This window comes from Hipposideros armiger, unplaced genomic scaffold (genome assembly GCF_001890085.2).
Source record: "Hipposideros armiger isolate ML-2016 unplaced genomic scaffold, ASM189008v1 scaffold_55, whole genome shotgun sequence".
Classification (NCBI taxonomy): Eukaryota; Metazoa; Chordata; class Mammalia; order Chiroptera; family Hipposideridae; genus Hipposideros; species Hipposideros armiger.
Genome location: NW_017731405.1, coordinates 162,765 through 228,916, shown reverse-complemented (window position 1 = coordinate 228,916; position 66,152 = coordinate 162,765). Strand labels below are relative to the sequence as shown.

General features: G+C 41.5%; 1 protein-coding gene across 1 annotated transcript; it reads left to right on the top strand.

Annotated features, from left to right (window-relative positions):
• The first annotated feature begins 5,623 nt into the window (after positions 1–5,623).
• THBS4 (thrombospondin 4) lies at positions 5,624–51,646 on the top strand. The gene is made up of 22 exons (XM_019641010.1): positions 5,624–5,913; positions 11,217–11,420; positions 25,871–26,118; positions 28,330–28,438; positions 28,787–28,869; positions 29,213–29,264; positions 29,478–29,680; positions 31,213–31,350; positions 33,717–33,785; positions 35,578–35,730; positions 39,699–39,803; positions 40,374–40,481; positions 40,783–40,942; positions 42,299–42,417; positions 43,286–43,338; positions 46,047–46,240; positions 47,215–47,393; positions 47,982–48,030; positions 48,128–48,324; positions 48,973–49,145; positions 50,769–50,908; positions 51,441–51,646. The coding sequence occupies exons 1-22, from the start codon at positions 5,826–5,828 to the stop codon at positions 51,500–51,502; spliced, it is 2,886 nt and encodes a 961-aa protein (XP_019496555.1). The 5' UTR covers positions 5,624–5,825; the 3' UTR covers positions 51,503–51,646.
• The last annotated feature ends 14,506 nt before the right edge of the window (positions 51,647–66,152 follow it).

Genomic DNA, 66,152 nt, shown 5'->3' with positions numbered 1-66,152 from the left:
CTAAACTAAGTAGTAGCCCAAAATCTACATTTTCCAGAACTGGGGTGTAAATATCATCAGACAATAGAGTGTAAGCCATTTTTTTTCTGTTTCTTTTTTGTTTGTTTATTTTGTTCTTTAGATTTCACATATAAGCAAAATCGCACTGCATCTGTCTTTCTCTGTCTGACATACTTCACTCAGCACAATACCCTCCAGGTCCATCCATGTCACCGCACATGGCAAGAACCCATTTCTTCTATGGCTGAGCAATATTCCATTATATATATGTACCACCTCCTCTTTATCCATTCATCCATTAACAGACATCCAGGCTGCCTCCACATCTTGGCCATTGTAAATAATGCTGCAATGAACATGTGGATGCACAGGTCCCCTCAAAGTAGTGTTTTGGGTTTCTTTGGATAAATACCCAGAAGTGGGATTACTGGGTCCCTGTTATAGCCTTTGTTTTAAAGTCTATTTTGTCTGGTGTAAGTATTGCTATCCCAGCTTTTGTTAGTTTATTTATTTCTATTCATGAAATATCTTTTTCCCATCCTTTTACTTTCTGTCTGTGTGTGTATTTCAATCTCAAGTGAGTCTCTTGTAGGAAGCATATGTAAGGGTCTTGTTTTCTTATTCATTCAGACACCCTATCTTTTGATTGGAGCATTTAATCCATTTGCATTTAAAGTAATTGTTGACAGACATGTCATTATTACCATTTTATTATTTGTATTTTTTATCCTTTTTTTTTTCTATAGTCCCTGTAAGATTTTTTGTAATATTGGTTTGGTCGTGATGAACTCCTTTAGCTTTTTCTTATCTGGGAAGCTCTTTATCTGTCCTTCAATTCTAAATGATAGCTTATTTGCTGGGTAGAGTAATCTTGGTTGTAGGTCCTTGTTTTCATCATGTTGAGTATTTTATGCCAATCCCTTATGGCCTGCAAAGTTTCTGTTTGGAAATCAGCTGACTATCTTATGGGAGCTCCCTTGTAAGTAACTAACTGCTTTTCTCTTGCTACTTTTAAGATCATTAGTCTTTAACCTTTGGCATTTTAATTATGATGTGTCTTGGTGTGGGCTTCTTTGAGTGTGTCTTGTTTGGGACTCTGCACTCCCTGGGTTTGTATATCTATTTCCTCCACCAGGCTAGGGAAGTTTTCTGTCATTACAGTTATTTCTTCAAGTAGTTTTTCAATTTCTTGCTGTCTCTCTTCTCCTTCTGGTACCTCTATGATGCAAATGTTGGTAATGCTTGATGTTGTCCCAGAGGCCACTTAAACTAGCCTCATTTTTTTGGATTCTGTTTTCTTTTTGCTATTCTGATTGGGTGTTTTCTGCCACATTATCTTCTAAATTATTAATTTGATCCTCTTCTTCATCTAATCTGCTGTTGATTCCCTCTAATGTATTCTTCATTTCAATTATTGTAGTCTTTATTTCTGACTGGTTCTTTTTTATGATTTCCATTTTCATTTTTTTGTTTCCTATTTCTTTGTTGAACTTCTCCCTGAGATCACTGAGCATCCTTATAACCAGTGTTTTGAACTCTGCATCTGGCAGATTGCTTGTCTCTATTTTGTTCAGTTCTTTTTCTGGAGCTTTGTTCTCTTCTTTCATTTGAGACATTTTTTTTTGTCTCCCCATTTTGTCTGCCTCCCTCTGTTTGTTTCTATGTATTAGGTAGAGCTACTATGCCTCCCAGTCTTAGCAGAGTGGCCTTATGTAGTAGATGTCTTGCGGGGCCCACTGGTTCAGTCTCTCTGGTCACCAGAGCCGGGGGCTCCAAGTGTGTCCCTTGTGTGGGTTGTGTGTGCTTTCCTATTGTAGTTGAGTCTTGGCTGCTGTTTGCACATTAGTGGGAGGGACTGACCCTTGGGCTGATTGGTTGTGAGAACTGGTCATACAGTGGAGGAACTGTGGTGCAGAGGCTTATCCTACAAAGCCAGATTCACTTTAACAGGGCTCTGGTGGCTGCCCAGTCTTCCCTTTGGCTGTGTCATCCTTGGAGGTGGCCGGGTGATGCTCTGTCTCAGTCCAAAGCTGGACACTGGGCATGCCAGCCCTGGGGGCCTCTTGCGTGGGGCCCCAATACAGGCCAAGCTCAGAGTAAGTGAGTCTGTCAGCAAGTAAGTCTGTGTGTGGGCCCCTTAAGAGGAGTGCCTGGGACTGCAGCCACCCTCTGTCTCACTCAGCCACAATCTCTGCTGATTTTCACAGCCAGAATTTATGGGGACTTCTCTCCCTGGCACTGGAACCCTGGGCTGGGGAGCCTGGTATGGGGCTGGGACCCCTTGCTCCTCTGGGCAGGGTGGTGGGCAGAGGACCTCCGCAGCCAAGATATCCCTCTCAATTTTTAATGGTCACATGCGGGTATAGGATCAGCCCATTCTGCATCTCTGCCCCTCTTGCCAGTCTCAAGGTGGCTTCTTCTGTGTTCCTTAGTTGTAGGGCTTCAGTTCAACTAGACTTCAGGTGATTCTCAGTAGTGGTTGTCCTGTAGTTTAGTTGTAATTTTGATGTGCTCCCCTATAAACCATTTTTAAATGTTAGTCATTATCTTCCATTATCTTTCCATTTGAAGAATTCAAATGGAAAACTTGAAATTATAACTTTATACAAATATCAATAAATATGTATAAAACTTCTACTTAGTTGTGCCAAATAGCAATGTGTAATATGAATAACTTCTCCCATTTCTCAAAAACAGAAGGAGCTGGAGTAGGATGGGTATCACCGCACCCAAAATTGGATTTAGAATTCAAAATTGATGATGATGCCAGAAATGCAGCAAAAACATTTGGAAAAGGTTTTTGCTCACATTATGGGGCTTTCTGGAGAGAGCAGGGCAGTCTGAAAGTGGCTTGGGAGGTCAGGAAAAGGAGAATGGCTTTGGAGTTTTTATGGTGGTTAGGGGATGGGGCTGGGGTCAGGTTCCTCTGCCTGGTCTAAGGCCTGCACAGTTTGAACTTCCTGCTGGCACCAAAGGAAGGGGCACCCAGGCTTTCTTATCAGCTTGGTCAGATGTGGGGCATGGCAGAGCTTGAAAGCTGTCAGCAAAGATAAAAAATGGAATCATACTGTGTATTACAATAATTAGAAACAGAAGGAAACCTAGTATATCAGTTATCTATTGCTACAATAATATTAAATAACAAATAACCGCAAAATCTTAATGGCATACAAAAATAAGTGTTTATTCTCACATGTCTAGGGTCACCTTGACAGCTGTGCTGTTCTTGCCTAAACTCACTCACTCACCTGTCTGAATCAGCTGTCAGCTGATCTCAGGTGGCTTTGCCTACGGTGGCTGTGGTGACTCAGCTCTGCTACATGTTTTTCATTCTCCAACAGGGTAGCATAGCCATGGCAAAGGCAGAGGTGTAAGAGGAAGCAAGCCCAATCACATAAGTACTTTTTTAAGCTTCTGCTTGTGGTACTTTGCTAAAGTCCTATTGTCCAAGTAAATTACATGGCCAAGCCTAGAGTCATACATAGTCGGAAGGCAAAAGATGTGTATATAGAAGAGCGAAGAATTGGGACCATTTCTGCAACCTACCACACGAATGGATTAATAACATATCACAACCTCTTACCCTACTTTACTGAACAGAAAAAAAGTCAATTTAATGAGCTACTCACTATTAAGTGCTAAGCACTGTACTTGGGAATTGGGGCTACAAAAAAATAAATGAGATCGTGCTAAGGAGCTCGCAGTCTGGTATGGGAATAAAAGTAAACAAATAAATGAATACATTATTAAAATAAATTAAAATTCAGTGTGATAATTTAACAACAGATATTCCAATGAAGTGGCACAGAAAATAAACTGACTAACTCTTTCACCTCCCTTACCATAGATTTCGTAGCCAATTTAATGAATTTTATTGTAATCAAATTTCCTCTTGACTCTGAGGACACAAAGAAAAAGGTAACTGAGATTTCCCAGTGAACAGCTTCATAAAAATACAGGCTCTTTAGAAGCAAAACTAGATTGTAAGTTCTGTTAGGCCAGCAGAAAGTCATTTGATTCTTTTGTCACTTCATTACACTTAGTAGTCATCCAGTTTCAACCAAAATTTATTCTGTGCTTCCCCATGAAGCTATTTTTCTGGGAATTTGCTAGGAATTGGGGATGCCTAGCAAAGATGACTAAAAATAAAAGACTAAAAAGTGGTATCATCTGCCTTCAAATGACTTATAGTTTAGTCCTGCTTACTCTCAAGTCCACTGTGTATACAAACAAACCTGTTCTAGAAGCAGAAATTGGGAGGCTGGAGTCCCCTCTGACCCAGGCCCTTCCTGGGGACACAGTTTGGAGATCTGAAGTTTCCCCAGTCTAATCCATCTCAGTAGTTTATAATCACCCTGCTAGAAATATGTACACCCTTTGTCTCTTCAGTGCTCTTATATGTACATGCACAGTGACTCACTCAGTATAGCGACTTTTGTGTAATATGGCATTAAATGAAGCCTGGATTAGAACTACATTAAACCTCAAATGAAAGAGAGTTCTGCAGATAGCTCATAAATCTCCAGGTCATTGGCTGTAAATGGAATTATAATTGGTGAGGGGTTACTCTAGCAGTTTGGGAATAAGCTGATGAATTAATCTTCCAGCTTGTGGCAGATAGCTTCTTAAACTTGGAAAGAAATTCTTTGAGACGTGAAGATAGGGATAGAAATACTTGGGTTGATCTTCTCCATTAGTCAAGATTGTTTCAGAGGGAAATGTTTGCCATTGTTCTGAAATATTTTATGTAGTTAATCCACATTACTTTTAGGGGGCTTTGCCTAGAAGGAAGACTAATTCCTTTTGTTCCTTCTCTCTCTTTCATGTCCTACTCCCACACCTTTAAACTGTCACACGGGATATTTTGGGAGGGCTGAACAGAAATAGGCAGGCAGAAATTGAATTAAAATTAATTAAAAATAAATTCTCCATAAAGCACCACCCTCCTGCAAACGGTTCTGTCCGGAAGGATTCCTTGAGATGTGTTTTATTTCCATTAAAAATGCGAAAACTTTCAAACGTTCGCTGTTCACGTCTCAAAACTTGATGGGGAAAATAGTCAACATTTGAGGTATTCAAGACCAACGTGAAAGTAATGAAAGAAACCAACTGCTCCCTGGGCCACTTGAGGAAGCAGACGTTCCTGCAGAGCCTTCACGGTTCATTCAGAAAGGAACCCAAGAGGGGCGTTAAAAGCCTGTCCAAAGGGGAACTGGTGGTACCCAAAGCTCACGGGTCAGTGTCACTTTCTTCCTCCTTTCCCCCCTTTCCTTCATCTTCACCCTGTCCTCCTGTGCGCCTCTCGCATAGTCCTCACCTTCTCAACAGCCACCTCCCGCCCACCCTCTCTTCCCCGCTCCTAAGCCCCCCGCGCCGAACTGGGCCGCCCACACGCCCACCCGAGAACCGGGTCGGTTCTGGGCTCCTGCGCGTCCCCACACTTACGCCTCCTTCTCCGCCTCCCATGCTCCCCGCTCCGGCCGCCCCCACTCTTCCCGGCAAAAGAGGATCCCAGCCAAGGGGGCCGCCCCAGACTCGGCCCTCCCCCCCACACCCCCGCCCGGGGGCCGGCCGGGCCATAAAGCGCTGGGCAGCGGCCTCCCAGCCCAGCCGCTAGCGCACCAGCTCTGCGCAGCGCCAGGACGCGAGTGCCACCCGCGACGGCAGCCCGGGACGCCAGCCCCGCGCCTTCCCCGCGCCGCGCACCCTTCACCTGCGCCGCCCCCGGAGGGCCCCACCCAGACACAGCGCGCCGCCCGGGGACACTGAGGCAGGGACAAAGCTGCCGTCGCTCGCGGGCGCCCGAGGGGAGCAGGAAGATCAACATGCTGGCCCCGCGTGGAGCCGCCTTTCTTCTGTTACACCTGGCCCTGCAACCCTGTCTGGGGGACGGCGCCCAGGCCACCCCCCAGGGTAAGTGGGCTCGAGTCGCGGCGAGGACAGCGGGACCCGGGCTCCGCTGTCCGCGCCCCGCTGGGGCGAGTAGGGGGGACCAGCTCAGCGCGCCCTTGACTCCTGTGGCCTCGCCCGGCACCTCTCTGTCCCTGTGGGACCCGAGTCAAAGCAGACTGTGATGGGAAGCCGTGATTAGAGTAGCATTTCTGAGATTCGATTATCCTGCGATGAGACCAATTCCCTAAACAGTAGTTGGTGCGGTGCAAAACTTATTTTCAGTCTATGCAAAGACGTGGGATTTAACTTCCAAGCTGACTACACCGCCCTAGCCTTCTCACATGCCCGCCCTGGAGGAGAGTGAAACCCGGGTTCTGCCCCCTGAGGCTATCTGGCCGCAGCTCCCCTCTCCCCATCCTCCTAAGTCCTTCGAGGCGGCGGGAGCTCTCCTGTTTACCTCCAAAGTCTGAGACCGACGTCCCCGAGAAAGGCGCAGGGTTACCCAGTTTGCCCTGCCACTCATCTTTGTCTGCCCTAACTTTGCTTCAATCCCAAAACTTCCTTTGGGAGTTGGCTTGATCGCTTGATTCCTAAGATAAATAGAACAGGAAGGGCTGAAATATCGGTCTTTCTCTGTAAAGAGGTAAAAGTTCGATAAACACAGTAATTGAAAAGACACCTGAATAAGCCTCAAACTCCCTTTGTGAGATGGGGTGAAAATAGCCATTGGGCAGAAAGCACTTAAGCTTAAACAGAATTTTTTGTAACGGCCAAAAGAAAGAAATTATTTAAGCAAGATCTTGGGGCTCTAACTGGCTACCCAGTGATGACCTTCATCTGTTTCAAATGGGTGACCAGGTTGATTTATTGCTGACTAAAGAAATAAAGCTGGAAGAGACACACAACTTGAAGTTATTTCTCACGAAGCCAGAAAGAAGAATGCCTGTGAGGGCATTCTCAAATTCCTTCCCCTCCCATTGAAGTAATCGTCCATTGAAACTTTGCATTTCGCCAAATAATTCAGTTTGATTCCAGACCAAGCAACCAGAATTGTGGTTTCAGGAGGGTACTGTACTGCTTTTAGTTTGGGTTGACATATTTGAAATATTGTAATCTATAATATTTATTCATTGTGACCTTGCTTCTAGGAAGGCAAGAAAGAAAACTTTTCCTTCCTTTAAATTAGTTGACATGCAACATTATTATTAGTTTCAGGTATGCATGATTCAATATATGTATATACTGCGAAATGATCACCACAATAAGTAGTTAACATCCATCACCATACATAGTTACAGATTTTTTTTTCTTATGATGAGAACTTTGGAGATCTATTCTCTTGGCAACTTTCAAACATGCAATACGGTATTATTAGTTATTGTTGTCATGCTGTACATTACTTCCCCATGACTTATTTATTTATAACTGGAAGTTTGTACCTTTTGACCCCCTTCACCCATTTTGCCCAACCCCCACCTTTGGCAGCCACCAATCTGTTCTCTGTATCTGTGAGCTTGTTTTTTTATTTTTTTAGATTCCATATTTAAGTGAGATCGTACAGTATTGGTCTTTCTCTGACTTATTTCACTTAACATATGCCATCATGTCGTAAGTGGGAAGTTTTCCTACTTTTTGTGGCTAAATAATATTATATTGTGTATATATATTTGTGTGTATAGATATGTGTGTATACATTTGTGTGTCTACACACGTATATGTATATATAGTATATCATATTTTCTTTATTCATCTATCTGTGGACACTTAGGTTATTTCCATATCTTGGCTATTATAAACAATGCTGCCATGAACATGGGGGTGCATATGTCTTGTCAAGTGTGTTTTTGTGTTTGTTTTTTGATAAATGCCCAGAAGTAGAATTGCTGGATCATATGGTGGTTCTATTTTTAATTTTTTTGAGGAACCTCCATACTGTTTTCCATAGTGGCTGCACATATTTACATTCCTACCCAACAGTGTACAAGTGTTCCCTTTTTTCCATATCCCCACCAATTCTTGGTGTTTCTTATCTTTTTAATTAGTCATTCTAATAGGGGTGAAGTGATAGTTCATTGTGGTTTTGATTTGCATTTGATTAATGATATTGAGCATCTTTACATGTACCCATTGACCATGTGTACATCATCTTTGGAAAAACTATTCAGAGCTGCCTATTTTTAAATCGGATTGTTTGGGTTGTATTATTTATTTATTTATTTATTTTGCTATTGAGTTGTGCGAGTTTTTTATTTTGGATATTAACCCTTTATTAGATTTATGATTTGCAAATATTTTCTCCCATTCAGTAGGCTGCCTTTTCATTTTGTTGATGGCTTCCTTTGCTGGGCAGAAGCTTTTTATTTTGATGTAGTCCCATTTGTTTACTTTTGCTTTTGTTGCCCTTGGTGTAAGAAAGGAAGCTTTTAAACATTATTCAAAAGTTTTCTTATTGCAGACATTATTTGACAGGTTTGAATTTATGGGTATAGTACTTTGTGTTATATGAATTTCTGACACTTAAACACACAACTTTCTAGTGTGCCACTGGTATGGATTTTGCTTCTCCTTAGAGCTGCCTGTTTTATGGAGACTTGAAATCAGTCTATACTACCTAAATTATCAGGTTAATATAGGTGCTGTAGATTATCTGATTAACTTAACTTTCTGATAGATACTTATATTGAGTTAATTACTCTCGAAATTATCAGTTCAATTGGATAATTTGCTAATCTCCTTTCTCCCCTGAGCTAGCCTTGCTAATCTTATTAGTATGCACTTGATTTTCATACTGTGGTAGTAGGGCTCATTGGTAGCAGTAATTTCACCTCTAATACTAGGAGGTTGTGCTTAGATTCTAGGGCTATTACTAAAATGTAATAACATTAATAGAAAATTGTAGTGTCTCATTTCCTTTTCAAAACACTCTCCAAATTCATTACTAACTAATCCCTATTCTGCCTCTTGAGAGAGAAGCCAGTGGATTAGACAAACCATACAGATTGAAGTACGGTAAATTTAGCTTAAGCTAAATTATGGAAATGATCATAATCAAAGCAAGAATCAGGAATTCCTGAGTTTAGTGTTGAATGCAGTTCCCATGCCTTAAAGACACATCTTTTTTCTGAAGATGCCTTGCCCTGAATGGAACTTTTAAACATATTGTCTTATTTCCTTTTGCCCTCAACGGCGGAATTTCCAATTCTCTGGAAATTTAAAAATGCTATTCCTCTTTTGAAGTACAGTAGGCAGCACTCTTCATGTTCGGGGAATGTAGGGTACTCTTGTTTCCAGCACTTCTAGTTGTAAATTCATTATTGTGTAAGGTTTGGAATACATAAAAGAAACAATAGCGATTCAGTCTGAAGACAGATTGTCTTTTAAAAAGAATAGACAATCTTGAGTAAGTAGGTTTTTGCCTGTTTATTACTTTATTTTTCTTCTTACAAAAGCCATACCTGTTACATTGTAAAAGATAGATAATTGGATAAGCAAAAGAAAAGGAAATTTAAAATTTTATAATTATACAACCCAGACATAGCTACTATTCAGGCTAGCATTTTGTTGTCTTTCAAATATTTTTCTATGCAAATATATGTTTCAAATGGAATCCTCTTGTATGTATAGTTTTATAATCTTTTTTTCCACTTAATATAAACATATTTCCATATCTATAAGTGTTCAGCTGCATTACCCTTTTAAATAGATAGTATTCTACTTTTTGGAAGGACCAAAATTTACTTATCCTGGGCTCTAATATAAGTTGCTTCCAGTGTTTTCACATTACAAATAATAATTGTTGAACAATTGCAGGGCCACAGGATGACTTTGGATGGCTAAAATCCCCTTAATCTCTATCAAGCCCTTCTTTCTCGCTAAGGACACTTTCTTTTCATAACAAAGCACTGTGCCAACAGAGCTTTGGGTTTCCCACCTATTACAATTAGATTTTGACATAATCCTTCCTAAATAGAAATTCTGTACCTAAAGAATTTACCATGTTATCTATTATTTCCTTAGGGTAAATTCCTGTAAGTAGAATTACTGAATCAAAAAGCATGTATGTCTTAGGGCCTTTGATACCGTTATTTAAGCTGTCTTCAAAATGTTTATACTAGTTTAAACCTTACCCACCAGTATATGAGTTCCCATTTCCCTGAACCTTCATCAACAGTTAGGTATTATTGTATTCATTGTTTTTCCAATTTAGATATGAAAATACCTTATTATTTAAGTTAGCAATTCCTTCATCATTTAGCATATGAACATTTCCATATAAGAGTATATACTTATTTGCCATTGTAACTTTTTTCTGTAAATTGCTTTTTCATGTTCTTTGCCCATTTTTCTATAAAGATGCTTATTTTATTGATTTTTAAGAGCTCTTTATAAATTATAAATACTATTCCACTTTTAGTAACCAGATTATTGTAGACAGGACAGCTCTAGAGGCTGAATTTCACGCAGGCTGTGGAATTGTTCAAGCAATATTTGCATAAACCAACAGAAATACTAATTTCTAGTGAGTATGACCCAAATTTGTCCATTGCCTTTTAAATAACTCTGGATGTACTCTCTCATGGCTTTCTTAAATATTATAAAGTTGGAGAGAAAGTGCTGTTAGCTTGATCAAAATCAACTTATACAAATGCAGATTCTAGTTTTTGTACACCAACTCTATGTCAGGTTACAGTCAAGAAATAGAGACCACATTATTTTGTTTTGTTTCTGCATTTGGGATGTTTTAACACAGAAATACTGGAGAACTGTAAATATCCAAAGGGAACACTTATGTCTGACAAAGGTGTTAAATCTTTTTTCTGACACTTGAGCTCCCACCATATCCATGCTTTCTGCTGCATTCCTATGTCATTTATCATCGACCAGGAAAATATAATTGGCTCTGATCCAGGAGGTGTATGAGGAACCCCAAGGACCCCAGAAATTCATTTCTTGAGGACATAAGAAAAGCAATGACTTGGATGCCTTCACCTGTCCACCTTGTACTTTAATCCTTCAGTGCTTTGCCCAGTGGGCATTTTCAGAGCCACTTCTTCAGCCAAACACAATTTTGGATTTGAAAACTTAGTCTTCTCTTGGGGGCTATAACCTAGTGATAAATACTTCACTATATTTCTTCTGGTTCAAATGTTCAGCCACTGTCAGAATAATAAGGAAGAACCAAGGAATTGGGCAATGTGGAAAAATGATGACCACGTTAGTATACATTATCTCATAGCTTACTGTCAAACTGTCCCCCCTCAAAAACCATGTTCACCCCAAAGTTAACTCTTGCACTGATTACCTCTTTCTCCCCTTCCCACCAGTCTTCGACCTTCTCCCATCCTCCAGCCAGAGGCTGAACCCAGCTGCTCTGCAGCCAATCCTGACCGACCCCACCCTGAATGAGCTCTATGTAATCTCCACGTTCAAGCTGCAGACTAAAAGTTCCCCCACCATCTTTGGCCTTTACTCTTCAACGGACAACAGCAAATATTTTGAATTTACTGTGATGGGACGCTTAAACAAAGGTAAGCAAATTCGCATAAATCATTTTCTTAAAGATCCTCTTTTTCTGTTCCACTTTTTCTGTCTATTTTTCTTAAGATGGGCTCTCTTATACAATTTTAGCCTCATCCACTATTCATTTCAGTTTTCAATACCAAATTCTTCTAATTGTGTCTTTACCTATCTAGGGAGAGGGAGTTGATATTGGGAGAGAAAAATGAAGGACCGCTTGTGGTCAAAATGCTTTTTGACATTTCCCCTCATGTTACTCTGAATCCAGTTCTGGAAGGGATAGGACCCAGGACAGTTAGGCCCCTGTCTTAGTCAGTTCAGGCTGCTGTAACAAATACCTTAGACTGGGTGGCTTAAACAACAGACATTTATTTCTCACAGTTCTGGAAGCTGGTAGGTCCAAGATCAACGTGCTAGTAGATTCAGTTCCAAAGGAGAACCTGGGTCCTCAAATGGCCTTTTCTCGGTGTGTGCCAGTGGAGAGAGAGAGAGAGAGCTTTTTGTCTTCCTTTTCTTATAAGGACACTAACACCATCATGGGGGTCCCACCTTTATTACCTAATTTAAACCTAATTACCTCCCAAAGGCCCACTCTCTAATACCATCCCATTGGGGAGTAGGGCTTCAACATATGAATTTGGGGGGGAACACAAACATTCAGTGCATAACCACCACACCATTTGATGTTACCTTGGAAGCATGTGGCTTAGCAAACCTAACTCCTAGCTTTGTAAGCACCTTCCTGGACTTGATGAAGAGACTATACCTCAGCCAGTAGAATTAAATGAGCAGATCTCTTTTCCACCTGTTTTGTGCCAATTTACACAGGTCTGTCACCTGTTTGGTCCCTTTGCTGTCAAATGTTTCACTGTCAAAATGAGTTACTACAAGTATTAAAAAATGACTCCCAAAGAAAAAGATCTCTATTTTTTCATCACCTTCCCCTCAGCCGGTGCCCTGGGGATAACACCTGTTCCTGCTTATGGAGGAATGTGACAGTTACGTGTTCGTGCTGCCTCATGCTTTTAATAAAAGAAAGAGGACCAGTCCTTCTAGCTAGATTTTATATTTATTTCAGTTTGCTTTACAAAGTACGTAGATACTTACAGTGCTCTTAGATTCTAATTGTGATTGAACTTCAGTCAGCAGACATTAATTGCTGAAGGACATTCCTAATTCTTAGCTTTCATAGGACTATAGAGTTAAAAGCAAGAAGGAATGGGATTTTTAACCCCTTCTATGTCAAGTTCCAACATCCTCTTTCCCTCCTCCCACCCCACTCACAAGCCTGTTTTCTCTGTCTGTGCGCCCCCCACACAGACCCCTTTGGGGTCTGCGGTGAGGTTTCATATAATGAAGAAGAAAGCCTGGGGACATGGTCCACCCATTCCTGCTCCCTTTGCCCCACCTTCAACCCTGGTGGAAGGTAATTTTGCCCGTCTCTCTGCCTTGAATCAGACAGCCCCATTTTGCCTCACATCTATTGAAGGAACATCATCTTCTAACAGCCCAGCTACTCAGTTTGTGATCTGTAAAAACCACCCTTCTTCATTTAAAGCAGCGGTTCTTAACCTGTGGGTCATGACCCCTTTGGGGGTCGAACGACCCTTTCACAGGGGTTGCCTAAGACCATCGCAAAACAAAAAGATATTTACATTACGATTCATAATAGTAGCAAAATTACAGTTATAGAGTAGCAACGAAAGTAATTTTATGGTTGGGGGTCACCACAACATGAGGAACTGTATTAAGGGATCGGCATTAGAAAGGTTGAGAACCACTGATCTAAAGGTTGGTAGCTTCTCACTAACCTATTTTAGATGCATGGAAGATTTTTCTGTTAGCTCACTCAGCTTGGCTAAAAGGCCCTCTGAAGAGTGAAAAACTGCTTCTGGCTTTTCACCCTCACTGAATCTCACCCTCTATTTCTAAATTGGCCAGTATGTGTGAGCCCATTGTGGAAGGTCTGTGTTGCCTAGAAACATAGGAAGCACTTCCTTGAACTGATTCTTCCTGTTAACTTTAATAAGCAGGGGTAATGCTAGATATATGAGCAGGTAGATGGATAGGTAAGGGGGCTGTTAGTGTGTTTCCTTTGAAGAATCACCCATCATGTGATTCAGCTGTAAATCCCAGCTGATCGCCATGTCAGAGGGGAAGATGAGAGGGATTAGTTAAGATGTATCTCTACTGACTTAAAATACATGACTAGGAAATAGGACCCATCTTTCCCTGCATTAAAGGCCACGATTTGGGAGAGGGTGACTTCATAGATAGTGAAGGATTTGGTTGTCAACGAGCAGGATTTGGTTGTCTGGGCCCTCGGTGAGCTCCTATAATAAACTAAAGTGTATTCCATGAAGACTGCCAAGAATTAGTTTACCATCGAGTTTTTGTTTCTACTCTCATACTCTCCACGTCATCCCACCCACAGCCTCATTGCTGTTTACAAAGCATAGCTTGGATCAAGTTAGGCCTCACCCCAGAGACCTTTCATGACTTCCCATTCCAGCCTGAATAAGGTGTAAACAAATGCCCCATCCGTGCATTCAGGGCTTTCCACTGCATGATCCCCAACCAGCCTTTCCAATTTCTCTCTCCTTCCAGCCCTCCATGCAGCCTATACTTCAGCGAGATGGACTAGCTACCATTCCCTGGCCCTACCCGTGCTCTTTCCTTCTCCACCCTCTTGCCCTTGCCCTCTGCTCTCCTTGGAACATGCCCTGCACTATCTCCAAATGCCAAAATCCCACACAGTCAACACTCATCTCAAGCCCCTGACATCTTTCCTTATATCACTTTGTACCTCTACGGAAGGCACTAATCTTGGTTTGCCTTCATACTTGAATTACTTTTAGGTTTTCTCTTCAGGAGTTTGTGAGCTCTCTGAAGGCAGGGACTGAGCATCCTTTAACTCACCTTTGTCGCAGCATCTAGCACAGGGCCTTGTACATAGAAGTGGCTCCTAAACAGATTGAATAGAATAAATGCAGGCTGAGAAGAGTAGACTTGTTTGTTAAAGAAAACACACACTATTATGGCAATTCTGAAGCTAAACGATGTCTGACATGTAATAGAGTCTGATTCATTTTTTAATGAATAAATGTTGACCATTTAGATGAGGATATAGAAGAAATATAGGTAGTATTTCTGATAAAAATTATCTATCAGATTATTAGTGATGCAGGTGGTATAATATTGATAGAAATAGGCATTCTACAGAAACAGTCTGACTGGGTAGAAGATATGGTTGATGCTTTTGTCATATCTGGCATAGAGGCAACTTTCCAGTTAGTATCTGCATTTGAGTCACAGTTAAAAATCTTAACAACTGTGTCACTGTGACTATATGTCTGAATCGCTCTTAGCTTCAATTACTATCTCTAAAGTGGGGGTGAGATAATAGCCGCCTCACAGGTTGATTGCAAGAAGTGAATTATATAAAATATAATAACTTTTTTTAGACTGTGATGCTCAGTAAAAATGTCAGGTTCTTATATAAGGAAGGCAGGAAAGGAAGGGAGGAAGAAAAGGAGAGGAGGAGGGAAGGAGGGGAGCAGGGATGGAAGGGAGAGAGAAAGGGAGATGGAGGTGGATGTGTAGAGGTAGATACACATCTCTCTACTGTTTAGGTAACTATTTTCCAAAGATGATATTTGGTGACTTCTTCTTGGCTTGCCGTGATGAAAGCTTCGCCTTTTAGAAAAAGCTAACGAGAAGAACTCCTTCTTTAGCTAATTTGATCACCACAGAAGAACAACTTGGTGCTGTTGAAATTAAGGGAACCCTAAGAATTTTCAGTAATGACCTGAGCGAGTCGGTCATGCTCCTTAGCCTAAAGGTAGCAGATGTCAGATAGTTCAGAGTAGTGGTTCTGAAGCCTGTGGGCTAAAAAGAGATACAGCTTGAGAGAGGTGAAAAGTTGAAAAATTAGAATTCTAAACCCAATAATGAAGGGCAAAAAAATGAGGTGCCTCAAACAGCAATACTATTTATGGAACCCTGGCAATGTATCAGGACTGTGCTAAAGGCTCAACACTCATTTTCTCTTTTAGCTTTCACAGTGTTCTTATGAGGTGCCTTTGAGTGACCTCAATTTTAAAGTGGTCATATGTAGAAAATGGAAAGAATTTTAGAGAACTTTAGGACAAACCCCAATAGGGTTAGATTATTATTCATGCATTTTAGGATTATCTAGAAAAGAAAGCTAGGATTATTTGAAGACAAATGGTTTTACTAAAAATAAGTCATGCCGAACTTTTTTTGTGAGTAAAGTTCCTAAGCTGATTGATCAAAAAGATGCTGTGAGCATAATGTATCTTGACTTCAGAAAAGAATTGTATTAAGTTACTCATTATACCCTTCTGAATAACATTTTTAAAATGAGCTACATAAATAGTACTGTTAGGAGTTGGTAAGGTGCCTTGTAGCAAATTATCTAGTGTTTTTTGACAAGGCTCCATCCTGGGCATTGAACTGTTCAACTTATTAGTGACTTAGGTGAAGACATAGATGTTATTTTATGTTTGCAATTGGTATGAAGCTGAAAAAAGACATTAGAACATATTGGATGCCATCATCAAGATTTATGAGGACCTGCCAGGCTGACATGATTTGCCACCATAAGTCAGATGAAATTTAACAGGAATAAATGTAAATTCATCATCTAGGCATGAAAAGTAAATTACAGAAACACAGGATGTGGGAGACCTATCCTAAGAGTTCTAGTCGTCAACACTAAGAACCAATCAGTGTTGAGCACAGTGCCTGACATACTGACATAGTAATTACTCAAAACTATTTGCCAAATGAGGATACAGATCCAGTAATGCAATGGTTTGATAAAGCTCCTTAAATCCCAGGCTTTGTAAATGTGCACATGTGGCCAGATTGAGGGACCTTACAATCCCACTGCACTCTGAATTGTCCAGGCCACATCTAGAATGTTGTGTCTAGTCCTGGACACATTTCACAGGGACACCGTCACGTCAGAGATTACCTTGAGAGTCACCAAAACAGCACCCTGCTAAACTTCATTTTTTACTACATCTTAAGTCAAAAAATGAAAGGAATTGGAGAAATACAGGAGTCAAACAGAAGAAAGAGAGAGAGAGAGAAAAAGAGAGAGAGAGAGAGAGAGAGAGAGAGAGAGAGAGAGAGAGAGAGAGAAGTTGCCTTAAAATATTTGAAGGCTATAATTTGGATTGAGGATGAGACTAAATCTGTCTATAGCTCTGAAGAGTAAAATTAGGACCCACTGGTGGAAGTGAGAGGAAACAAATATTGGCTCTGTATTAGGAAAATCTTTGGAGAGCAACCCAAAAATGAAACGGTTTTCTCCACAAAAGAATGAGTTCCTTGTTACTGGAAATGTGCTGGTAGAGGCTGCGTTTGTATTGAAGGAATTTGCAAAGTGAGATATTAAGCTGAATGACTTATAATGCTAATATTCAGTGGCCCTTCCAAGGCTAGAGAGGTTCCATGAGCACTTAAGAAATTGCTTTGCAACTCTCTCCTATAACATGACCTTCGGATCCTGTGCATACTCACTGCTTTTTCATCCACAAGATAGCTGTGTACAGTGATGAGCCTCATAATTCCTCAAAATATAAAGCCCGCTGCAGATGTTTAATGTAATTACTGTGCTTCCTTTCAGCAGATGATTTCTTTGCTCTGTGTGTGTGTGTGTGTGTGTGTGTGTGTGTGTGTGTCTGTGTGTGTGTGTGTGTGTACTCTGTAAACTTTGCATTTTTCCAAACCACTGTAAGAAAAATTTTGAATCACACAAACTACATTTGTCACACCTGGGAGTCACCCGGAGTACTTACAGGGAAAGCAATTTGATGATTTACTTTTTATATATTTCCAAAGCATTAAAGTTACAGAGACCTAGAGTATAGGGCATAAAGATAAATAAGCAAAGGCAAACAAGAATATCCATCACAAGAGACATTAATGGCAATAAAGCGTTTTAAAATGTACAATTATTTTAAAAGGAGAGGAAAGGTTGACACCGATGGCTTTCATCATATATTTAAAAGTGCCAAAGAGCAAAGCCATTTGCCAAGCAAAGCAGAAAGTCCCGATTACCTTCCTGAGTTCGCAGCCGGCAGGCCAGGTCACTCTGAACTCCTTTGCCCAAGCAGACAAAATATTATTTCCAGTTCTTTAAAGCTGACACGGCTTCATTGCTTTGACATTCAACACATCGTAATATTTTTGACTACCAGGTCCATTTTTTTCAAAACAAAAAATGCCCTTTGGAAATTCTTCCCCAAGATAGCAATATTTCAAATCTTTATTGCTTAGCTTTACTTTTTCATCCCCTGCTTGTCACTGAGATGGTATTTAATCAGGCCGGGCTGCATGGTTCCTGTGTCAGGTTGGTACCCAAACATGGAAAGGTAGCCATAAAATCAGGCCCCAAATTGTCAAGTACACAAAGGTGCTAAGTTTAGAACGGAAGGGTTTATGTAAATAAACTACAAGATAACTGCGCCCCACATTTTAAAAAAGATGGTAGTTTAAAAAAAAAACAGAGTGGACATGTGATACTCTATTTTTTTATTCAATAAATAGTTGTATTTGGTGCTGTCAGATGCAATGGTATATGGGAAAATTAGTAAGAAATAGATTCCTGGTCCCAAGAGTTTATGCTCTAGTAGAGAAGATAAGAAATAAACACAAATAGATATATAAATGCCTGCATTTGTATAGCAGTTTCTAGTTTTGCATTTTCTTATGTGACTACCACTGAAATCAAAATGAAGTAGGAAAGACAGCTTCTTAAAAATCCATTTAGAAGCTTAAGAGATGGACACACAGCTATGTGACCCTAGGCTTGTTAATAATTTTACTATTGGGTCGGCCGAGTGGCTCAATTGGTTAAGAGCTCTCTCAAGAGTTTGAGCTCTGAGCAACAGTGGTTCGATTCCCGGCCTGAGCTGAGCAGAAGCTGAACTGCCAACAGGTGGCAGGATGGCTCAGCTAAAAAAGAAAAAAAAAGACATTTAAAAAATAATAATAATAATAATAATAATTTTACTATTAAGTATCTGAGCCATAACTGGAATTTGAGTCCTGGAGAAGTACATCTAGAAAAGTACCAAGAAAGGGTTCTGGGAATATAAATGAGACAAATAACTTTCAACCATGGAGAAAACGGAAGACTCCAGGGAGTAGGATGCATTTGAGCTGGATCTTGGCTTCAGGTGTGTTGCAGTGATGGACAGAAGCTATGGAGAAGAGAACATTCTACACAGGAAGAAAAGGATGAGGGAGGCTGGGGAAAGCCGGAGAGGGGTGAAAACCTAGAACAGGTTGTTTAGCTTGGCTGGGCACCGGCAGCGGGGAGGGTCATGAAGGTGGCGGGAAGGTTGGGGTCAGTCCTGGGATAAGGAATTCAGGCATTATTTAGGAACCACTAGGGAGCTATTAAAAGATTTCATTTGCTTGTTCCTGTGTTGCTTTGAGAAGGCCATCGCTTGGTCAGAACAAGAATTATGGAATCCTATAAGAAGCTCCAGTTGTCCAGAAAAATGGCAGAAAGAGTCTTAAGTAGGAAGGTGAGTCAGGAATCTGACAAAGCAACCCAGAGATGGAACAGAGTAGAGGCAGAAATGCCATTTGAAGATCTACAGCCTTCAATTCTAATCAGACGTTCAGAGTTCTTTGCACAGGCCTAGTGAGAGAGCTAGGCCGAAATCCCCAAGCAAACTTGTTTCAGCTCATGGCGAATGAAAAGGGAGCAAGAGAACTGAATATGCCACAGCTAAAGAAACAAGAGTAGTTCCCAGTGACTGTTTTTCTGAGTGGTTCTCCACGGGTGGTGACAGGTAGAGGTGTGGTAGACCCAGGAAGAGACCACTCCTTCCAACCTCACGGCATAGGCTTTTCCATCCCCCAGAGGGGGAAATGATTGTCTTCCTTGCTCTGTGGTATTTTGTCCTCTCTTTTGATCCCCTCTACTATGTGTGTGTGCTAGGCTAAGATAGGGTGAGGTGAGCCCTGGAAAGCGGGGGCTGGAGAGAAGAAGGAACCATGTCTGTTGTCTCCACTTTGATGATGCTGCCTCTGGAGGAGGTCGCCCAGCAGGCTGCAGGCTCCAGGCCAGAGCTTTAGGCTGTTCTGGACTCTGTATAACTGATGTGAAAATGTTGAGTTTTCTGAGCAGGTGCCTGTCTGCCCTCTGGGGTAGTCTTACTGCTCTGAAGATGAAATAAGTATAGAAGCACTGAAGTAAGAAATTTGCAATAAAAAAGAAAAATGAAAAGTGGAAGCCGTAAGAGAAACAAGAGTTATTGGATCAAGTATGAAGAATGGTAAATGTCAAAGCACTTGATAATATTTCTGCTAACAGACACTGTGAAGATGGAAGTTTCCATAATTCTTCTTTTCCTTTTTTTTTCTTCTTGCTATTGTCACAAGATCTAGGAGCATAAGGAATTTGTCATTTCAGTGCTCATTGCAGCGCAAAGCAAGGCAGGAGTACCCTTAAATGGCAGCATGAACACAATAGTAGGTTTTGCTACCTGCAATAAATGTTGAATTGCCAGTCTCTAAACTTTTTATATTTTATGTGAAAAGCTTTAAATGCAATCATGTAAATTATTCATTGAAAGTTCATATTCACAACATTTAATGTGCACCTGTTATGTGTAAAGTACTCCACTAGGTTCTGTATTTATAAATTAAACTTAGCTATTCAGTTATGAAAATAAATCATGGCTCACATGCCCTGGAAGGTCTGTTAAATGCAGGCAAGATGCCTGTGAAAATATGTTTCCTTTGAATTCCACAGAAATCTCAGTTTAGGGAACAAAAACAAGAGTATTTGTTTTAAGCTACTACGTGTATCCTCTTAAATTGTTAATATGAGGAACAGAGGTCGTAGCCATGATGAGAATAAGGAGATTATTGAGTATACATGTCTATGACCTAACTGAAGTTTGGTGGTCCAAGTGGTATTTTTATTGACCTGTAAAAACTCCAGGTATTTGAAAAACTGTTCAGAAAAAGTAAATAAATATAAGTTTAAAAAATTTAATGAATGCATGTTTGGGTTCAACTTCTCCTTCTTTTGGGTACTTTATATGCCTCCAATTTCCAGCTATGCAGTTACTATTGTAAATTCTTAATATTAAATAAAGGGGTAAAAATTCTGTTCTATCTCATATTTATAATACCTCAGGAATTTTAATTCATGTCTATTTTCCTCCTGCCCACTATTTTCTTTCTCTTCATACCACACTTATTTAAGTCATCAATATTTTATTTCAGGAAATGTAGTATTGTTCTATAGTCTAGCTAATCTGTCCTGCTAGGTCTTATTAATTCTTTTCTCTCAGTCAGCAAGTGGTGGTAACTACATAGGCAGAAGAGATCTTTTATCTGACTCCTCCTGGCCTCTCTGAACATCATAGAACCTGATGCCAAATGGCCCTCTCCAGCCATGGTCAAATGGAAAAGCAAATCTAGTCAGAGTTTAAAGGGGTGGGAACATCAACCTAGAAAGTGTAATGTGGAGAAAGCCTTCAAGTTTCACAGTAGTGGTTATTTTCTTTGGCAATACTGCAACATAAACAGGGATTCCTGGCTAGCTACTCCATGGGACAGCACCAAGTTGGCATTTACACTCCACATAAAAAGGTACCTGAGGAAAGATGGTCCGAATTACTTGCTGCAAATCATACAGATTGACAGAAGCACATTTTGGGTGTATGTGTGTAATTCATTTCTTTTTTACTTTTTTGTATTATAAAAGTAATGCATGTTTCTTGTAGAAAAATTAGACAATGAAGATAAGCAAGAGAAAAAAATACATCATCTAAGCACACAGCAATGACCATATTAATATTGACATATCTCCTTCTAATTTATACACACACACACACACACACACACACACATATTATTTTCCTAAATGAAACTATACTGACTTATAACCTTTTTTCACTCAACAAAATACTGGGAATGTATTTTTATGTTTCTTTAAGTTAAATTTAATGGGGTAACTTTGGTTAATAACATTATATAAGTTTCAAGTGTACAATTCTATAACACATCATCTGTGTATTGCGTTGTGTACCCACCACCCAGTCTAGTCTCCTTCTGTCACCATATATTTGACCCCGTTTACCCTCTTCAATCCTCCTCCCAACCCCCTTCCCCTCTGGTAACCACCATACTGTTGTCTATGTCTATGAATTTGTTTGTTTTGTTTGTTTGTTTGTTTGTTACTTTCGGTTTTATATTCCACACATGAGTGAAATCATATGGTTCTTCTCCTTTTGCATCTGACTTACTTCACTTAACATGGTACTCTTACGATCAATCCATGTTGTCCCAAATGGCAGTATTTTGTCCTTTTTTATGGCTGAATAGTATTCCCTTATATATATGTATGACACCTTCTTTACCCAGTCATCTATTGAAGGACACTTAGGTCATTTCCATGTCTTGGCTACTACGAATAATGCTGCAATGAACATAGGGGTACACATGACTTTACAAATAGATACCCAGAAGAGGGATTGTTGGGTCATGTGGTAGCTCTATTCTTAATTTTTGAGGACCCACCATACTGTTTTCCATAGTGGCTATACCAATTTACATTCCCACACGCAGTGTGCAAGCGTTCCTTTCCACATCCTAACACTTGTTTTTTTCTTATTGATAATAGCCATTTTAACAGTTGTGGGGTGGTATCTCGTTGTGGTTTTGATTTGCATTTCTGGTGATTTGAGTGTCTTTTCATATATCTCTTGGCCATTTGTATGTCTTCTTGGGAAAAGTGTCTGTTCAGGTCCTTTGCCCATTTTTTTTTAATTGGATTGTTTGGTTTTTTTGTTGTTGAGTTGTATTAGTTCTTTATATATTTTGTTATTAGCTCCTTATCGGAGGTATGGTTTGCAAATAACTTCTCCCATTCAATTGGTTAATTTTTTGTTTTGTTGATGGTTTGTTTTGCCATGCAGGAGCTTTTCAGTTTGATATAGTCCCATTTGTTTATTTTGCTTTTACTTCTCTTGCCTTTGAGGGTCAAGTTCGCAAGTCTCTCTGAGACCAAGATCCGTAAGTTTAGTACCAATGTTTTTTCTAAGTATTTTAGTGTTTCAGGTCTTATATTAAAGTCTTTCACCTATTTTGAGTTAATTTTTGTGTTTGCTGTCAGGTAGCAGTCCAGTTTCATTCTTTTGCATGTGGTTTTCCAATTTTCCCAGCACCATTTATTGAAGAGGCTTTCCTTTCTCCATTGTATGCTTTTAACTCCTTTGTCAAAAATTAGTTGTCCATGTACATGTGGGTTTATTTCTGGGCTCCCAGTTCTGTTCCATTGGTCTGTGTGTCTGTTTTTCTGCCAGTACCACACTGCTTTGATTAGTGTAGATTTGTAGTATAATTTGAAGTCAAGGAGTGTGGTACCTCTGGCTTTTTTTTTTCTTCTCAGAATTGTTTAGGCTATTCAGGGTCTTTTGTGGTTCCATACAAATTTGATGGGGGTTTTTGTTCTTTTTCTTTGAAAAATGCCCTTGGGATTTTGATGGGGATTGCATTAAATCTGTATATTGCTTTAGGTGTAGCCATTTTAACTATGTTGATTCTTCCAATCCATGAACATGGAATATTTTCCCATTTCTTTATTTGTCAGTTTCTTTCAACAGTGTCTTGTAGCTATCTGTGTATAGGGCTTTCGCTTCCTTTGTTAAGTTTATTCTTAGGTATTTTATCCTTTTTGTTAAAATTGCAAATGGGATTGTTTTCTTCATTTCTTTTTCTGATATTTCATTTAGTATACAGAACCTCAACGAATTTTCGTACATTGATTTTGTATCCTGTAACTTTATTCTATTTGTTTATTTTTGTAATAGTCTTTTGGTGGAGTCGTTAGGATTTTCTGTATATAGAATCATATCATCGGCAAAAAGTGACAGTTTTTTCTTCTTCATTCCTAATTTGGATGCCTTTAATTTCTTCCTCCTGCCTAATTGCTCTAGGTAGGACTTCCAGTACTATGTTGAATAACAGTGGCAAGAGTGGGCATCGTTGTCTTGTTCCTGATCTTAAAGGAAAAGCGTTCAGTTTTTCATCATTGAGTATATTAGCTGAGGGCTTGTTATATATGGCCTTTATTATGTTGAGGTACTTCTATGCCCATTTTATTAAGTGTTTTAATCATAAGTGGATGTTGTATCTTGTCAAATGCTTTTTCTGTATCTAGTGATATGATCATATGATTTTTATCTTTTATTTTATTAATGTGTATCACATTGATTGATTTGCATATGTTGAATCATCCTTGCATCCCTGGAATGAACCCTACTTAATCACGGTGTATAATCTTTTTAATGTATTGTTATATTAGATTTGCTAGTATTTTGTTTAGAATTTTTGCATCTATGTTCATCAGAGATATTAGCCTGTAATTTTCTTTTATTGTGTTGTCCTTACCAGGTTTTGGTATCAGGGTAATGTTGGCCTCATAAAATTAGTTAGGAACTATTGCCTCTTCTTCAATATTTGGAAAAGTTTGAGAAGGATAAGTAGTAAATCTTTGAATGTTTTATAGAATTCACTAGTGAAGCCATCTGGCCCTGGACTTTTGGTTTTTGGAAGGTTTTTGATAACTTTCAGTTTTGTTACTGTTAATCTATTTAGGTTTTTCAGTTCTTTATGGGTCAGTCTAAGAGGTTATATATTTTGAAGAATTTGTCCATTTCTTGTAAGGTATCAAATTTGGTGGCGTACAGCCTTTTATATTATTCTTGTTTTCCAGTACATGGTGCTGACGTGCAATTTTTTGTTTTCTCTTACATGCACTACTCCCTTGGCTAGGGAAAATGCCCTGTACTCCCCAAGGAGGTGGACATCCTCTGTATGACTGAGTCGCCTCTGTCTCACGGCACTGCCCCTGTGGTGTATTGGGCAATGGGACTCTTGACCTATGAGTTTCAGGTGCTGCTTACCTGCAACCAGAAGTCACCAGCCACAGGGTATTATCTGAGGTTTTCAGCTTAAAACCTCTATTGGGTTCTAACACAATGGATGGGGGAGGGGTGGGCAGTGGGAAGCTATTTCAAGCATCTGTGACTTTGTTTTTTCACTGGGTTTTGCTGCAGTGATTACAGGCCACTCTGGCTGGAATGTTACTTCTGCCCCTTCATGATCTGCCTCCACTGCTGCTGTGTCTGATGGGTCTGGGTGGGCTATGGGAGGGTAAGGGAGGCTCGAGGGTGAGAAAGACTCTTTTTTGCGCATCTGCAGCTTTGTTTTTTTCCTCTGGTGATGGCGGCAGCACAGCCACCACATCTCCACGTATCCCTGGGAGCAGCCTCAGTGCGTACCAGCCTCCGGTCTGCTGAGTGGGGGTTGCAACCAGGTTCTCCACTGCTACTGGATCCACTCGGACAACGGCGGGTGCTGGGGTGCATCTGCAGCTCCTATCTCTGTCTTTCCCTGTCTTGCCTCCCCTGCTTGCTCTGATACGATCACCCTGGGTTTGGCAGTGGTACCTGTGAATCAGCCTGGAGTTGTACTTGGTAGACTCATTGGGTGCAATGAGTTTCACTCCCAAAGGCTCAGAACCTAGGAACAGATGTTAGCTCAGGGCTCAATATATTCAGAGCATAATGGAGTAAAAAGCTAGGCAGAAGACCAGAATTTTAAAATTTGGATGAATTTTGATTTAGTGAGTTTAACTAGATATGTGAATGGATAGCTACCTGCATAAGGGAAAGAAAAAACAAAAACAGAAAATAAGGTAGTGGACCCCCGTCCTCGTTCTTCTTTTGCAACCATAGGTACCTTTAATTTTCTAGCTGAGCATTGTTAAATTTGAGGATGGGTTGCTGAGAGAGAATATGACAGGTTAAATTCATTATGTGCTTACAGAGGCCTATCCATGCCTAGCATTCTTTTAATAGTGGAGTAAACCACACTCAGTTTCAACTTCCTGTCCGAGCACTTTTCTGTGCCCTTGAGCATGTTCCTTCACTTATCTGAGCTTCACTTTCCTCCTCTGTAGGTATTCCAATTTCATAGGGTTGCAATGAGTAGCAATTAATTGTCTAAAGCAACTAAGGGCAGCACCCAGCCCTATGGTGGTGCTTAGTAAATGTTTGGTGAATTAATGAATTCATGCCCTCAGGAGTTTACTTGGAAATTTAGTTGACTCTTCTTTAGGTTCTGCTTGCTCATTGTACTGATCAGTATCTGAAATTATATATTTTATTTTCAAATTTGATATTTGTTGTGTGTCTTTCCAGGAACACAAAACATCTTTGGCAACAGGGTGGGTTGCCAGTGCCTAGAACAGTGCCTGGCACACAAGATGATGAATATTGATGGTTCTGAGTCGCTTACATTCTTTCTGGTGACTCAGCCTTGTGACCTTGAGGCTTTTCAACACAGAACCACCCTGTTCCCCTTATCTTATTATGTATTGATCTGTGCTTGGTTCCAGCCGTCCTCCGTTACCTGAAGAATGATAGGAAGATCCATTTGGTGATTTTCAACAACTTGCAGCTGGCTGATGGCAAGCGTCACAGGATCCTTCTAAGACTGAGCAATTTGCAGCGAGGGGCTGGCTCTGTAGAGCTCTATGTGGACTGCACCCAAGTGGATTCCATTCACAATCTTCCCAGAGCCTTTTCTGGCCTCTCCCAGAGTCCTGAGTCCATTGAATTGAGGACTTTCCAGAGGAGGGCACAGGTAGGAACCCACAAACCATTCTCTGAAGTGGAAAGATGAGCTGCCCAGGCTCAGGGAATGTAGAGTGTGCTGAGGTCGTGAGTGGGTTGAATTCTGGCTGCATAGTAAAATCATCTGCCAAACTTAAAAAAAAAAAACACTACTAGAGGGTCCATCCTCAAGACAAACTGAATCAGAATCTATATGGGTAGTGCCTAGACATCAGTTTTTTTTTTTAATATTGAAAAAATATTGATTCTAATGTGAAGCCAAAATCAAGAGCTTCTGCTTTAGATGATAAATGGAGACTTTTTGGATACAATTGTAAAGTTGAAAAGGAATGGAAAATTTTTTTAACTATCTTAGGGTGATAGGATGATCTATTTTTAATTTTTCTATCATTATTATTTATTCTGTTTAATGAAAATTAAAATGAATGATTGAAAACTGCCTAGCAATAGGAGCATTTGTCACAAGGTCTTATCAGAACCTCCCTAACAAAAGTATCGTATTGCCAACTTAGCTCCATGTGCCCTTAAAAATCCCAGCTCCTCTGTCTTCTGTTCTATGTTATATTGATGGTATATTTTTTCATTATATCATTGTACCTACTATAGAAATTGCCACATATATTTAATTTAGAATTGTGTGCTAGGAAATCCTTTGTTTCCTATAAAGAACTAGTATTCTTTGTCTTTTCCATTAATTATAACTGTAACTGGTCATAGTTCCTGAATTTTATCTGATATGGAAGTCAGTGCCAAAATCAGTAACTATGTTCATCTGTTATGGCCCATAATATTGTTGTCTTCTAGCGCTCAATCCTCATTTTCCATTTCTATTTTATTATATGTGCTTTAGTTACAAGCTGCTCTGAGCCCATTGTACAAAGAGGCAGGGTGTAAGCAATAATTTCCATTACAACTAGGAATGCTGAGAAGTTTTAGATAACATTAAAAAAAAACCCCAAAACTATGAATCTGATACTAGAATTTTGTGCTTGAAAAATAAGAAGCATTTTTAGGCAGAAATTCCAAGAAAATGAAAATCCAAGGTTTTTATTTTGTTTTTGCAGCGATAGATAGAGATACATATATGTATATGTGTGTATGTATATATTTAGAGTAGATTTATATATAGAAAAAAAAACTAATGAATAAAGATATGCTAAACTTTATTTCTGAATCCCCAAAGTAGCCAAAATAATCAGGATAACAGAAATCATATCACTGACCAGAAATTAATGTCCACCAGCAAATAAATCAATTTCTAGACGCCAGGAGTGAGCCATGACAAGGTCATCAGAAACTATACTGATTGGAATTTTCTCAAAGGTTACCTAGCTCATTAGACTATCAGCAGGGACCACAGTGTTCTGTGTTTATAGTCACCTACTCATTCACTCAATCAGTCAGTCAATAAATAGGCACGTTCTAGGCATTAGGTATACTGTGGTGGACAAAACTGTTGTGGTCCTGCATCCACAGAGCTTATAGTCCAATGTCAAACACACTGTGTTACATAGCACATGTTGCATACACCTTAACTTAGCTAAATTAAAAAGTAGAATTCCTCTGAAATTCCTTAGCATACTCATTTCTAAAATCAGGATGATGACTTTACATTGGCAGACAACAAACTTTTTGTCACATAGATATCATAGTGCATATGAGTAAAAGTTACAAAATAAAGGGGTGAGCAGATTGAGTTGGTGATTAACAATGAATCATTGCTATCAACCAGTAAAGTGAAAATCCGCCAACTAATAATCATAATCATAATAGTATTAATATACTGTTTAGTCAGAGACTTTGCTAAAACCTAGAGCTAAGACACCCTAAAAACAATACTGTTTAAAATTGGGACGAATATCTTATTTATTACAGTCTAAACTCCATAAACAAATTCTAGACAATTCTTAAAGGCTCCTGCCACAAAATAACTTGTTTATCATGAAGGGAAAAGTCATTATTCTTCTCTGAGCCACCTTCATGAACGCTCAAGCCAAGTTGGATGCCAGCATTTTTCTCAGCTACTGGCTACTTCTATATTTGTTTCAGTAAAAAGGATGGGGCTGGCAGGCTTTAGGAAAAAATGTGAACCCGCAGAATTACATAAGTGTCAGGGTCCAAGTAGACAGGGCTGCTCTGTTAGGAAAGTTCTGTGAATCTGCAAGCACTTTGGTTTTTGAATGGCATCAGCATTGTGTGGTATGAATCTGATTTCTTCCAGGACTTGGTGGAAGAGCTCAAGTTGGTGGTGAGAGGCTCGTTGTTACAGGTGGCCAGCCTGCAAGACTGCTTCCTGCAGCAGAGTGAGCCACTGGCTGCCACAAGCACGGGTATGGGCTCTTGGGCAGTTTGCATACCTTCCTCAACAGACAAACCCCCAGGTCCCTGAATGTGCTGGGTCCTGCAGAGTGATCCTACAGGATGTATCTACAGAAATCAGGTTCTTGTGCCCAAGTTCATGGCAAGGCATATTTTCGCTGTACTTTTTTATTTTTAGAACTCGTATGAGTAGCATCATTATCATTGCCTTTTAGGTGAGTTAGATGCATTACGCCAAATTAAATTCCTGTACCCTAGTTTTTTGTCATGATGATTCTCTGGGAAATCATTTGTTTTTGCGTCACTATAGAAATGACTGTCACTGGCTGAGTGCTCCTTACCTTTTGCTGTTGCTACAGGGGATTTTAACCGGCAGTTCTTGGGACACATGACACAACTAAACCAGCTACTGGGAGAAGTGAAGGATCTTCTGAGACAGCAGGTAACAGCCAGGATATACCATCAGAAAAGCCCCAGTCTTATCAGAGATGCTCTTTGTGTGAGCTAGTGGAGTGACAGGCCTGCCACTGGCAGGGAGGTGGACCTGCAGCCAGACCTCAGGCGGCCCCACCCTGGGACTCTGCTAGAAAGGCTTTGGAAATGGGGGACAAACATGTGATAAACACATCATGGCTCCAAGCGGAGCAGGAGCCATCCAGGAGTTCTTTAGACCTGCTTTAAGACGTTTTTGATAGCTTGTTACCCATGGATTCTTTCATTCCTGGATTATGTATCAGGTAGTCCTTTTCCATCTGTTTTTTTTTTTCCTCTTCCCATTTCTAAAGGTCAAGGAAACATCATTTTTGCGAAACACCATAGCTGAATGCCAGGCTTGTGGTAAGTGCTTTTCTAGTAACTGGCTCATTCTGAGTTGCATGAGCAGAGGCGAACTGATGAAGCGCTTGGGGTGAGGCTACGTTGGCTGCAGTCTCTGGAGGTTTGGCACAGAGACGGAGGGAAGAGAAACTCATTGAGAAAACAAATTTCCCTTTGTATCAGGTATGTTTTCCTGGTGGTGAATAAGCCTGTGGGTTTTTGTTTTTCCTCTAGGTCCTCTCCACTTTCAGTCTCCAACCCCAAACACACTGGTGCCCCCAGCACCCCCTGCGCCCCCGGCACCCCCAGTGCGCCAGTGTGACTCCAACCCCTGTTTCCGCGGAGTCCGATGTACCAACACCAGAGATGGCTTTCAGTGTGGGCCCTGCCCTGAGGGCTACACAGGAAATGGGATCATTTGCTCTGATGTTGATGAGGTAAAAGTTCAACTGGACAGGGTACAGGCTCCCTAAGTATCTTGTATGCCCTACAGCTTATGGGAAACAAAGCCAGGTTAGTGACTAAGGGATGACTTGGGTTGTCCTCCAGGCTACAGAACTACTTCCTCATGAGTCCTTAGAGACTGAGGGACACCATGAGCAGCGAGAGGAAGAAGGCACGGCACACAGTTGTGGCGGTGTTCGTGATATCTCCTTTCTGTGTTTCCACCTCTTCCATTCGTCCATGTTGCTACAATGCTGAGATTTCAGCTTTATACTCTAACATTGGTTCTTTCTCTTAAGCAGTCTGTGCTATAATTTTGGTTTTCCACACTTTTGCAAATGTGGGAAGGGAGTGATCTGTGTAAGGGTGTATTCCAGAGGTTGCAACTGATTTATTCAGGCTCCCTAAAATAGAGGAGCAGAGGGGAATCTCAAACCAACAAGACCTGGTGAGGAGGCCCCCTAACCTGTGAGTCACCAAAAGTGCCCAGGGATGGAACCAGAAAGGCACACACAGCAAATACAGGCTGGTTGATTGGTTTCCAAAGCCACTGAAGTAGACTGTTTCAAGACCATGACTAGCCAGTCACTAATCCAGTCCCAACATAGTGTTCATAGTAGGTAACAAGACTGTCATCACATTGTGCCTTTCCCTTCCCCTGGCCAGAGGAAGGCCAGCAGGAGAAATGAAGGAGGCACAGTATATGCAAGGAGCTTAGACACACACACACAGACACAGACACACACACACACACACACACACACACACACCACCCCACATCACCCCACCCCCCACAGGTTCATGGTAGCACACCGCTGTTTACTTCCCCAGGTAAGTAAGCAATTAAGATGGTCTCTAGTAATCCCTCAATAGCAGAAACATCTGTACATGTTTCACAGAACAGCATCTGGTTTTTATCTGCACACTGGAATTTTCCTCCTTTTGAAAAGGCAGGAAGTGGTCATGTTTTTTACATTGATGGAAGTGGTAAGAAAAAAAAAAAAGAACTCCTAGACTCCAAGAGCCTTAAAACTACCATGGACTTGATAGGGTACAAAGGCAGGCATAGACTCTGATGGATCACATCTTACTAAAGAAACAATTGGCCTAGCTTTGTCTTCTTGTGGTATTTTCTTTTGAGTAGTTCGTTCAAAATGCCTTTGGACTCATATAGCAGGCAGCTGACACATGGTCTAGGAGCATGGTCCTTTCATAGAGATTTCTAAATACCAAGTTAGAATGTCAGGGAATTTACACTGGGAGGTAGAATGATTAACATTAAGGACCCTTTCCACTTGGCTGTGCCATTATTCTGTAATACAGAAAAGCAACCCCAGATTGTGTGGTTCAAGAATTCCTAGGATAGCTATGAAATTGGAAGCTTTTATTTCCTTTCATCATTTTGACCACCAAAAGTAAAAAATGAATAGTTAAATGAATCAACATGCATGGGCAGATAGATAAATGAAAGTTCGAGAGTATTTACTCCATGTGACTAAAGACTTTGAATTTTTTTTCTCTCCAGTGCAAATACCATCCCTGCTACCCAGGTGTGCGCTGCGTGAACTTGACTCCTGGCTTCAGATGTGACGCCTGTCCAGTGGGCTTCACAGGACCCGTGGTGCAGGGTGTTGGGATCAGTTTTGCCAAGTCAAACAAGCAGGTTGGATGAAGTTATGGTCTTTCTATTCAATTTTTACCTCAATTACCAACAGAAAAACTTTGGTTGTTTTCCACCTGTTTCAGTATAACCCTTTACCTCCATGAGCAGCCAGTGCCATGTGGAATGTCGTGGTGCCAATAAGCAACTTAGGAAGTTTCCCAATTCATTTCTGAATGTATGTGTTCCTAAAGTTTAGTGGGGAGGAAGCTGTTAAAATGGGATAATAGAGTATCATTAGAAAAATAGTGAACGGGACAATATTGAATATATAGCATGGCTTCAGGCTTATTGTGCTGGTAGCCATTGCATATTTTGGCCTGCAGAATAACTCGAGAATCAGGGAAATAAATAAAAGCTTTGAAAAGTTAGGTCACTTTTATAGTCGTCATTGATCAGAAGGTGTTTTAGAGTTGAGAGGATTTCAAGAGTAGACATAATCTCCAGAGGAACCCCCCTCCTTCTTCTTATATAAGCTATAAATTGCCACAAAGCACTTGAGCACTTTGTGACAGTCTCCATTTATTTCCAAATGTTCTATATCCTGGTCATTATTTAACTGACTGACTGTGAAATTCTTTTTGATGTTTTCAGCCCTTAAAAATGGTTGGCCTATAAGTATATTTTATTACCTTAGGGAAATTATTAACTTTAAAGAAGGGCAGCATTCATTATTTCCTAGCTGCCTATCAAAGGATTCTAGAGGGCATCATTTCTTAGACTAGAAAAAGAAGGCAAGCTATACAGATGGGAATGACAAGAAGCCATTAGAGTAATGACCCAAAGGTTTTCTTCCTCTCCTCTAAAGACAAAAATCTCCAGGACTAAACCAAGGAAAATAGACAAAATGAAATAGAAGGTGCTTTATGTAAGCTATCAAGGAGCACTTCCCAGTAGATTTCCAGCAATATGGCAGACTGAACTGAAGTAGAAGGGAGTCACCTTGATCAAATTTAAGAACAAATTTTAATGCATCACCAGTAGCAAAAGAAATAAAATGAAATGTGCAGGTTCTGGAAACAAAGAGAGAATTCAGAACCAGAGCTGTGGGTGGACGCTGACGTCACAGCAGCTCATGGGAGGTGGGAGCTGGGTCCATGTCCTAGAAGAGCAGAGCTGGGGTTTTAGCACCTAAGTGGGCACTGAAGATGTAGTCCTGGTCCTTTTAGGAAGATGTAACACCCCTGCATAAAGCCAGGAGCCTCAAAGAGCTACCTTACCCATAACAAGGAGATGAGAAAACTTTACGAGCCCCCAAAATCAACAAGGAAGCTTGACAATCAGTTCTGAGACAGGGTTACCACAAATGAAAATTGTTCACAACAAATCAAAGCTCTAAGCTTCTATCGCATACAGTTGTGAGCTCCAAATCCATGTTACACATATAATACAGAAACACAAGCCAAAAATGAACGTAAAAACCAGCCCTGGAGCAGTAAAATCCCCAAGGCCCTGGCTAATATCAAAGCCACGCCACTTTTTGAAAAGACTCCAAACTCAGAGCTAGTGGAATGCTCACAAAGGCAGGGCCACTAAGGATACGCTCATATAAAAAAAACACCAGCAATTTATTGGGTTGTCAAGAAAGTCATGATGTATTTTTTCCATGTTTTTCGTTGCAAAAATGCATCATAACTTTTCCGACAACCCAATATATGATGAAGCTACCATGAGGAAACATGATAAATATAAAATAAGTTCAAAAGGATACAAAGAAAAAGGAAGGAATAGATACCATAATTAAAGACGAGAGCAATGTGGGACAAAAGGGTAACTTTGAAAAATAGCCTAGTAAAATTTATTCAATGAAAAATGTAATTATTGACCTTAAAAACTCAATAGATGGGCAAGGGAGCTCACAAGGAATTTACAGATTGGAAGTGGATCTAAGGAAATCACCTAGAATGCAGCACAGAAAAATAAAGATAGGGAAAATATGAATAAGAGGTTAAGAGTCAAAAGAAAAGATTAATAAGAAAGTCCAATATTTGTTTAATTGTAATCCCAAAGAAAAAATAGAAAGAAAAGGAGCAGAGGGAAGCTGCGAATTTTGCAGAAAGACAGGAATTCTCAAATAGAAGTACACTGAGTCCCAAACAGGGTAAAGAAGAACCTAACTAAAATGGCAGTGGAACAAATTAATCGTATAAGTTGTCTTTTCTGAGCAACTTTAAGTACCAAGTAGGCAACTATCAACTTGAAATTAGGTTAAGTGAAGACTGGTACAAACACAAGGAGAAGGCTAAAATAACACCCCGATTGCCATTCTACCTGAAATTCCGTGTCTTCACACAATGATATCAAAACAAAGCAAAATTTATTTGCATTTCTGCTTAAACAGAGTGTCTCTTTAAACCTTTCTGCACTAGATCTGCGCTGATATTGATGAGTGTCGAAATGGAGCATGTGTTCTCAATTCTATCTGCGTTAACACTTTGGTAAGTATTTTTCATGGCTGATGTTATCAAAGCAGATGTTATTAAATCAAGTGTATGTTTATAAATCATAACCCCAAAACGCACATAGAACATATGGGCATAATTTATTTGATTGACAAATGAGGACAAAAGTTTGTGCTGAAAAACAGTTTTTAATATAAGAGTAATTTTATAAGTAATTTTTTTATATTAGAATAATGTTATAACTGCCAAACTTGATTTTTTATCTTCTATAAAAGTTGCCATGTTGGGCTTTTGATGAATATTTATTGACTAAGATATTATCTCTCTTGTATTTTAAAAATATGAAGAGCTTCTTAGTTTATATTAATAGTTCAGTATTCCAGAATATGAATTTTACTGGTGATGACACAATCCCCAAACCGTATTCATTATTTCCATAAAACTTTTCAAAAGTCATTTGTATTAAATCACAATGCTTAGCCTGTAGGGGGTCTAAAATTTAAATATTCAGATACGGATTTTATTTCTGAAAGTTCCTGTCGACCTTTTCCAAGCTGATAGCTGTAGCACAATAGACTGTCAACAAAGAAACTGCTGATCCCAAATATGACTGCTTCTAACTTACTATATGTCCATGGGAAAGTTATTTAATCTCTAGGTTTCTAGTTTCCTTATATGCAAAAGCATTTTATAAATATCAAGTCACTTATTTTAATCCTCACAACAACCCTATTGATAGGCACTATTATCATCCCCATTTTGCAGTTGAAGAAACGGAGGCACAAAAAGGTTAAATAATGAGGCGACGGCCACACATCTCATAAGACTTCCAATCTAGCTACACAGCCTATGTTCTTGTCCACGCTATACCGCCTAGTAATACACAGGGATTTATTGGTTCTTAGCTTTTTACCAGGACACAGCTAGTCTGCACAAATAAATTTGGGAGACATTGACATAAAAGTAATTACTAAAGCCAGCCAGGGAGAAGAAAAGTAGACAGTGGAACTATCTAGAAAGTAGAACTCCAGGGAGCCTCAAAAAAAATAAAGACGTAGGCAAAAGACAAAGAGCAGGAGCTAAGAAAAGGAGAGAACTGACCAAATGGAGTAAGCAGTCCAATGAGGCTGACAGATCAACAAAGATCATTGAAAAGTGGCCTTTGAACTTGGCAATTCAGGGGTTGTTAGTAACCAGAATCATTGAGTTGCATACTTTACGTGGGCCTCTTTCATAATATGTAAGATTTATCTCAATAAAGCTGTATAAAAAATTAAAAAAAAAAAAAAGACGTGCCTGGCTCTGGAGGTGCCATTGCAATGGAGCTGACAGCGTATGTGCCGGGCTTCTTTCATAGCCTACCTCATGAAGAATTCTCAGGGCAAGGCCACTGACATTTTTCTGTACCGTGTTCCTTTGTGACTCAATTGTAAAAAAGCAAAAGGAACAGTTTTTAAAAATTCTAACTTGTGTTGTAATCAAACCATCTGCCTTGTCCCCAGAGTAAGGACCTGATGGGAACTTTCAGCCCTTTTCCTTTTTGCCCTACTCAGTGGAACTGGCAAGTCAAAGTGGTGGTTCTCCATCGAGCCTTCTGCCTTCACTCTTTCTATTCCTTCATGCCCACATGGACTGCCACAGCTTCCAATCTGGCAGTGTCTTCCCCAGGATTTACAAGATCTTCTAAGCCATACACCTACGCAGAGAGGCAGGCATGGGTCTCACTTAATCCCAGCATCACTGAGTACATATAAAAGTAAACACATCCACAGTACCTTTGCTCACAGTTCAGAGGCACTGGCTCATGTCTGATCTTTGCTCCTTGCAGGGATCTTATCGCTGTGGGCCTTGTAAACCTGGGTACACTGGTGATCAGACCAGGGGATGCAAACCTGAAAGAAACTGCAGAAATCCAGAACTGAATCCTTGCAGTGTGAATGCGCAGTGCATTGAAGAGAGGCAGGGTGATATAACATGCGTGGTAAGTTGTTTGTTACTTGCTTTACCATTTTTCCTCTTCCATCTTTTTTTTTTTAAGATTTTTATTGGGGAATTGGGGGTATGGGAACAGAGCTGGGGATTGGGGAAGGGGAACAGACAAGTTGCTGTCCTTTTGTTCTTCAGTCTAGTTGTGGAGGACGTTGCTTCACTGGCCCAAGTTGGCACCATCATTGCTCTCTTCCCTGGTGAGGCACATCAGTCGCCGGCTTCTGGATGGCCGCTCACTGCGGCTGCTGGCTACACACGGTAGCCCATGGCAACCCACTGCAGCAGGGGCTGCAGCCTACACCGTCGCTGGCAACTCACGGCAGCCCAGCTCCAGGTTGAGCTGTTGTTCAGCATCTTAGCTGTGGAGGGCAGTGTCACTGGCCCTCATATGTGGGATCCGAACTGGGGCCCTCTGGCGTCCCAAGCCAGTTCTTAACCATCGCGCCACTCGGCCTGTCCTCCTCTTCCATCTTAAACACCACTCTTCTCTGGTTTCTACTTGCCTCAGGGTAAAAGTACTCAAAAATGAAAACATTTTAATCAAGGTAAACACAGAATGTAACAATAGCAAGAGGGTCAGCTGGGTTTGTGGGGAGCAATCGGAAGTCCATCTGACCATCGGCTGCCTTTTTTTCTCCCTGTCGGCCAACACCGTCCCCTTGGGCAGCTCAGTGATGGAGCCCCAGCGCCCCGCGCCTTCTGCTAAGGCCTGAGATGTGAGCAGCAGGAGGTGAAAGAGCTCCTTGCCTTCCTTCCGTCTAGTGCCCTAGCTACTTATTTGTATAACTTGTTAGCATACTGCTGTTGTCTCTAACAGCCCTTACTCTTTAGACATCCAGTTTCAAACTCTAGCCTAATACCCCAGGATGCGGGTTGCAGTGGAGAGGTGGTGGGCTGCTATAAACCCTCAGAGAAAAACCTTCTGTCTCCTGAAGGCACGTGGGAGGGGGTGGACGGCACCATTCTCTGCGTCCACTTCCACCCAGATTCAGGCAGAGCCCAGTGGATAGTCATTCTTCCTCTTACGCATTTCCCAACCCTGGAGCCAATCTGAAGAGGAGGAGGCTGGGAAGACAGCAGGGCAGTCGTAGCCTGACGGGAGTCTCACGCCAGACGGGTGTGTAGTGGGCCCTTGGTGAGGAGGAAGGCTTGTTTCTGCCATCCGTTCCCAAATCTCAGGCTCCAGAGTCCTCGGGGATTCGAGGTACCGATAAATCAGTCATTGTCAGCTGCTTGCCTCCTCCTTCCTTCCCAGTGAGCCAGGCCCTGGGAGAGAGCCCTCAGAGTCTGAGCGTCACAGGTTCATGGCAAGCATGTCCGAGCGGCAGGATGGATTCTGGGAGACTTCTCTCTACCTCAAACTCAGACTTCTTTAAGTTCGCAAAAATGTTCTGCCATGACCACATCACGTTTCAGATAGGAAAAATGAAAAGAAGTAAAACTAAAGAAATAAATGTAGTGACATCAGCGCTCTCTGGCAAGACAAGGTCCTGATGAAGAAACAAGCTGGGTCAGAGGGTAGGACAAAAACCACAACCGTTTCTCTCATTCCCATTGATTGGGCATGTTTATTATCACTGAGAGGCAAGTGTGTATCTATATTTAAATCCTCATTTTCTGTGAACAAATTAACGACTTCCCTGCGATGGTGGGTGATGGGGCTCTTAATATGTTATTGAATTTGTAATAAGGCGCAACAACAGATGGTAAAAGATTAATACACTTGGTGTGACTACTAAAATCATTTAATCTTCCAGAAAATGGCTCGTTAAAAATGTATTTGTTCCTAGAGGAAATTTTTTTCTACATTAAAATGAGTCAAGGACCATACCCCGTTGCTAAGCTTTCCAGGTCTTCTGAAGGTCCTGCTGAAGCAACTGAGCGGAAATAGGGTAGTTACAGGAGGGGTGTCTTTGGAATCCTGCCTTTGCAATCTCTGGTTGCAGAAGGAGAGTGCAGATGACTGAGAGCAGGCAGACTGCCGCTGAGGAAGTCACTGGTCTTACATCACCTAATTTTGATTAGTCTCCTGCCCTTCTAGTTCCCTGTTACTTTCCAGGTCCCTTTTCCCATGTTCCTTCTGCTGTTCTGCCTGTCCCTCCTGCAGGCGCCCATCCTGCTCCTGGGCTGGGCTCCCAGGTGCCATCTCATACCCAGGACACCATGTGTGGAATGATTCCCTTTCTCTTTGGTTCATCACCTATCCCTTAACAAGGCCATCGAGGATATGGAATATCAGAGGAAGAACTCAAAGTGCATGTTAACCAAATATAAATGGCAAAAGATATTGGAGTGAGACAGGCTCAAGACCTGAGACCCCGAGCAGGGGACTTAACCACTCTGAGCCTGGTTGATTCTTTTCAAATGGGATACCGGTGACCTTGCAGAATCATTGTCACAATTGGAGAAGATGGCTATAGAGTCTGGTATACAATAACTGGTATTTATTGCCTATTCTGCCAACAGTGAGGCTTGCTCAGAGTGGCTGGTGGTGGCAGGGTACTTGGGTAGACTTCTCCAGGGAAGTGATGAACACACAGACCCAGCACTGCACCTGTGGGAACCTTCTCCTGTTAAAAGGGTATGAATAGAAGTAAAGCACCTGAGAGGGTTCCTTCTTTAGTGGAAATTTATCTAGGAGACTGTTAGATTGACAGTTATAACTGTGGCTCAAGAATGATAAGGAAAGTGCCACAGAAGCCACTCCACCCATTCATGCATTCGTTTCCACTGGGGAAAGAAACTGGACAATTCTATGGAGAACATGTTGTCAATAACTCAAAATGACAAATGCAAACACCCTTTAAACCAGGAATTCCAGACTAAGAAATCAGTACATGTGCACAGTGACACATGTATTAGAATTATTTGTCATGGCGTTGTTTGCAATCTAAAAAGGTTTTAAAAACCTGACCCACCTGTAGAGAACTGGTTGAATTAATTGAGGCACATGCATACTACCTTATGTATGATATATATATGGCCATTTTAAAAAAAAATAGGGCTGGCCGAGAGGCTCAGTTGGTTAAGAGTTGGCTTAAGAGCGCGAGCTCTGAGCAGCAGGGCCACCAGTTCGATTCCTATATGGGCTAGTGAGGCTGCACCTGAGCTGAGCTGTCGCTGAGTTGCCAACAGGTGGCAGGATGGCTCAGCTGGTGTAACAATAAGATTGCTTGTTCGATGGTGGGCTATGCCCACCTGCAACTAAGACTGAACTCGGTACGTTGAGCTGAGCTGCCGCCCGGATGGCTCAGTGGATAGGGTGTGCGCTCTTAACAACAAGGCTGTGGGGTTCGACTCCCACATGGGATGGTGGCTATGCCCACCCGCAACTAAAATTGAACACAGCACCTTGAGCTTAGAGGTCACAAGCTGCCGACAGGAAGCCAGATGGCAAGTGGCGCCCTCCACAACGAAGATTGAAGAACAACAAGAACAACAACTTGTCTGTTCCCCTTCCCCAATTCCCCAACACTGTTCCCTCCCCCAATTCCCCAATCAAAAAAATATTTTAAAATAAATAATTAAATAAAAGACATAAATCTACATGGAGTGATTTGGAAGGAGCTCCTAGATATAATGTTAATTAAAAAAAAATCAGGGTGCAGAACAGCATGTATATGTCTGCTACCAATTGTGTTAAAGGACTAAAAGGGAAAATGACGGGAGGTGTATTTTCTTGTCTGCACAGCCTATCTCTGAAAGCATGCATGAGAACTGACTCCTTTGATTGCCTGTGCTAAGGGAACAGGAGTAGGAAGTTTTCACTCTCTCTTTCTCTTTGTACCTTTTGAATTTTGAACCATTAGACTATTCAAAAACAATTTAATAGTTTTAAAATCCTACCCAACAAGGCCATCTGGCTCTGGACCCTCCGTCTGGGGATGCACACTCAGGAGCAGAGTCTTGTCAGCCACCAGACTCAGCTTCTCAGGCCTCTAATGGGCTTTCCCCTCACAGTGTGGAGTCGGATGGGCTGGTGATGGCTACGTCTGTGGAAAGGATGTGGACATCGACAGCTACCCTGATGAAGAACTGCCATGCTCTGCCAGGAACTGCAAGAAGGTAAGCAGGGCAAGCTGGAAAAACAATACACACATTCTGTGGCTTTCCAGACCACCTCTTATATGGTGGAGAGGTTCTGCAGGTTCAATTTAAATTTGCATTATTAGAGTTGCAGCTCCTTAAATGTTGCAAAACAGCCATCAATAGTAAAGACAGGCAGCCTCGGTTGTCTTGAAGTCACAAGTTATTTAAGACAGATATAGATGGGGGAGGAGAAATAGGAAGAAGTTGGTAAAAGGCTACAAACTTTCAACTGAAAGATGAATAAGGCCTGAGGAGCTAATGTAGAACGTGGTGACTATAGTTGATAACACTGTATTATATAATTGAAGTTTGCTAGTAGTAAACTTAAATGTTCTCAGCAAAAATAAAGGGGGGGGGGAAGATATGGGAAGTGGTGGATCTGTTAATTAACTCGATGGGGGGAATCCTTTCACAATATATACATGTATGAAGTTATCACATTGTACACTTTAAATATCTTATGATTTTATGTGTCAATTCTACCTCAGTAAAGCTGGAAACAAAGACAGATGCAGGTTTCTCTCTGAGCTGTGTTTCCCTCCTTAGGACAACTGCAAGTATGTGCCAAACTCCGGCCAAGAAGATGCAGACAGAGATGGCATTGGCGATGCTTGTGACGAGGATGCTGATGGGGATGGGATCCCGAATGAGCAGGTACCTGCTTTGCTGGGAGGGCCTGTGAATTGCAACATGCCAGCGATGGTGGATGAAAGCCCGTGAAGTTAACTATTTAGATTAATCATCCCAAATGTTTCCATGCCTGCGTTCCACTGCAACTTTTTATTCTAAGAATGTCAAATGTTTAAAACATAAAACTGACAAACTTGGGCCTCCTGAGTTCTGACAACTTGTGACCACAGTGGGGTGGAGTTTGGCGGGCATCCCCCAGAGGACCAGGCACACAGTAGGAATACAGTAAAAGTCTGAGTAAGTGTTTAGTCTTCTGATCCTTTAGGATAACTGTGTCCTGACTCACAACGTGGATCAAAGGAACAGTGACAAAGATATCTTTGGGGATGCCTGTGATAACTGCCGGGATGTCCTAAATAATGACCAAAGAGACACTGATGGGGATGGAAAAGGAGACGCCTGTGATGATGACATGGATGGAGATGGTGGGTTTGGTTTGCTTCGCTTTGTCTTGTATTTGTCCTCTTGCCCTTGTTCTCTGTTAGGAACAGGAATAGAATTACCGACTAAGACAGCCTTCCCCCTCTGGGTGGTTCCATGCAGCCTGCGTCTGGGGGACCCAAGATCCACTTATGTCTGTGGAAGGAGACTCCACAGCCCACTCCCTGGCATTTAACAACCCTGGCTGTTTCTGGAGCTCTGCATCATTGCTAGAAACTTTGTAGGAATTACTTCAAGCAGTGGCTTGTCAGGACTGTGTCTTTGCAGGGCATCTGTCTTCCAAAGTATACCTTTCCCCACTCCCACCATCCTTTCTATGCATGAGAGTCCTGGAAATGGAGAACTGAATGAGTGGGCCTTGAACAGGGTCACAGGCTACAGTGCCTGGGTCAGGCTCCTTCTGCAGAGAATCAGGTACTTCCCAAGAGAGATGGCCACATCCCCTGCCTATTCTGGGGACTGCCGTGAGGCAGGGCAGCTGCATTGCCCAGCTCCAGGCTCCACTGAAGGGGTCTCACATTGTGGTCTCTGTGAATGGCACCCCCAGGAGTACAGTCTCGATTCTGGAGCCTCACAGGACTTGAGGAAGGACAGCTGTTCCTGTGCAGCTTCCATAACACACACATGACTGACATCAGACTATAGGCTGGATCTGATAGTTTCTGAAAAACATATTGTATCACAGGCCCTTGAAGGAAAATCCTTTTAAAAATACACTCGCCCCTCAACACACACACACACACACACACACACCCCTACCCCTCTAGAACATCTATACCTTCCTAAAACATGACCTCACCTTCTACAAGCCGAAATAATGACCAAGATCCAGTGATGTGCTGGTAAATCAGCTCAATAAAACACCAAAAAAGCCCCAAGTTGCAGCACTTGGCAGTTTCCACAATGTAAATCCCACTCCTGCCACCACTGATTGAACAGGAAGCTGGAAAGAGAGGGGCATGATGGGCCTGTCTCCAGCGCACCACTGGGGTGCCAGGCCGAGCCCTCACCCACAAGGCCCTCCCGCTCCGGGGTCAGCCCACCTAGCCCCTATTATCTCCTCATCAAGTTGCAGTGATAGCCCTTGATATCTTGGACAATGTATAACTCATTAGACAAATGCCTCAGATCGCTGTTCATTTTTAAGTCTCCCAGAATCCATTCTTTGATCTTACCCCCCAAATAACTGCTAGAAAAGGTAGTGGCTCTCTGAGGATGCCCCAAGCAGATGTCACTCACCACATGCCTGTGGATAGGCCTTGTCTCTACAGAAACTAGAAGTCGGCTCCAGACCCGTCTGTGATGTTCACCTGACTCAAAAAAGCATTCCTTTCTCATAGGAATAAAAAACATTCTGGATAACTGCCAAAAAGTTCCCAATCGTGACCAACGGGACAAGGATGGTGATGGTGTGGGGGATGCCTGTGACAGTTGTCCTGATGTCAGCAACCCTAACCAGGTTAGTAGGATCCAGGGGAACTCAAACTCCAGGCTGAACTCCCCAATGCAGAGGCTCACGTAAGACCAGAGTCAAGAAAAACACAGCGGTGCCCTGCACTCAGTTCTCTGCCGTTGCTGTATACCTAATAGAGCAGAGGTGGTGAACTTGTACATTTTAGGCCTGGAGGTGATAAGAAGGACATTACAGGAGATCTCAGACCCTCTGAACTAATTTCACAGGCTATAGAGTACCTATGAGATGAACGATGCCCCAAACAAGATTTTTTTCTGCTGAAAGGAAAATGTAACACAGAATTAACCATTGGGAGCCTCGTGTTCCTTTTCCCAAGCCCCTACACAGCCTATGTATGGACATTTCAGGTTAAGTTCAGTCAGCGATGTGTTGTTTGCCTCCTCACTCCTTCCTGTCTGGATAATTGGGGATGATATGTCATGTATTTTTAAAGCCCTGAGAGAGGAGAGTCATTGTTGCCCTCTGTGACTCATTTCCACTCTGGCTCAATTCCAAAGTGCAGAAGCAAAGCAAAACCAGTTTCCTTGTCCCCTTGCATATGGCTGGCTCCCTTCCGACCCGTGCGTGAGTTCCACGTCTCCACCTGCCACCATGCTGCCCCAGTGCTCTTTTACAATCAGCTCATCTGGTGTGTAGGCAGCCCATCCATGTAGCTTGATATTTTGGAAGGCTTTTCTGAAAATTCAGCATTGTGCCTACACCAATATGGTGGTGTCCTTTTCAAGTTTTGCGCCATCTCAATCCCAGAGAAATAATTCCTGAGATCTAGTGATGATGGGCCAGGTCTGCCTTCTCTGGAACATTCTGTGCATGCAGGCCCAGCGATAAATAACACGCTCTGTTCTCTTTGCAGTCTGATGTGGATAATGATCTGGTTGGGGACTCCTGTGACACCAATCAGGACAGGTATGGCACATCTCCCAGCTGCACAGGGCCAGATGAAACATCTGGAGAGTTTTATCTTTCAGAGCTTTCAGCTGCTACCATGCTCTGGGGTCTCTCTGGGTAGACTGGGCTGCTGGTGGGACAGTAGCCCTGTCCCTGGTCAGGTCATCACACCTCCCTGAAAATTCTGTTTAGCGGGGTGATGCTATCAAGAGGGGCCACTAGGCACTCTAGCAAGTGACATTCTGTTCCAGGAGAGGCAGGACAGCATCATGCTTCAGAGACGGGCTCTGGAGTGACACAGCTAGATATAAACCCCAGCTCCTTCACTTACAGACTGTTGAAACTTAGGCAAGTCACCTAACCTCCGTGCCTTAATTTCCTCATCTGTAAAATGGGGATGGAATGTGGCTATTGTGAACATTGAGTTAATTTATGAAAACTACATATTACAGTTTCTGTTACATAGATAGCACCCAGTAGATATTAGCTCTTTTACTATTATATTCTCTCAGCTCAGGAAAGCTTAACCGTCATTCCAAAACAGAAAACTATCAGTTTGCTGAGGAATCACTGTTATTTCATTATTCTTGAAATTTTTCCATGCAGTCTCCCTTATTTGGGTGTATTTGTTCTGTGCAAATGAATTTTCTCAACCCTCCTAGCCCCACATGGATGGAGTACTAGGTCGAGACAGAGGGCTGAATCAGATACTGTGAGAACATCCACCAAAATATAGACATGTGCAGCTCTGCCCTAGAGGCTCCTGCAGCCCACAGGCTCTAAACCAGCGGTTCTCAACCTTCCTAATGCCACAACCCCTTAATACAGTTCCTCATGTTGTGGTGTCCCCCAACCATAAAATTATTTTCGTTGCTACTCTATAACTGTAATTTTGCTACTGTTATGAATCGTAATGTAAAATATCTTTTTGTTTTCCGATGGCCTTAGGCGACCCCTGTGAAAGGGTCATTTGACCCCCAAAGGGGTCGCGACCCACAGGTTGAGAACCACTGCTGTAGACCCTTTATCTCCATAGGGAATCCTGATGGGAGGAGAATGGGAACAGAGAGAGGGAAAGGTTCCCAAAAAGCAAAGCAGGAAGAAACATAGCTTCCCTTCTCAACCTCTCTGAGGCTGCCCTGTAAACAATGGTTCTCGAGCCGAAACTTGCTCAAGGATAGCTTCTATAAAGTCCTATTCTGTCCTGTGCTCAGTGTCCATGCTTCAGCTCACATGCTAGCTAAATGACCTTAAACACACTTCTCAATCTCTCAAAGTCTCAATTTCTTCATCTGCAAAATAGAGATAATTGTGTCTCGCAGGTTACGGTGAAAATGAAAGATAATGTAGGTAAAGCTCCCAGCACAGTGCTGGTCCTCAGCTGACCTGCAGGAAATGGTGGTTGTTATTGTTATTACAGCATGAGGAGAGGCAAATCAGTGACCGAGTCTAACATAGGCTGTGCCCGCTCTTGAGTGGAAGGTGGGACTGGTACCCTGACAACTTCCATCAAGAATGTTCCCTGTTGCAGGTCATCTTGCACTCTGAGCGCCATTGAAGTAATTACTAAAATATCCCGTCCCACCAGCCTCTAGATATTTGCATAAAAATAAATGACTCATTCTGCTACATTTTAATTCCCACAATCTTGAACCTTGGGGAGGAGGACAAGGACTGCTTGTTTTTGTGTTAAAACATTCAGGGCTATGTATTGTAGAATGGCTGCTAATGGAAATAGCTCAATCTTATGATTTAAAAAGCAGCCCTGCTACACGCACAGGAATTCCACTGTTTGAGCCATGTCATCTTCTGCTTGTCCAGGTTGGTCTCACTTTCTTTGGGAACCATCTGGGAAGCGTGGCCTGGTCCCTGGCTTCTCTCCATTGTCCCATTTTAGACAGTATAGTAGCTGTTCCCAGACCAGAATAGGCCCTGGGTGGAGCAGGGTGAAAGGAGTATCTGTTCGGATCCAGAATAGCCATGGGAGGTCTCCATCAAGCCAGGAAAAGCCCTAGAGACAGGGCATTCGGCCTGGAAAGAAGAAAGTCAGGTGGGCAGAGAGAGGTCCTGATAAGTGCTTTAGACCAGGACTGAGCCCAGAGTATATGCTTACCTCCCAGGAAGGGGCTGCCCTATCCTCTTTGCCTTTCACATCTGATCCTTGTTTGGTCTACTGACCAGGGATTGTGAAGGTAACAGAAAACATTGTAGGGCTTCCTAAGACCAGGCACTTAGAAGTGCTTTTTCCTATATTAAAATTGAATATGCAAAATTCTAATCACTTCATTGTCTAATCTTCATAACAACCTTTGAGGTAGGCTCTGTTATTATTCTCATTTTACACATGAGAACACTGAGCATAGAGAGGTCCAGTATCCTGCCTGGGGACACATGCTGGGAAGGGGCTGGGCAGTCTGTTCCCTTGGCACATTCTCAGTCGGGGATGAGCTAGGAGCCTCCAGGAACTGATAGGATCATCTGGTCACAAAATCACAAACTTGACCCTTATCTTCTTGACTAGGAAGTGATCTATTATTTTATGAGGTTGAAGAAGTGGGAAAATGGTCTCTCTCAGACCCACAGGGCAGCTTTATATAAAAACACATAGGTTTAATAAAAGACCAGGCCTGGTTAAAACTCCAAAACCAAATTCTCCCTCCTGAGAGCTGGACTCTCACTGCCCCCTGCTGACCTGTGATGCAAACTACCTCTCTCTTCTCCCACAGTGATGGAGACGGGCACCAGGACAGTACAGACAACTGCCCCAACGTCATTAACAGTGCCCAGCTCGACACTGATAAGGATGGAATTGGTGACGAATGTGATGACGATGATGACAATGATGGCATTCCAGACCTGGTGCCCCCTGGACCGGACAACTGCCGGCTGGTCCCCAACCCAGGCCAAGAGGATAGCAACAGTAAGTGGACTCAGCCCAGGGCTGCAGTGGGACCCCTAGGCTCCCTTTGGCCAGGCACAAGGTGACACACCTCGTCACAAGGTGACGCAGGGCCCCACCTTCTCTGAGTAGCCACAGCTGTGGACATTAAACATCTGAGAGACACCAGTCTCCAACCCTGTGAGAGAAAAGCTGCTTAGCAGCTCCTGAGCAGCACTAGGATGAGATAACGTGGAGCAGGGAAGCCATTCAAGGAGATTGGAGAGCTGCCCCACCATCCTGCTTGCTCCTTTCACCCAGAGTTACAGGAAAGGAGCAGGAGAAAGAGAAGGCACAGCCGCAAAGGTCTTCGGTGAGTTCACAAACTCAGATGCCCACAGGGGCCAGGCCAATAAGGAAAGGGGTGCACAGGCTAGAAATGAGACCGCAGCGTGGTGAGGACTGTGGTGAGCTGGTGAGGGCACGCCCATCCACAGCTATGCACATTCAAATATTTTAATACCGTCAAGTCAGCTGAACAAAACACACCATGGGCCAGATGCAGCTAAAGAACCACCGGAAATTATGGTCTTAGAGGTAACTCTGGTGACAGTAATTTCCCCACTTTTTTATTATAATCTAGAAAGTGCTGTAGACATTTGTTTACATATGACCAGGCTTAAGACTCTTCAGGTGGTAAACCCCACTGTCCTCAGAGGACACCCAGGGTTCCTTGTAAGGTCAATTTTGAACAGCGGCCCTCTACTCTGTCCCCAGGAAGTTCATTTGATTACACACAGTGTGGGGTTCACCCGTCCACCACCAGGCCTCCTGGGTGGGTCTGGGGCAGACTCAGACATGACTGATGTCAGGGCTCTCCTCCCCACATAGATGGAAAACCGTAGCCCTCAGGTGGAACCTGGGCTCGCCTCTTGTCTAGCCCCCTTTCTCTGTCAAGGAGTGGTGGTGGATGGAGGCATTATCACGCTCCACTCCTCCTCCTTCACCCCACTTAGGTGACGGCGTGGGAGACGTCTGTGAGACAGACTTTGACCAGGACCAGGTCATCGATCGGATAGATGTCTGCCCGGAGAATGCTGAGATCACCCTGACTGACTTCAGGGCCTACCAGACCGTGGTCCTGGACCCTGAAGGGGATGCCCAGATCGATCCCAACTGGGTGGTCCTGAACCAGGTGAGTGTCACATAGCTGGCAGCATCTCAGCTTTGCCTCTCAGCACAGACATCGGCCCTCTGAGAGGAGTAGGTAACATTTAGAGAGTGCTGACTGCAAGCCAGGCACTGTTCCAGGTCACATTTATGCCTCACAACAGCCTTACGACAAAGTCCTTTCATCAGCCCCATTTTACAAATAATGAGATCTAGATAAAGCTTTAATGATTGTGCATGGTAGCCATGCAGGTGAGTGGCTGAGATGCCTGGAATGGGGACCCAGGCAGTCTGACCCTAGAACCATGCTCCTGCTTTTCTCCAGTAGACTGCCTCCCATGTCCTCATTTTGTAACCAAAGAAGGAAGGCACACAGGGAGGCTTAGGTTTTCCAGCATCACCCAGCAAGACATTTGTTAGAAGCGTATGTGTGTTCTCCAATGAAGGCTTTATTAGATTGACTTAAGTGACAATTTTAGCACAATGATTTCAAGTCAGATTTGAGCACATAACAAGGTAGAACAAGGCTCCCCTGTGATGCCTGAGGTTTGGGGCTTCCTTGAGCTCATTCTGTCCTCTCGAAGATTGTTCTTAACTCCTTCCATCTCTGCAGGGCATGGAGATTGTGCAGACCATGAACAGCGACCCCGGCCTGGCAGTGGGTATGTCCAGGACCTATTACTACTTGAATAGTTGGAAAGAGTGAATTCTATGCATGTGGCTTTGTCTGCTGTTCTAATCTTATGCTGATCACTGCAGGATACACGGCTTTTAATGGAGTTGACTTCGAAGGGACCTTCCATGTAAATACCCAGACGGATGATGACTATGCTGGCTTTATCTTTGGTTACCAAGATAGCTCCAGCTTCTATGTGGTCATGTGGAAGCAGACAGAGCAGACGTATTGGCAAGCCACCCCGTTCCGAGCTGTGGCAGAACCTGGCATTCAGCTTAAGGTATTGGCGGTTTGAAGTCACTCTTCTCCCTTTCTTCCGGGTCCTTCACCCTCCTTTTAAATTCTGTGTTCTCCTTTATGGTATTGAGTTCACCTAAGAAATGGTTGCATTTGTGCTAGCATTCAAGTCAGGGAACTCCAGAGCCCACCCAGGGCCTTGCCTTCATTCCTGTGTACAAGCTGTATTCTAACCTCTCAGTGACTCTAGTGGGGTGACTGTCAGCCTCCATAGGGCCCAAGAGGTGGGGAAGATTTGGGGGACAGCTCAGGCACACTCTGTTGGAAACTGGCTGGTCTGTTTCCTTGATGGGTCCAACTATGTACAGGAGGGCTAAGAGGCTGCCTCAGTCACTCCTACTGGGAGAAAAGGCAGAGTTTTAGAGCCCTCATTGGGCAAATGTGGGGGACAATGGATTTCAGCAGGAATGGGGTAGTAGAATATTGGTCAGGGCTGATTCTTAAAGGGTTGGGGCCACCTCAGTAGAAATGACATCTACGTGTTTATGCTTTTGTCCAAATCCAAGGCAGCCATATTGTGTCCATGAATCCTGTACCCACATCTTCACCTACCCATCACTATCCTAGATATCCAGGAAGGTTGGACTGTGCATTCTGTTCTAAAACCTTGCATGTGTCATTCATTGTCCAGGCTGTGAAATCTAAGACAGGCCCAGGGGAGCATCTCCGAAACTCCCTTTGGCACACCGGGGACACCAGCGACCAGGTCAGGCTGCTGTGGAAGGACTCCAGGAACGTGGGCTGGAAGGACAAGGTGTCCTACCGCTGGTTCCTGCAGCACAGGCCCCAGGTGGGCTACATCAGGTAGGTGGACGGACCAGCTCCTCACCTTGCACTTGAACCAAAGCACACCCTCATTCTGCATCGCAGAGCCTTTGTTCCCCTGAGCAGGCCTGACCCAAGGTGGTCTTCAAGGGCATGTCAGGACCTCAGGCTACAAGTCACAGAAAATAGGGAGGAAGACACCCAGGCTCAGACTGATCCCCTGGACATTAGGGCCAAACTGGGGGTAGAAGGACCTGCTGGGGGGACTGATGCACTTGCATGGTGGTCCCCTTCTGCCAAGTTCTTCAGAGAGTGGACATGCTGACCCGTGTGAGGTTGAGGTGAGACATGTGTCTGGGCCTCCCATCCGCACATGCCTCCCTTGTGATTGCCTCTGAGCCCTATATGATTGCTTATTCACAAATATTTCACATTACAATGAGTCCTTTAGAGTCTGTCTTCCCTCCTGGACCATAAACTCTATGAGGACAGTGCCTGTATCTTATTTTATCTTGGTCTCCCTGGCGCCTGGCACAATGCCTGGCATGTACCACATGTGGCGATCTTCGTGTAAGTCAATGTAATCTGTCTGATTTCCCTATAGGACTACTTAAAAAAAACAAAAACTATTCTCAGAAGGTCGGATGGCTTGGAACTACATCTTTGAAATTTAGACCATGTACTTGCTTTCTCCTTAGACTTGCAGATCAACACCCATGCCAGCTTATGTAGTGCAGTTACAAAGGAGTACTGATTGCATTATCCTGGACAAAGGAGGAAAGCAGCCTAGTGGAAAAAATAAAATCATGTGGGCTAATTCATATTTTGTTCTTCTTTGAGACTTTACATAGAATGTACTGTTTGCCTCACAGTAACCTAATAATGTTCTCAGCCCTGTTAAGCCCAATGCCCCTTTTTTATAACAAATATGAAATGCCCTCTCTTCTATACCAAAATGAAATCAGAGAAAATATAACCTGTCTGCACATATAATTTTAGAAAACCAATCTGATCCCTAAAAATAGAGAAATCAGGATACTTTATAACACAATCCTGTAAATGCTTGGACACAACCACACCAAAACACAATGTGAAATAGACGCTTGCACCTGTCCCTGGGATCACTGTGAAGGTAACATTCTAATACAGATGTGTGTGTTGGTGACTTAAATACTGCAGTGGTGTTGCCAACAGTAATGTGAATTTCTAAAATGGCAAACAGCTTTTAATTTTCAAACAGAATAAAGTACTCAACAGTTTCTCAATTTACCCTGGAAAATTCAGGCAGCGGTTTTTAGGCATGATGTCTCACCAAGGTAACTCCCAGGACAATGAAGTCACAAAGCTCCTTGATCCTGGGTCATATTGTGATTTCTCATAACTCATTAGCAAGTACCCATCAAGTTTGACCAACATCTTGTTAGGCCTTTGGAGAGACAGAAGATGGGAGGGTATGGACCCATGACTCCTCACCTCAGGGAGCTTCCAATCTAGTAGGGAAGGGAAACAACTAGAGCACAACTCAGTCTGTGAAAAATAGAGTAGGAAACAGAGCAAAGACACAGGTGTATAAGAAGTAGGACCCCGGGTTTCCCGATGGGCACTTTACCCTTACCTTGGTTTGAGTTTCACGGATACCCACTTGGGCTGTGTTGTCTGCAGGGTGCGATTTTATGAAGGCTCCGAGTTGGTGGCTGACTCTGGAGTCACCATAGACACCACCATGCGTGGAGGCCGGCTCGGAGTGTTCTGCTTCTCCCAAGAAAACATCATTTGGTCCAACCTCAAGTACCGCTGCAATGGTAATGTACATCCTTGTTACTGTACTATAGTATTACTAAAATGAATCAAATAATGCCACTTTATTTTTAAAGCACACTTTTTTCCCAAAAGCTCATGCTACATATTCACTAAAACTCAATAGTCCCTGTGTAATTGAAGTAAAATGTAGTTTTTACTTCATTTTTCCTATTTAATAGATGAGGAAATTGAGACCCATAGAGTTTAACTGCTTGCTTTAGGATTTGAGGTTCAGTGAGAAATTCAGTCAGGTTTCATTTTCAGGCAGCCTTTATTTTCATATAGCTCAAACATAATCAGACTTCAAATTTACTCTGCGTGCTAATTGTCTTTAGGCCTGTGAATGAGCACTCCTGGGCTTCAAGCCAACAATTTGCAAAGCTGCCTGAAGTAGAAAATGGCAGCAAGGCCTTTTGGGGCTTGTCGGGAAGGCTGACAGTGACCCCTACAGGATGCCTGCTCAGGGAAGGTGGACCAGGGTTCCAGAGCGGAGGGAGGCTTACTAACCCCACCTGTGCCTGTTCTTGTTCGCAGACACCATCCCAGAGGACTTTCAAGAGTTTCAAACCCAGAATTTTGATCGCCTGGATAATTAAAGCCAAGAAGCAATTCATAACTGCTTTTCCAAACACTAAAGCCATATATTTTTTAACTTTCATCATATATACTATGGCTTTCTTTTACCAGCCCAAATATAGCAAACTTTTTATATGAATGTGGCAATAAAGAAGAGATAATTTCTAAAAACCAACTCAGACATCATTTACGTGTGTGGCACAGGCTTTCATGGTATGCATGTTTTCCTCTTAAGGTATCCACGTTGGACTTACAGGGAGATCTTTTTACCTTAGACTGAGTCAGTCAGGGATATTGAGCATGTGCGTGAGTCACAAGGCCCAAGCCGAAGTTCTCCTCTTAGGCTTTTGGTGAAGCTAACTGGAGTGACGAAATAGTTCCATGCTCACCTTAGCAGACTCCTCATTCTGGATAGGGACCCTCAGAAACACGTACTCAAGGGCACCTTCCCTGTGGACTTTTCCTGACCACTCCTGAGGCATATTTGGCTAATTCTTTCTGATACCCTCCCCACACACCACAGAGACTTTTTATCCCAGCACCATCAATTATGTTTATTTATATATTTGGCTCCCCCTAGTGGAATGTAAGCTTATTGAGGATAAAGGACCAGGTCTTTACAATCAGTATCCCCAAATGCCTAACACAGTAGTCATTTCTTGGTATCCACAGGGGGTTGGTTCTAGGACCCCATGCAGATAGATACCCAAATCCAAATATGCTCAAGTTCCTTATATAAAATGGCATAGTATTTGCATGTAACCTACACACATTCTATAAATCATCTCTACTTATAATACCTAATACAATGTAAATGCTATGTAAATAGTTGGTATACTGCTTTGTTTAAGGAATAATGACAAGAAAAAAATGTTGACACGTGTTCAATATAGCCCTGACCATCATAAGCCTAACTACATAGTATATGTCAGCAACTACATTTTTCCCCCAATTATTTTCTGTCTGTGGTTGGTTGAATCCACGGATGCAGAACTTGTGGATACAGAGGGCTGACTGTACCTGGCATGTAGTAGATATCCAGTAAATATTTGCTGGATGAATGGCTGGATGAATGCCTTTTAAGTAATGAGGACAATAGTGTAGATGGATCATATAAGCCTTTCTACAACTTAAAGCTGCTTACACATATGCTCTAACTATGGTGATATCAGCAGCACTGCTGTATATACAAGACAGAAACTTGCCTAATTTGTGCACTAACCTTTCTTCCATTCTATTTGTAAGGCAAATATCCAGGCAAATTTTTATAAATTCCCTAAGAATTTTGTTTCGAAGGATATTGCTGGGTAGTAATGTTCTATTCCAGAATTCCTGCAAATATCTTAAATCATAAATAAAGAATAAACACTCACCAGTTTTATCACAATTTCAATAGTTAGAAAATACAGTGGTATATGCATGGCCCATTGTCACGTCCAGCGTGGCAAGGGCATACAGGTTTCTCTTAAGGGGCGACGCAGATTGAATAAGAGCAAGAGACAAAAGTAAGATTAAGAGCGAGACCCAGGGACTCAGCCAGAGAAGACTGAGTGAGCCCAGAATCGGGTCAGCGCATAGCTTTTATTGAGAAATTTGAAAAGAAGTGAAACTGTTTTACTGCTGTCAATCAATTTGTAACCCGTGACTTGTGTGTGCCTTAAGACCTTTTCCATTAGCATTCCCTTTGTGTTCCAACACATCCTGTGCCTTCACACTTCCTCCACATAGCCCCAAGACACTGTTACTGTGTCCTCCCAGGGGAGATAACTATTATCATTCCAATAGGTCCCAGTCACCTGAGACACTCCCCGAGAGAGCTTTACAGATATCATTCCATCCGGCCTCAGTTTTCCGAGACACTCTCTCGACTAATGGGTCAGAGGCTAATGTAGGGGGGTGGTAACGGAATTGGCTATAATGCAACAGCCCATATGTCAGAAGACCTACACACACACACACACACACACACACACACACACACACACACACACGTAAAGCCTAGAGGTGTTTGTTGCCTCATAATTCAGGGCATATAATCTCTTATATCCAGGTTTTCAATGAGTGAACAGAACTCAAACTTGTCCAACAATTGTTCCCTCTACTGACACTATCTAGTCTCCTAGGAAGATCCCTGCAACAGGAGCTGCCTTCCAAGGATTTCTGGGCCATATTGCTGTCCTAGGCCTTTTCAACCTGTTGTTCCACATCTACAAACCTTTCCCAATTCCAAAAAGAAACCTGGAAAGGAGAAGTAGTAAATTCATTTGGTTGGAGATTGTGATCTTTCAATCTTCCTTCTTTTCCTCACTTTTTTGTATCTCACTGAAAGATTGTTTTTTGAGCCCTCAGGACCTGCAGGAGCTCTCTGGCCCACTTAGTCCTCCACCCACTCTATGGTACAGTTAGGTTATAACGTTATAGCTATTTTAATGCCCTTTCTCCAGAGTCCTTGGTACTTTACTAGGCAGTCTGTGAGGAAGGCTACATATCCTCTTCTTGAAGGATTTCATTCTAATCACTGAAGTACATACCAGAGCGTGTACATGAAATACACTAATCTCTAAGAGGAAAATGTGTTGGTTGATCAGAGCTGGATGGGAATCTGAGCTGAATTCTTACAGTATCTTAATCTGACTTTCATTGAGCCTGGTTTCCTTATCAAAACCATCCTATGGTTCCTATGTTCTCCCCCTACACTGCTTCCCTGAGCCTGGTAAAAAAAGAAGGCAACCTCCCCATACCCCAGTCTTCCTACTGTTAGTTGTGCAGTTGTTCCAAGGAAGCAATTTGTCCACAGGAAACAGTTTCTTTAGTTAATCAATACTTTTCTAACTATAACCATGCTAGTGCCATGGGCCCACAGGAGACCTAGAACATAATTCCATTCCTTAGGGAGCTTATTAAATTGTTGGGAAGACAAAGGTATTATATGCAATCAGGGAACAAATAGGAGAGTTAGATCCAGTGGTGTGCTAAAGCCAGCACGTACCAGCTCATGAGAACCAACAATTAAATTTTTAGGAATTTTGTGAGCCAGTTGTTAAAATATTGATAGTTTGAAATTGGTCATGGTGGGAGTATTTACACTGCAGAAATTGGCAAACACTACAAACCAGGGCTCCAGAGAGCTGAATGTCAAATATTTACCAACACACATGGGTAACACTAGCTTGTCTTATTCCTAGTCATCCCATCTCAATATCTTTAAAGCTTGAAACTATCAAAGAACTAATTGTTTTAAGAAGTGGGGAAATAATCTTAGAAGAAAATGTAGGGAAGAATCTCCTCAACATAGGTCTTGGCAATGAGTTTTTGGATATGATGCCAAAAGCACAAACAACAAAAGCAAAAATCAACAAATGGGAAAACATCAAACTCAAAATCTTCTGCACAGCAAAAGAAACAATTAACAAAATGAAAACACAACCTACTGAATGAGAGAATAGTTTTGCAAGGGGTTAATATCCAAAATATATAAAGAACTCATACAACTCAATAACAAAAAAACAATTTGATTTAAAAAATGGGCAGAAGAACTAAATAGATAGTTTTCCAAAAAGGACATCAAAATGGCAAACAGGCATATGAAAAGCTGTTCATCACTTATGATCAGGGAAATGCAAATCAAAACCACATTGGGATATCACTTCACACCTGTAAGAATGGCTATCCTCAAAAAGAGACAACAGGGGCTGGCAAAGATGTGGTGAAAAGGGAATCCTTATACACTGTTGATAGGAATGTAAGTTGATCCAGCCACTGGGGAGGTTCCTCAAAATATTTAAAATATTAAAAACAGGTCTATCATACAATCCAGTAATTTCACTTCTGGGTACATACCCAAAGGAAAACAGGATTTTGAAGAGATATATGCATTCCCATGTTTATTGCAGTGTTATCTCCAATAGCAAAGATATGAAAACAACCTGAATGCCCATGAACACATGAATGGATAAAAGAGATGAGTATGTATGTACAATGGAATACTATTCAGCCGCGAGAAACAAGGATATCCTGCCATTTGCAACAACATGGATGGACTCTGAGCACATTATGCTAAGTGAAATAAGTCAAAGAAAGACGAATTTGTGTGATAGCACTTTACGTGGAATCTATTGGGTTGTCGGAAAAGTCATGATGCATTTTTGCAATGAAAAACATAGAAAAAATACGTCATGACTTTTCTGACAACCCAATAAAAAGGTTAAACTCATTAAAAAAAAACCCAGAGAGTAAAATGGTAGTTACCAGGGTATGGAAGTAGGGGGATAAAATTGATGTTGGTTAAGGGTACAAACTTACAAGGGATAGTAAGTAAGTCATAGCGATCTAATGCACAATATAATGAATATAGACAACAACATTGTATTATAATCACCCAGCTTACTAAGAGGCTAAAAATTATCCCAACATCTAAAAAGAAAGGATTTTATAATGTGATAGAGGCACTACACAAATTCTTGACGTGTTCCATATTTTTAAACTTTAATTTTAAAAAAATTATGAAAAAATATATATACTTTTTCAACATAGAAAAAAAAAGTAAAAGATGCCTGTGTGTAGATTATGCCATGTCCTTCACCCTAAAAATTCCATAAACAACCCCAAATAGCCAAAGAAACTTGAGAAAGAACAAAATGGGAGACATCACTCCCTGATTTCAAACAATACTACAAAGTTACAATAATCAAAATAGCATGGTACTGGTATAGAAATGGATATATACATCAATGGAATAGAATAGAGAGCCCAGAAATAAACCCATGCCTATATGGCTAATTAATCTATGACAAAGGAGGCAAGAATATACAGTGGGGGTAAAGACAGTCTCTTCAATAAATGGTGTTGGTACAACTGGACAAATACGAGGTGTGATCAAAAGATATTGTGAATGTTTAAATTTAAAAAATGTGTTATAGTAAAAGGCACATTGCCATTAATCCCCCTCACTTCTAACACACTTATCATTCTTGCCGCTTCCTGAAGCAGTTCTGGAAGTCCTCTTTCGTGAGTGTCTTTATTTCATCCTCCATCATGACAATGCTCCATGTCACAATCGCTTCTGATATGGCAATTTCTGTCAAATAAAAACATTGTGGTGTGTCCTCATCCACCTTATTCACCAGATCTGGCACCGTGCAACTTCTGGCTCTTCCCCAAAGTCAAAACAACCATGAAAGGAAAGTGTTTTGAATTGATTCAGGACATCAAGGCAGCCACAACAGTGCAACTAAAGACACTTACATAAGAGGACTTCCAGGGGAAGCTGGTTAGCTCAGATGGTTAGAGCACAGGCTGATAACACCAAGGTTGCCAGTTCAGTTCCCACATGGGCCAAGGAGCTGCACCCTCCACAACTAGATTGAAGACAACTACTTAACCTGGAGCTGATGGGCCCTAGAAAAACATCCCGTTCCCCAATAAAATTTCTTTAAAAAAAAAAAAAGAGAGAGGACTTCCAGAACTGCTTCAGAAAGTGGCAAAAACGATGGCTTAAGTATGTTTGAAGTGAGGGGGAATATTTTGAGGGGGATTAATGGCAATTTGTCTTTTACTGTAATAATTTGTTTTAATTTAAACATACGCTGTATTTTTTTTAATCACACCTTGTACATGCATAAAAATGAAATTGGACCACTTTCATATACCATACACAAAAATAAACTCAAGATGGATTAAAGACTTAAATGTAAGACCTGGAACCATAAAAATCCTAGAAGAAAATATAGGCAGTAAACTCTTTAATACTGGCCTTAGCAATATCTTTTTGGATATGTCTCCTCAGACAGGGCAACAAAATAAAAAATAAAAAAAATGGGACTACATCAAACTAAAGTATTTCTCCACAGTGAATGAAACTATCAAGAAATTGAAAAGACAATCTATTTAATGGGAAAAGATAATGACAAATGATACATCCGATAAGTGGATAATATCGAAAATGTAAAAAGGAATGTATACAACTTAACACCTAAAAGACAATTCAATTTAAAAATGGGCAGAGGACCTGAATAGACAGTTCTCCAAAACACATATGAAAAGATGCTCAATATCACGAATCATCAGGGAAATGCAAATCAAAACTACAATATCACTTCACACTTGTTACATTTTATTTTGTTTTTTAAACAAGCTCCTCTTTAACAATGGGAAATGTATATCATTCCTTCTTCTTGAACTCATATTTCCAATCCATTGCCCTCTACCAGATTTTCATGCTACTGTAAGATGCATTTTACTTAAAAGTTTTTTATAATACTTCTCATAATTCTTTGCAATAAAAAAGTTGAAATTGTCATTCTGTTTAGTTTTTGAGACTATAAGGTTCTAAGCATTATAAACTACAATTCTTAGTAATATAAAATTGAAATGTTACACTTACTAAAAGAGCTTTAAAAATTATTAACATAGATTTATTTTTAACCCTGTAAAATAAATAAAGATATTTTTAAACGGTCTTCACATTAGGGTGGCTCGTACCAATCACTCTTCCACTCAGAGTCAGTGTCCTTTGTTTCCCATACAAAATATCTCAGGGGGTGTCAAGAGCATTTGGTGAAGCAGCATTTCCTAGAAACCTGTTCCACTCTGGTCTCAGGGGTTTTTTCTAAGTGGCTGACATCTGTTCTTTAAGCTTTGAAGCTGGCACTTTCTTGTTTTTACCAGAAGGTGTCAGGCAAAGACAACTATGGCAAGACTGTCTGGTCTAAACAGATGGTAATGTGCATTGGATTCCAGAAATATGAATGTGGGGAGGGAAAGAGCATCTTAGAATCAGTGAGGTACAGTATTGTAAAGGGAGAGGTGGGAAAGGAGAACTTTATGAAGCCAGGACAAAATACAGATGGACATTAGGGATCTAGAAATAGACTCTAAAACTATCTGTACCTTTCGTGCACCTTGGATAGTGCGCCAGGTTCGAAGACCATGCCCTGGAAGAGTAGTTCTCAAACTCAGGACCCTTTTGCACTCTTAATGATTGTGGAGGACACCAAATAGCATTGGTTTATATGGGTTATATCTGGTATTTACTGTGTCAGTAATTAAAACAGTGATTTCATTTCCTTTGATATATACCCAGAAGATATGATCCATATACCTGGATCATATGGTAATTCTATTTTTAATTTTTTGAGGAACCTCCATACTATTTTTCACAGTGGCTGCACCAATTTACATTCCCGCCAACAGTGCCCAAGTTTCCCCAGAAACAACTTCCTGAATCTGAATGTTTCTGTTTTTAGCTTTTTGAATAGTAACCTTATCCCAAACTAATATAGATATTCATTGATTTTAAATGTTTTACATCATCTTTTTACTTCCTGCTTTTATAAATAAGAACTGTAATTTCCCTAGCTCTCTGCTTCTCTTCCTTCTGTCTCTTTCCTCCCAATAATCACTATTTTTCTTTTCTTTATTTTTGAAGGGAATGTCTTCTGGTTATATTTTATCCACAGTCATCTTTATTTGGCCTGTGCCATTTTTTAACATTGAATTTGAATGCCCTCAGATGGAGTAGTAGTGTGTACTTACTGGTCAGTCTGCTATGGTCCTCACTGCCCACACTGTTTTATACCCCCGCCTTCTTCACTAATTTCTATCACCAGTCTACTTCCTGTAAAGATTTATGTACTTGTATAACATTAGCTAATACATCTACACTTTTCTTACTTGTTTCTTCAATTATAGAGAATATTCCTTGAGTCCTATATCAGTTTCCTATGGCTGCTATAACAAGTTACCACAAATTTGCTGGCTTAAAACAACACAAGTTTATTATCCTACATTTCTGGAGGTCAACGTCTGAAATGGATCTCACTGGGCTTAAATCAAGGCGTTGACAGGAAGCTCTAGGAGAGAGCTTTTGTTTGTTTGTTGTGTTTGTTTCTGGAAGCTCTAGGAGAGAATCTGTTCCCTTGCCCTGTTCTTGAGGCTGCCTGCATTCCTTGGCCCATGGCCACCTTCAAAGTTAGCAATGTCAGGCTGATTCCTTCTCATGCTGCCATCTCTCTGGTTCTCTCTCTTCTGCCTTCTTCTTCCATTTAAAAGGATCCTTATGATTACATTGGATTTACCTGAATAATCCAGGATAGTCTCTCTATCTCAAAGTCAGCTGATTAATAACGTTAATTCCATCTGCAACCTCAATTCTCCTTTGCATGTAACCTACCATAGTCACAGGTTCCTGGACGTCTTTGAGGGACCATTGTTCTGCCTACCATAACTCTTAATTTAGTAAGACAAGGATATTAATGGTTCTACTCTTTCTTTAACTGCTCCGCCTCAAACCTCCCAATCTCCTGACTCCTGTCATCTACACTTTGACAACGCCAAACTTTTTGTCATTTATATAGTATTCTGTAACCATAATTAAACTGTTTGTGCTATGTTTATGGAGTCATTCCAAAAGCTGAAAAGTCAGTAAACAGGGCTTACTTTATTGTGCTATATAATATAATTCTAGACTGAGAATTATTTCCCCTCAGAATTTTGAAGGTGTTGCTCCATTGTTTACTAATATCCAGTGTTGCAAATAAGATGTCTGATGCCAATCTGATTATATTTTGGGGAGTAAGGGTGGGAGGAATTCTGTTCCCATGTATTCTATCCAAAGGAGGTAAGGTAGGGGCAGTAGTGAGGTGATCTACTGCTATTTTTAGACTTTCTATGTTACGGAATAGAAAGTGTTCATCCACCTGGTGCTAGGAGAGCCAAACACTAAACACCAGGAGAAGAGAGAATAAGAAGTTAATGCTGAAAAGCCTGAACTTCTCAATGGTTTACACATAAGAGATTTATCACAAGTCACCATGAGTTAAGAGGCTTGGGGCGATGGGTCTTGCTGATTGGTCAAGAGTGAGGTAAGGGTAGTAAATCATAATTTCAGTTGAGGTTAGCTCCTGGCATTCCTAAGTCTGGTTTCATGAGGATGTAGCCAGAGGTTGTTCCATTTTAGGGCTGAAACACAACTTAGGCCATGATGTTATCTTTAGCTTAACAAAACCCCCATATCTTGTGAACCTTAATCAAGGCATGGCCATTGTTTCTGGCTGCCTCAAGGGGGTTAATGACTAGTACAGGGAAGCTAAGACATACAGGGCATGCTGTGGAGAAACTAGAGCGCTGGGGCTACATATTAAATCAAAACCATACATTAAATCAGGACCCTTGATTTCATCTGTTAATCTTTTTCTTTTTTTTTTTTTTCATGGAGTTTCCCTCTGGCCGTCTGTCATTTCTAGAGGGCTTCTCCAGGGTTCTTTTGTCAGACTAATGCCCTCCCCAGGGCATCTCCCTGGCTTGTGGCTTATGCTCCAGGTAGCAGCTGTCCCTGTGCTGCCTTATCCACCACCATTCCTCTTCCTGCTTCCTATCTATTATAGAAATCTGTCCATATCACTCATCTACCCCCATTTGCTTTAATGTGGAGAACTTGTTCCTTTTATTCCTTTACCATCATTTTAAGGGAATACATAAAAGACCCTTGGTGAGGATGTGGAAAAAAAGAGAGCCCTTGTGCACTGTTGGTGGGAATGTGAACTGGTACAACCATTATGGTGAACAGCCTGGAGTTTCCTCAAAAATAAAATTAAAAAATAGAACTATCATATAATCCAGCAATCCCACTTCTGGGTATATATATCTGAAGGAAATGTAATCACTATCTGGAAGAGATACCTGCACCCCCAGTTCATTGCAGCATTATTGACAACCAAGACATGGAAACAACCGAAGTATCCCTTGATGAATGGATAAAGAAGGTGTCACACACACACACACACACACACACACACACACACTGGAATATTATTTGGCCATTAAAAAGAAATCCTGTCATTTGTGACAACATGGATAGACTGTGAGGGCATTATGCTGAGATAAGTCAGACAGAGAAAGACAAATACTGTATGATCTCACTTATATGTGAAATCTAATACAACTGAACTCATAGAAAAAAATTAAATGTAGATACTGACAAATAGGAAAGATAAATGTAGTCACTCAGTCTGGAATTTTGAACCTGAAACCTCTTCCCCTTTGTTTTAAAACGATTTCATCAGAACAAAAATATAAGGCAAGCCTCACTGTCCTCATTCTCAAGTGCCCTTGTGAAACCTTGTCCTGCTTTGGACATAAGAGCTGAAATAAGGCATTATTGTATAAGTTTTGAAATCAATGGGACATGATGAAGTTTCCCTTGCCCCATCCTCCTGTCACACAAAAGGTGATAGTTCTTGGCTTAGGCTCTCCCCTGAAATCCATTATCAACTATCCCCAATATCAACTATGGCAAAATAGAGGCCACAGGTGTTTACACCCTAAAATGTTGACCCCATATGAACTAACATATGTTCAAAGACTGGTTTGCCCTCAAGAACTGCCAGTGTACCTATTTCCCAGAGTTGGAGAACTTGGATTAGGTTAAGGTGTTGTTCCCTCTTGGGGATTCCCATGGAGCACAGTTTGAGGGAAGATGGAGACAAACATCACCAACTGTACAACTGATGGGGAGGTTGGGGCAGGCAGGCTGATCTCCACCCTGTATCCAGCTGTAGTGGACATATAGGTAGAGGCAGCATCTGACATTCTTAAAGATATGAAAACTAAGAAGACTTTACATCTACTGGTATTTCTTCTTCCCAAGCACTGAACCTTACATTTATTCTTATTCTTGGAATAAAAGTAAGACATTCTACTCTGTGTCCTATTTTTCCAAAAGCCTCTGTCGTCCAAAGGAATTTAAAAATAACAACCCCAGAAATTTTTTACTTCTAAAAGAGAAATCTCCCAAAGTTCTCTCCTTGATGAAGGCAAGAAGTCATCAGCAGTACCCTTTCAGTAGCTAGCTGGCAAATCTGGAGATTGACAAGAGCACAGGCCTTTCTCAGATTGGTACTGTTTTCCTTGGGAAGAGATTTCAGGTAGGCCTTTTCTCCACTGAGTGGCCAGTCTTTTGCCACCTTCTTCCCTTGTTTCCATCCTTTTGTCTTCAAGTCTACAATGTGGCTTTAACTTTGCATTTTCCACTAACTGGTCCGATATCCAAGCCAAAAAAAATTGATGGGCCGGCCGAGTGGAACGATTGGTTAAGAGCTGGCTTGGGACGCCAGAGGGCCCCTGTTCAGATCCCACATATGAGGGCCAGTGACACTGCCCTCTGCAGCTAAGATGCTGAACAACAGCACAACCTGGAGCTGGGCTGCCGTGAGTCGCCGGTGGTGGCGTAGGCTGCAGCCCCCGCTGCAGTGGGTTGCCATGGGCTACTATGTGTAGCCAGCAGCCATCGTGAGTGACCAGCAGCCGTAGTGAGCGGCAGTCCAGAAGCCGGCAACTGATCTGCTTCGCCCAGGAAGAGCACAATGATGGTGCCAACTTGGGCCAGTGAAGCAACGTCCTCCACAACTAGACTGAAGAACAAAAGGACAGCAACTTGTCTGTTCCCCTTGCCCCAATTCCCCAGCGCTGTTCCTGTCCCCCAATTCCCCAATAAAAAAATTTTTTTTTAATAAAAATAAAAAATAAAATAAAAAGTGCAAATAATTTTTTAAAAAAAGAAAAAAAGTGAGAGCTCTAAGTAGCAGCGGTTTGAGTCCTGGCCCGAGCTGAGCAGCCGCTGAGCTGCCAACAGGTGGCAGAATGGCTCAGCTAAAAAAAAAAAAAAAAAAAATTGGTGACTGGTCCCTCCCTGCCTCAGTTTTCTGTGGCTCAAGTCACACACTTCCGTTTTGGATTTCATATTTTGAGTAGATCAGAAACGATGTGTCTAAGGCTTTATTTGCTTCTTCAGAAAATATAGTCCAATTATAGACTAGAAGCCCACTGCTTTTAAATAAAGCAGAAGGAGTGTTTAATGTTGCTTTCAACTTGTGGCATCAACATGGGAAAAAACACAAAAAGAAAATATGCAAAATGATTGATTGATTGATTGGTGTCAGTTCAATAAATGCATACTTTTTTTAAAGCAGTTGTTTCTAAACTTCTCATTTGGGTTTCAGTCATTCACTTTCTTCAGGGTGTATTCCTCTTCTTTTTGCATTTAAAGGGGAAACAAAAAAGAAAATGTCTTTGAACATTTTCTTACCATCTTTTCTCAGCCATTTTAAATTCTCTTAAAACATTCTTCTGTAACCAAGATCCTAGTAAGAATAACTAAGCTGGATTGTCTTCCTGTGAAACCTCAGGAAGCTCCTTCCGCTTTTGTGTACTTCAGAGAACAATGTAAACATCTTTCAAATGAAATCCTCAATGAAAGCTTTTTATTGATTTTCATGAAACCATATGGTTTCACAGGCAGTTAACTGGCTGTGGGTTTTTTTTAAAACCAATCACCTCCACAAAGCCTTACTTCAAAGGATGCAGCAGATAAAGTGAATTTAAAAGAAACTGACAGGAGTAGTCTCTTTAAACACACATTAAAAAGGTAAGAACACAAAGTGCTCTTATTTGAAGAAATGGGCTCACCTCTTGTATTTCCCCTCAGAAAATTAATTAAAATGGATTAACTGGGAAAACTGAAAAGGGTGCCTGCTCTCTCTTTAGTCCCCCCCAACTCCAACCTCTAGCCTCTCTGAATGTGTTCATTTGAAATCAGGATATGAAAAGTTTTTTGGATTGAGGTGTTTTTTTCTTTCTTTTTTTTTTTTGGCTTGAGTTTTAAAACCAAAGAAGTCAGAATAATTTTCCTTGGTATGCAGAACAGAAATGTGCTGTTTTCAGAAATATTTTTTAAAGTTCATAATAAAGTTGAATAGTGACTGTAATGATTATCTGCCTGATTTACCCAAATATTTATTTCCAGGAGAGAAAAATGGAGACATTCAAAAATCTACTCAAAGACTATTTCATATTTTAATTAAGTTAGGCAAAGCCTTTCTAAACACACTCACTGAGTTTTCTTAACTAAAAGGTTAACTCAAAATCTGAGTGTACATGATAACAACTCCGAGATGGGGAGTGAAGGAGGAAAATATATATATATATATATATATATAAAGATTTTATTGGGGAATTGGGGGATAGGAGCAGCGCTGGGGAATCGGAAGGGGAACAGACAAGTTGCTGTCCTTTTGTTCTTCAGTCTAGTTGTGGAGGACGTCGCCCACTGGCCCATGTTGGTATTGTCATTGCACTCTTCCTGGGTGAGGCAGATAGGTTGCTGGCCACTGGATGGCTGCTCACAGCAGCTCTTGGCAGCTCACATTGGCTGCCTGCCGCCCACGCTGGCTGCAGGCCACACATGGTAGCTTATGGCAGCCCACTGCAGCAGGGGCTACAGCCTTCGCCATCTTTGCCAACCCACGGCAGCCCAGCTCCAGGTCGAGCTGTTGTTCACCATCTTAGCTGTAGAGGGTGTAGCGTCACTGGCCCTAATGTGGGATCCAAACCAGGGCTCTGCTGCTCAAACCTGGCGTCCCAAGCCAACTCGTATCCAACGCGTCACTTGGCTGGCCCGGAAAATATATATCTTAATATTAACTATATATAGTCTCTTCATTGATTCTCTAAGACTAGGCCCCTAATCCAAGAGGACTTAAAAAAAAGTTAATTTGTTCCCAGAAGGGTTGAATGATGATGAAAAACCTGTTGAACAGCCCTCTACCCTCTTCACTGATTTGGAAGTTTGGTTCCCTGGGACATTATAAATGAATATTTTTCTTTGTATTATCTATACTCAAAGGATTTGACAAAATAAATTAATAATGTGAAATAGATTCAAGGGAGAATCTTTAAAATATTTAGGCAAAATTCTTTAAGCACCATTTGAGTGCTAAAGAATCATTAGCTTTTTCATAGTTACAAAATAACTGGTGATCATTAAAAAAGATTTCTCCAGTTCCCTAAAAATCTTGACCGGGCAACACATAGTTAGCTTATTTGCAGTCATTACATGAATTTGGAAAAATAAAAGTACATTTCTTTAAAAATCCCTCTCAATAGGAATTAATGGACTGATATTCAGTTTTCTTCCTTTCTCAGATATAAATAAAAAGAAAACTACTTTTAGGAGAAGTTATTTCTCCTGTCCAAAGCAAGGGGAGCAGGAGTGGAGGCGGGCATGTCAATGAAAAAACATCCAGTTATAAGAGAAAGCTTATAACACTTTATTTGAGCCCAACTAACAACAATTGCCGGGAAGCAAAGTCTCAACAGATTGAGAAAATGCTACAGAAAATGGCCATTGTGCAACTTATTTTATACATTAAAATCAAAGGAGGAAGGTTACATAAAATCCATTGGTTGTAGATTAAGGGGGTGGGAGAAAGCAAAGTGGCGAAATCCCTGGGATTGGATAAAAAATAAAATGGAGAGACGCACACTTCTTTTACATTGGTGGGTACAGCATAGCTCATAGCATTTTACAGCACATAGAGATAGTATTTGGGGAACAAGATAACAATGAGGGATTTTGTAGTTTCCTGCTCTGGTGTGGTGGGTTGTGCGCCCTCTGAGAGTCCAGAAAAAGGGATTACTCTGATATTGCAAGGGTATGTTATTTTAGATGCAAAAACGACAGACAGGCTCACTTAAGGTAAAGATTGACTTTGTCAAGGAAGCTACAGGCCAAGGATGTGACTTCCCGCCATGGCCCACCTTAGTTAGGAATTATTATGTTCATGCCACCCTATGTGGTTATTTGCAATCTCCTGAGCTTGTCAGGTTTAACATGTG

Bases quoted from the DNA above. Each gene is read 5' to 3' on its own strand.
- THBS4 (XM_019641010.1), top strand. From the start codon at position 5,826: ATGCTGGCCCCGCGTGGAGCCGCCTTTCTTCTGTTACACCTGGCCCTG. The intron at 43,339-46,046 runs GTATGGCACATC...CTTCTCCCACAG, and splicing joins TGTGACACCAATCAGGACAG to TGATGGAGACGGGCACCAGG. The intron at 46,241-47,214 runs GTAAGTGGACTC...CACCCCACTTAG, and splicing joins AGGCCAAGAGGATAGCAACA to GTGACGGCGTGGGAGACGTC.